Raw genomic sequence first — 71,883 nt, 5'->3', positions numbered from 1 at the left:
AAGCGTGGCGCAGTAGGCCAGACGCTACCAACCAATCACAGTTTAGGGGGCGTGGTTCCCGAATACGGGTGGAAAGTAAAACGCCGCTGCAGTGATGGATGGGAGCGGAATTGAAAACGCTGAAGCTGCTTTCTCAGCTCTCCTGTGTGCTGTAAACACGACACGGGCAAAGGTTTTTCAGCCTGACCATCACAGGAGTTGATGACGTAACGTAGCCAGGTTACAGAGTAAAACCCCCGAGTTGAAAGAAACAGCTTCGGTGTTGAACGAACGTTTTAATTAATTATTTCAATATTGAATGCACGTCTGCAGTGTTAAATTAACCTATGCACACTTAAAATATATGGTTCTTCAATGGTTCTTTAGAACCATGAGTACCATATAGAACCATTTGCATGCTTAAGTGGTTCTTTGCATGGTGAATGGTTCTTCAGATTGATGGAGAATGTGTTGTAAATAGTTCTATACAGCACCAAAAAGTGTTCTGCTACTGTAAAAAACTGGACATCATAACAAAAGCAGAATTCTATTTTATTGCTATGTAGAACCATTTTCATCTGAAGCATCTAAAGAACCATTGCACCATGCAAAAAAACAAATAAGCATGCAAAAGGTTCTATATAGAAGTCATGGTTCTCAACAGAACCATTTCCTTTACTAAAGAACCCTGGAAGAACCACATAGTGTTAAATGAACGCATAAATGCAGTGTTGCATTAAAGGGCCCATATCTCACATTTTTGTCAGATTTTACTTTTTCCTCTTACGACATACACTGTTAAATTTTAATTTTTCATTCATCAAGGTAGAAACAATGTAAATGTTCCCTCAAAGGTACAACAGTGGTTTTAAGGTCCAATTGTGAACCTTAAATACGTTTTTCCAGGTGAAAATTTTTTCATAACCGAATGTTTTAAAACAGAACAGTAAAATAAAAGCCTGGAGACGAGATGGGGTGTGTGGAGTCAGTACAACTTAGAAAATATCATTTTAATGGATTATGTTACAGTTATATTCCCTGACTAAAGGTACTGAGATGTACTCTTGAGCGTCCCTCCCCAGTGACAAGAGGGGCACTGCCCCAGTGATAGTCTCATACCTTTATTTCTGAGAGTGTATGTGTGGTCAAACTGTTTTGTCAATAAAGCAAGAAAAATACATTTTTTTGCATTATATGGGCTCTTTAATACTTACGGCATTTAATTGAATGAACACATAGAGGGATAATATCTATAGTGCTGAATTGCTGTGCATTAACCAATAGTCCAAAAGATGTTGCACATGATCCTAAAGTCACCATGCCCAACGCCAAGTGTGGGCTAGAGGGGTATAAACCCCCCAGCATTGGGCTGTGGAGCTGTGGAACTGTGTTCTCTGGAGTGATTGAGCTCCATCCAATACCTCGTACATCTGTACATGACCTCACTAATGCTTCTGTGCCCGAATGCAATCAAATGCTCACAGCAATGTTCCAGCATCTAGTGTAAAAAGAGGTCTTTCATGCCATTTTTGGCTTTCAAATAGAGTATAATATAATAAAAGTGAGAGATTGGCTATTTAAAAATACAGGATCACTCCCAGCAAATACAAACGTAGAGCAAGGTGAATGAATAAATGAATTAATAAGTAAATGAATAAATGAATAAAATAAAAAGTCTCATTTTGGTGACGTGACTGGACAAGGCAGAGACTCTGAGAACAGTCTACCCTCGTCTGTATGTAGGGAAAGAAAAGCACAGCCATTCCCTTTAAGAGGAATCAATATTTCAGCAGGCCTGAAGCAGGCAGTGTTGCTGCGGTTGCCTGTCTTCTTAAAAATAGCCTCGGTGGGCAGGGCAGAGGTGCCAGGCAAGCAGTACCCGCTGAAAGCAGCTTCAAATGCAGAGAGTTGGCCTGCCAGCTTCTTCAGCCCTGAGACATGCTCTGTTAGCCTACGCTAGGAGTCAGAAACAAGGCCTCTAAGACACTGTTCAGAGTTACATGGGGTAGTGGTTGAAATCTTGCCCTACGAAATGGGACCCTCAAATAAAAAGGCATTACTTCATTAACAGGCTACTAGCGCTGCTCTGTAGGTGACACTGCCAGTCTGCAGTGACAGCAGAGGAGGGTAAAGTTCAGCTCCTCACTGCTGGGCTTTAGTTACATTTAGGGCATCATATGCCTTCAAAGAGGGGGGCAATTATTTATTATCACCCACCCCTAATTCTTCAGTGATATGAAGCTGAAGTCAGATATTCACCAGCTTCTTGTTCAAACCTTTCCGTTCCACCTTAAATGGTGCAGCAGTTACATTCTGGAGCTTCAGGTGTCAGAACTGCTGGACTATTTAAGGTGGAACAGGAAAGTTAGCTCAACTAAAATTGGGACACCCCAACCCTAGACGTGAACATGCAAAACAGAGGGTTTATGGCTAAGTGGTAGAAATGGGAAATGGGATTGGGCGTTCCTCAATCCCACTGCAATACAAATGATTCTGTTAATTAATTAATCCTCCAGCCCTTTAGTTGATTGTAAGAAAGGTGCTACGTGTTTCTCCCAGAAACACTAGTCCAATATTTCTTACTGTGTGACAATTATGGTTTATACTAGAGGTTAATCTGATAACAGGCATGAGTATCAAGACAAAATCAGCAGAAAATGCTGGATCAGAAATAGCTCATGCAAGAAACAACAGTAGTCTAATGCTAACATTAGTAAGTAGCTCTAGCTAAGTTATAATAAAATGACAACTTCTTTATTTGAAATAGCCTAAATTTACACAGTTTTTTTTTTTTTTTAAATAAAAGTATTTGATGTAGTAAAATTGTATGTAAGCTCTGTCAAAGTTCCAAAAGGTATCGTACACTACCAAGTTCCTATTTGGCAAGTAAGCTTCCCATTTGCAATTCATTGTTTTTGTGATGTTACAAAATCCCACGTGTTTACATATATCCACCTATTCGGCTTAACCCCCGCCCATCCACTCTGAAGTTATAAGAAGTGTTTCCTCCTCATCCCGGACTGCTTTTTGAAAGAGACGCAATACAAGGCAGCCAATCAGAACAGGGCTCATTAAAATGTACCAGTCTTAAAGGAGCAGTGACAAAAACAGGCTGGGATAAGGAGAGGTTGGAAAATGGTCATGTAAAAATGAATTAGGACTATTTTTGATTCTTGTTGTAGGGTAACAGTGTTACAGCATGGTACTTTAAGAAGGCCATAATAATAAGTGAAATTACTCACTTTGTAGGTTTTAAAGTCGGATTGGTACTGGTATCAGCTGATACTTAAAGTCTTAAACTCCACGGATTTTTCAAAATTGCTGCATAATTCAGTTGTTGACATGTAAACAAAGTCATTCAGAGTGGTTTGGTATGAAATGAGAAACCTACCAAATCAGATGTCTTTACAGCTGTCTTCACGTCTACAACACAAATATAGCCATTTATTTACTATCCAAAACCACCAGTGAACCTACATGTGTCTTCTGAGTTTATATATTCAATGTAAATGATAGTGGTCAATCTGAAAAAATATTTTTTTGTGGGACTACTTTGCCTCACAGCACTCTGCATGTACCCCTCCACCATGACTAGATTTAAAAAACACGTTTCAGTCCAGAACTTGGCTGTCAATGGTCAGCAGCAGTATGACGCATGTCAATAGAGTAATATCTCCAATTATCAATTATTATTGTCATTATTATTATTTCACCTAGCTACATCTAGTTTGTAATGCCCTCTTAACCTTTTACCATTTTTTTAGAATAATTCAGTTCTTGAGATGTAAACAGAGTGGTTTGATGTGAAATGGTTTAAAACTCTGATCCATTTCCAGTGGTTGTGATAGGAACCTGGGGTTGCCATGACTACAACACAAATATAGCCATTTATTTACTATAAAAACCACCAGAGAACCTACACGTGTCTTCTGAGTTTTATATGGAATGTTGGTGATGGTAAAATAGGCATAAATCTGAATAAAAATTTGCTTTGGGGACTGTTTTGCCTTATAATGCCCTGCATGTACCTCTCCACCATGAATGAATTAAAATAAATAGATTCAAATACATTTTAAGCAAAACGTTTTCACAAAACTATTATAAAACAATGTCTCAGACATCAGTGTATTTATAACCATTTAATGTAATAATATACTGAGAGGGAGGTTTAGAGGTGGACATCTGGTTCCTATCACCACCACTGTGAACAATTCTGACTCTGTTTCTCTCAAACTAAACATTTCACACCAAAACAATCTGAATGGCTTTGTTTACAACTTATCGACTGAACTATGCAGAAATTTTTAAAAATCACTGGAGTTCCCCTTTAACCTCTTATTAGTTATACTGGAAAAGAAAAAGTGGTATTGTGACATCTTTAGATTATCCTCCCCAAAAACATACAAAAATACTGATAATATTTTTAGATATCTTTCTTAGCTTTGTGTTTATTTAATGAGACAAGCTTTAATTAGACGTTTGAACTGATAAGCACAACAATCTTTTGATAATAAAAGTTTTTATCAGAAATATAAAGGCCAATGAAATCAGCACTCTTTATAACAGTATCAGTCTTTGTGAGTCAGGGATCTGTGCTGGTCAGAGACAGCTGTTCATTGTCATGTATGTTGCGCACGTGTTTAAATGGCAGCAGGGAGTGACCGCGGCTTTAACCAGGTGAGCAAACATACTGACCTGGTCAATTGCGACCAAGCAGCCTGATCTAACTCTGAACATACAGTCAGGTCTTATAAAGGTGAAGGTGAAGGTGAGCCCTGAAGATGCACTGTGCCATTGTTTTGGAATGTGCTTGCTTCGAGCTTGCGTTGCAGGTGGCCATGGTGACGGTCGCTTTCATGGGAGGCTGCAATTGTCTCTCCTTCAACACTGTTTGTTTTAAGTGGTTAGCTAAGACGTTCTTTTGTTAGCAGGATAAGAACATGACAATTAAAGCTCAGTAAGTACACAAAGGCAACAGATATGAATTGTGTTTAACTGATTCATGCTGTGTGTGTGTTTTAGAATTGTTTGCACTGCTTTTCATGGACCATTTACTGAACGCCAACACAGTGATGAAAATTATAAAGGAATTAACCATCAGTTAGTAATTTTGCTAGGAAAAATGCTAACGAACTCAGTGAAACAATAAAAAACTACAAAGAGGGGAAATAGAACCTTGAAACAGAGATAACAATTAAATAACAATTAAATAGGTGCAATTAAATAAACATAACATACACACATAAATACATAAAGGTATACACACACACACACACACACACACACATTTATATATATATATATATATTATATATATATATTATATATATATACACACATTCACAAATTATCAGAGTGGTTAATTTATTTAAGCAACTGAGCACTGCTGAATAAAAAACGAATGCATTTTGTAACTTTAACTTATCGATTATATTTTGTGTGTCTCTCTATATTTGATATATATATATTCTATATTTTCATTTACTTGATTTTGTGAAAATAATACTGCATTTGAGTGGTGCTTTAAAACTGGGAAACACCAAAGTTCCTACTTGTAAATTGTGCTCGAACAGCCAATAAAGTTGTATTTACAACTCAGGATTCTAAAGGATCAACAAGTTTATTAGATATGACATATGAGGCAACCTTTAACCTTTACACAAGAGAAAAATGCTCAAATTGCAGTGAAAGTGAAAAAATATATACCTGATGCACTTTAGATCTATGTCACTCCAGTTCTTGCGGGCCAAAACACTGCAGACTTCAGCCCGCTGCCTCATTAAACACCCCTGATTCAGCTCATCTGCTGATTAGCAAGGCCTTCATGAACTGAACTCAGAGCATTAGATAAGGGTAAACGCTGATCACTTTGATCAGCACTTTGGCCTGGAAGGTCCCCAGTTTGACATCCCTGATCTATGTGCTCAGCTAAGAAAAAGCAGGATGCTATTCTCCAGACCTCCGTGGTTTCTTTCTCCGTGTTGTTGGCGAGTCTATGAACAAGTACAAGTTTAGGAGTTTACTAGTTACAGTCAAAATAAAAAAAAAAATTCTGAGCAGTTAATTTTACAGATCTGTACTGCTGTAACACAGGTTATTTCTGCTGTGTGGGTTTAATGCCAAGCTAATGTGCAATTTTGCCCCTTAATCCACATGTAGCTGATCGGCCAAGGCATGTATGGTGTCTTAAGTTTGCTACTTCATTTTTGTACTGGAACTTCAAGGTTAATGTGGCTAACAAGCAATGAAAGCTTACACCCTATCAGTTAGCGCGGCGCGACTGCAGGTCTAAAACATCACACAATCACCTAAAAGCGTGTGGAGTTGTTCAGTAATCTCTAATAGACTTGTGGTTTCTGACACTGTATGATACACTGTTATCTAAAAAGGGTCATGAGCACTTTAGCATGGCTAAAGTAGCAGCAATCTTGCATTTTGTATTTTATAGATAACAATAAGTCACTCAAGATGACAGTTTAGGTTTTCTTCAGACAAGAAGAACAAGAGCCTAAGAGCCTAACTGTATCAAACAGCACCCTCTAGTGGTATTGTGGTGGCATAGGTGGGAACTGAAGACTGCGGAAGGCGGCATTATACACACTGCATTGACAACTCTGAGTGTCCGCTTGTATATAAATGCAGCGAGCACGTGGATCTCAGACTACATTACTAGCAATGCTGCAAAAATGCTAAGTGAAGGGAAAGAGAGTTAGACAGATAAAGAGAGAGAGAGGGAGAGAGAGGGAGAAAGAAAGAGCAACAGAGGGGGAGAATGAGAGAGAAAAAAGACAAAGGGAGAGAAAGAGCAAGAAAGAGAGAGAAAGTAAATGACAGAGAAAGGGAGGAGAAAGGGAGAGAAAGAGAGAAAGGGCGAGACAGAGAGAGAGAAAAGAAGAGAGAAAGAGCAACAGGCAGAGTCTGTGAAAGAAAAAAGCGAAAGAAAGAAAGAAAGCACGAGAAGAGAGAAAGAAAGAAAGAAAGAAAGAAAGAAAGAAAGAAAGAAAGCATCAGAAAAAGAGTGAGAGAGAGAAGAAGAGAGAGAAGGAAAGAAAAAGCGAGACAGAGAGAAAGAAAGAAATAAAGAGCAACAGAGAGATAGGGAATGAGAAAAAAGAGAGAAAGAGCAGGGAGAGAAAGAGAGAAAGAAAGCAAGAAAGAGACAGAGAAAGAGATAGTGGGAGTAAGAGAGAAAGAGCAACAGTAAAAGACTGAGAAAGAGAAAAAAGAAAGAGTGAGAGAGAGAAAGAGAGAGAGTGAGAGTGAGAGAGAGAGAGAGAGAGAAAGACAGAGAGAGAGGGAGAGAGAGAGAGAGAGAGAGAGACAGAGAGAGAGAGAGAGAGAGAGGGCCATCAGGGGGACAAACGGGTGAATGAAGAGCACAGTGCACCGTGGGTTTGGGTCAGGTTTCTGGGTCACTCTCAGTAACAGTGGCGCTCAGCACTTTGTTCAGGTTCAGTGTGGGTGACTGTAGAGCACTGGGCCAGAACCAATGTAGTCCTCCTTCCTAGGGAGTAGGGGGGCTTGGAGAGGAGGCAGGGGTGTGACCAAAAAACAAGGAGAGAGCAAAAACGTGGGTGCCACTCCCCCCCACCCCCCCACCCACACGCACCTCTTTAAATATCTCAAGGCTGATGAGAACTTTTGCGCTCTTTCTCTCAGTTCTGGTGGTAATGAGGTGGAAACATCTGGAAAGCGAACAAGACAACAACATCTGGTAAATAATTTCCATTGATTTTTTTTAAATAACGGGTAATATCTGGAGGCTCACATTTTAAGTTGCCTAGTCTACATCATGTCAAACTAAGCAGTTATGCTTAAAAACAGATTATTGCATGAAGAGCGGGAAAGATTATTGCATCATTTTGGCACATATTTGCATTAGCTTGCCATTACTATAGTATATCTTTGCAATTTGGTTACATGTACTCATACTCATATCTATTACTGTGTTATTAACTATGCTCAGATATTGATATACTCCACATCTCTTGCACATTGCCTGTTGGGGGCCAATCAATATATATGCGTCATTCTCCAATTGGAGGGGAAACCATGTCACAAAGGTTGCAGGGCTTAAAAAGATGCTTAAAATATTAGGCAGAGCTCCAAAAGTTGGTTTGTACATTTACACAGTTGACCTAGGATTAAATAACACTTTTCTCTTATGATTTCTCAGATTTTTCTTTTTTTTATCCTGTTTCATAGTCGCTCTGCATCTGTAAAACAGCTCGTCACTAAACAAATTTTCAACATTTGAGAAACCATTTTTAATATTAAACAATATTTTTAAGAGGTTAGCTGAGGCACTTTGTATAAAACAGATTCATGTTAGCAGATTATGTTTAAAAAATATGTATTTTATATTAAAAAATTAATTGTCACAGAAATTTTGGTCACTGGTGTTATCAGGACTCATGTTACATTTTAACAGTATTTTCAGCTCTATTAAACTGCTTCTTTGGGTCGAGCCTCATCAGAGAAGAAGCGTCTCAACGCATAGCACATAACGTCTATGTGTCACAGGTGTTATATGCTTTAATGGCTGGGTAATTAAAATTTTGTCAAAATAATGCCATAAATAATTTTTATTACTGATTTTAAACAGTTGCACAAGGCCACCTGACCACCAATGAGTCAGCCAATTTACAAAATCCTCAGTTTTACCCAGCATGTCACTGGAGTCACCGTAAACTGGTGTTACAACACATTCATACAACACCAGTGATGGTAAAATATGTTTGGAATTAAGCTCCTTTTGCATACATGATAATAGGAGATGTAAATAGACATATTAAGATGATTTTGTTTTGAGATGAAAGAAATTGATTTTTTAAAAATGTATCCACCTGAATTCCCACTCCCAATGGAGAATGATCCATTTAGTCATTGACCCAGCTTATGGGAAAGACCAGCTTTGCTTATCAAGCACTTTTAAGCACGAAAAGCTGACCAGTCTGATCTGACTCATGTACTCATGTAAGAGCTATAGAATCTGAAAAACACTTTGTCGTAGGAATGGAAGGCGAGAATATGAATTTGTAGGGTGTTAGATTGGAAGAAGGAGGGGTTTCAGGCATGTTCCTCCCCCCAAACTTCAGTTATAACCTTGTTTAAATGGAGTTTGTGCCTCCCATGAGCCCCTTTGTGCAGCTCTCTGCGATGCCAGCTCCTGGTTGGCAGTGCACCCCATCGCCACAGCATATTTAACAGAAATGAATAAAGAAGCCTCAGCAACTAAATATACAGGGTGATTCAAAATAATTTTAAAATGACTAATTTTACTTGTAAATCATTACAAGTAAAATGAAGTTTATTTTGTAATTTTACAAAGTGCTCAATATGAACCTCCTCCAGCTGTTCAGACAATATCAACGCCATAGTCAAATTCATCCCATACTCGATTGAGCATGTCGGGTGTTTCTGCACTCACAGCTCTTTCAGTGTGATTTTGGAGATCATCCAGTGTTGTGGAACCAACGATGAACGCTCTGAGCTGTTGGAAGTTCACTGCAGATGAAAATCATGTTGCACAGTTATGACGGATTCACTCTTATTGAAGTGGAGAACGCAGAACGCTTTCTGCTCAGGGATCTCATCTCCTCACAGACTGAAGGGAGCCATCTTCCACTGACAGTCAGAAACTCCATGACCCCCTCTTTCAATTGGTATGTGATTGGTTCCTAGACACTCACTAGACTCACTTTCAGTTTCTCAAAGAAATCTGCAGACACACCTCCAAAGTTCAGTCTTAGAAGTTGGTTTAGCATTGCATGCTCATGATCCATGTAAGCCCAATTATAAATTTAGACTCATCAGTCCATAAAACCTAAAATATTCCACAATTGACTCCACAAAGTTATGATGGTCAGTTATTATAATCTCTATTGCATGAATTATTATTATGATTATGATTATTACTGTTGTTGTTGTTTTTGTTCTTGTTGTGTTAATGCAATGCAGAAACTGTTGTATATACACTCAAAAGAAAAAAGTGCCACCTTTGGTTCTTTAAAGAACCTTGCAGTGGACGGTTCTTTAGAGAACCATTTTGCTAATGAGATAAATGAGTATGAAGAACCTTTTTAAAGTTTAAAGAACCACCACATAATGTAACCCTTGAATAAGTACAGAACCTTTCCATTACATTCCCAAAAAAGGTTATTTTGCTCTTAACAGTAGTGGAACCCTTTTTGGTGCTATATCAAGCCATTTTTGAAGAACCATATGCAACAGTTTCCATTTAAACATTCAGGTGGTTCAGTGACTGGTGCCTGAATAAGTGCTTTTTGAGGATGTGTATGTGTGAAAGTTCTTTGAAGCTTTAAAACATTTGTCACACTCACAGATTGCTTTTTCATGCATGGTTATTTTAGAACCACCAAAAGTGGTTCTTCTATGGTATCCCAAAGAACCCTTTGTGGAACCTTTTCTAACAATGTATGTCGTTAAAAGAACATTTGAAAATGGTTCTATATAGCATTTAAAGGGTTCTGCTATTGTTATAAATCATAGAATCCCTTTTGATAGTATCTAGAACACTTTTCCTGAGTGCAGAGTGTAATTTTACGACTTACTGAACAAATTACAGCAGTTATGTGAATAATAAGTCTGCAGTTCGAGTGGGTTGATCGGTTATTGACAGTTTGCAGGCTGATTTTTGTGCTGTTTTTCATACATCTGTCTCAAACTGTGACTAATGGGACAGTTTAGAGAACCTGAGGGAAAGAATGTGGACCCAGAAAAGCAGAAAGAGGCTTTTTTACGCCAATGGTCCAACAGCCACTCCTTTCTTCACAGGGTCACAGTGAGCTCCATTAAAAGCTTACCACTCGAGCACAGCCTGAGCTGCTACTCTACCAGAGGCTAAAGACACCTCAGGCTCAGATGGCAGACGAGCCCCAACCCCTCTTGCCAAGGAATGGAATTGGAATCACTTCATATTCATTACTTAACACAACACAAAATGTATTTTTAAATGTTTTATCAATGAGAGTGTATTAAATGCTAAATGATATACTATAATCATTTACAGTACTGAGCAAAAGTCAGAGACCCCCCTTTGATTATTTAATCTGGTCAAAACAGCCAGAAAGCCCACGCTATTTATTTTTCAGGAGATATTTCTGGGGAGATTAGATATAATATAATCCACTATAATCCAGAAAAAACAGGAATTTTCCAAAACTAGAGTTAGACTAAAAGATTAAAAGCTCCAGAAAAAACTGGGCTCCGAACAACCACCTGGAAGACCTGGTAGACACCAAAACTGCCCCTATCAGATAAACAGAACTTAAAGCTTTCATCTTCGAGAGAGAGGAGAAAATCAACCTGCTTCAGATCTGAAAACATCCACTTCTTTAAAGAACTACACTCTTAAAAAAGTACAACAAAGTAATCATAGAAGAACAACTTTTGGTTCCTTAAGGAACCATGCTTGAAAAAAAGATCTGTGAGTGTAAAACACTTTAAAGCTTTAAAGAACCTTAAAAAACAGTCACAAAAAGGATCATACAAAGGCAACAGTCACAGAACCATCTGGATGATTCAATGGAACCTGTTGTATTTGGTTCTTCAAAAATGGTTAGATATAGCACAATAAAGAGTTCTGCTATGTTAAGAGCAAAAGAACCTTTTTTGGAACCCTTTTTGCTTAGAGTATAATGTAGGGTTCTGTGCCAATTTAACGATTTATATTATGTGAAAGTTCTTTAAAAATGGTTCTCTAAAGAACCATCCACTAAAAGGTTCTTCAGGAAACCAAAGCGTGCTCTTCTATGGCATTACAAAAAGAACCTTTCTTGGCACTTCTTTTTAAAGTACATACAACAGATTCTTCATCACAGTAACACACAACAACAACAACAACAACAACAATAATAATAAAAATAATAATAATAATTTTGGCATCCTTCCACTGTGACTCTGTGGGCCTGAAAGGATGATCAGCTGTCAAGAAGCCCTCATTGAGAAAAGGAAATAGACAAAAAAAGAGAACTTTTGCACTAGAAGACCAAAACCAGACACCTGAGATGTGGAGTGAGGTTTATAGACTGATGAATCTTAATTTGTTATAGAAATTACTTGCTGTTAACTTCTAAGACTGGACTGGCCACCCCAGAGTCCAGACCTCAACATCACAGAATGCGTTTGGATGGCGAGAAGCAGAAAATGCTAAATCAACTTCTAAGACTGAACTTTGGAGGTGTGTCTACAGATTTCTTTGAGAAGCTGAAAGTGAGTCTCCTGAAAAGAATGGAAATTGTATTCAAGGTAGACAAAGCAAATACTGAAAAAAAAAAACAGATATTATATTTAGTTCCATTTCTACAATTTAAATAAATGGAGGGTGGTCACAGTACAGTACAGCACAGTACTGTATTTGCAAACAGAAATTCAATAATAAATCGTTTTGGCAAGTTATCAGCCTTGAGTTCGCCACTTCTGAAATCCAAAACATTCTAGACATTAATTTTATTATAACTTCATTATGTTATACAGCTTCCTCTGTTATTTAAGAGTCATCTACAGCTCCATTAAACATTCAGTTCATCTAATATTCCTGACCTTTTTACTTTATACGAAATGAGATTGCACAGGACTTTTATTATACATTTGTCAAAAATTGGTTAAATATTATTGAACATATTGATTCTGAAGTTTTAAACAATGACTCTAAGCTTGTGAAAACAGTGTATAATGAGTTCACATAAACCTGGTATGAACTATTTTAGTGCAACTCAGACAAAGGCTCTTTATAACTCAAAACACCGCTCGGCTGCGTCTGGGTGTTGTCAGGGTTGTAACATAGGCTCCTGCCATGCACCCTGACTCTATCCCAAAGTTTTTGGGGGTGTTCAGGGGTCTTGGTTGGCCAGACGGCAAAAGCTGAGCGCCTGTGCTAAACGGAGGGGCAGCCCGGAGGCGCCTCAGCTGTCCATGGAGAGAGGTAAAGTGAGTACCGTGGTTATGGCCACTGAATGGCAGCGTGACACCGGCAGGTCAAGGTGGAGCATTACCGCCCTGAAGGACCTCTACCGCTTATGCTTCTGATGCATATCGGCTCTTTCATGCTGTGGACTGAGAAGACCTAGTCTGCAGTCCGCAGACTGATCATATGTCCCTTTTTTCAGAGATCCTTCATGTCTGAGGGGACGGGTTGCCTTTTTGGATGGTTTTAGAGTTAAAGGGTCCAGCCATGAGTGTGTTCATTGACATTGGCTGTTAGTAACCTTTATTTTACCTGAACAGACGGTTCATGAGATAAGCTCTTTCCGTCTAAAAACAGCTCAGGTTTAGGCTACGGTGAGTGATTGAGATTATCAGTGCTCTTTTGAGCAAAAGCTTTCTTGGAGTGACACCAAACAGGTTGGAATGATACTGATTCCTTGTCTGAGATGTTCAGAAGGTAATTTACTAAGTTGCAAACAAGGAGAAGAAATTGCATGTTTCAAACAAGAATATTCAAATAATGGGTACTAAATGGTTATCTGTGGACAACCCAGTTCAGATTGAAACAGGATAAATCATTGATCCTGCATATGCAGTGCTTTTTTGTCGTTTCTGCTGAGTGCCCAGGCCCCTAGTGCATTGCAATAACCCTAAAACCTCTAGGCTTGGCACTCATCCACTCATTGGGGTTGGGTAGGTGCTGATGGAATTCTTCCCATATCGTATGACCAGTCCCATTGCCCCGGGTCCAGCTGCCAGCCTAGTTCTTTTTTTTTTTTCTTGCCTTTTTTGCTGTCTGCTGGATGGGGTGATTCATGAGGGTGCTGTATCCCATGTCACAAAAGCACCATGCACAAGAGAGGTAAAGAAACTTGGCCACTGTGGCAGGGTTCCGCATGGCCCAGTCTTGGGGCATTAGAAGATTAGTGTGTCCTCGAGTTTCAGAGCCCCTTTTGCTTAGTCTTTTTCAGATCCCCTTTGCCCCTCATTTGTGGGTCTGTCATTATTTAAAGCTTAAATATCTGGGCTGCTTGCGTAATCCAGGGAAATGATTTGTGTAACTCATTTCAGAACCAGAACCTCTCTGATAAAACTTGCAACATGTGACTTGGACCAAACATTTAAGGAAAGTACCACAAGGCTCTAGGCTGGGCCCACTATTTTTCCTTATTAGCAGTTATTCACTGAAGGTCACCTGTTGAACAATTGTGGACAAAAGTTAAGAGCAAATTCAACTATATATTTTTTTTGATGACAGCTTGTTGTTTGAGCATGTAAAAGAATTCATCTGAATCTTTAGACTGTATTACTTCATATTTTTATTACAGATGGTGAATGGTAAGTCATTGTTATTTTTATCTAATCCTATCTTCACCTAATCCTAAGTGTGGGTCACTCATCTCTTGAAGTGAGTACAGCTAATAATGATTGCATCTTTGTAGTAATGCCTTTGATAACATTATAAGGAGTGGCTGAACCATATGTCATATAAGCAATGATAATAATAATAAAATAATAATTTCAGATTATTTTCCTTTTTTGTTCACAGATATAAAATGAGTGCACTCTGTATTCGGTCAATCCAACTAGCAGTAATTGTACTGCTTTTCTCAGCTGCCCTCGAGGCAATCAAGACGACTCAACGGCCAAAATACCAGTACACAAAGAAGCCTCCCCGAGAGTTGGTCCAGACTACCACATATGCTGGCAAACCAACAGTCACGGCAAGAATTGTGGACTACACCAAGCCAAAAGAGCGCATTCCTGTTGTTATCACACAAAGTACCACTATCCCTGCCGACGTTTATGTGGACTACCACACCGACACTACAATGTCACCTAATGGTGTACAGGACAACTACACTCTGGACTATAATGAATGCTACTTCAACTTCTGTGAGTGCTGCCCTCCAGAACGAGGCCCTCAAGGATTAAAAGGGGACATGGGGCTTCAAGGTGAGTGTTCAGTGGTATCTGTGTATACAAATCTCAATTCCCAAAAAGTTGGGACAGTATGTGTAATGCTAATAAAAAACAGAAAGCAGTAATTTGTAGATTTGTTTTACCTGTATTAATGTGAGAACTGTACAAAAACACAAAGTAAATGTTATTGTTTTTTTTTTGTAAATATATGCTCATTAAAAATTCTATGTCCGTAATACATTCTAAAAGAGCAGGGACCAAGTGTATCACTGTGTTACATCACCTTTCCTTTTACCACTGAACAATCATTTAGGACAGAAGACACCAACTGATCCCTCAGAATTATAGAAGCTGGCTTTTAAACTTTATGCTGAAAACAAACCGGAATGGTCTTTTTCTGCTTTTGCCTGGACATGATGCCCACTTTTTCTATAAAAAGTCTAAAAAGGTTGACTCATTAGACCACATCCGCTGTGCATCAGTCCACTTTAGACAAGCTTTAGCCCAAAGAAGTTGATGTTGTTGTGGCTGGTATATTGTAGAGGGAAACACCTCTGCCTTCTTTGTTGTAGACTGAGGTTCAAGCACCCTCTACTACACCAATAAGAGTCCGTAGGCAAGATTCGTAACACTACCTTCGCCTACCTCTGTAAAAATGATCAAACTGTAAGTCACTCTGGACAAGAGTGTCTGCCAAAAGCTGTAATTGTTGTTGACATAACTTTCCACTGTGCATAGTACACAGTCTTAGCATGCATTTGTGGAAGCAACAATGACTTGTCGAAATATTCCTGAGCCCATGTGGTGAGACCCATCATAGAAACACACCGATTTTTAATGCAGTGCTGCCTGAGGGAATCCAAAGTCAGTTGCATTCTTGTCCTTGCCTTTTATACACAACAGGAGTGAAATACCTAAAATCATTGCAGTTATTGTTCTTAAATTGCGGGATTACTTGCTGATGCATTTTTGGCAAAGTGGGGAGCCACAACCTTTCCTTTGTCTTAAAGGACTAGGCCTTTCCTGGATGCTCCTTTTGTACCTATGCATGTACTGTTAAGAACCTGTTCCAACTTTTTTGGATCATATTACATGGATCAGTTTCAGAATGAATACATATTTACAAAAAACAATTCATTTGATAAGATAAAACATTAAATATCTTTGTAAAGTTTTTTGTTTAAATACAGGTCAAAGTGGATTAACAAATCACATACTGTCCCAACCTCTTGAAATGAAGTTTGTGTTGAGTTCTTCTTAATCAAAAGGCCTGAAATCAAAGTTATCTATGGATTATTGCAAAACGTGAGCCTGGCTAATCTGTATGAGGTGCTTTGTAGGACCTCCTGGTCAAAAAGGGGAACCAGGACCCAAAGGTCCTCCAGGCCCTTTCGGTCCAGCTGGAACTCCAGGATTCAAGGGAGACAAAGGTGAGAATTGTGTAGCACAGTTAAAATAATGAAAAAAATATTATGTTGTCATATTTATATGCAATGCCATAGGAGAAAAAGGTGAGAAAGGAAGCAGTGGATCTGTAGGCTCTCCAGGCATTACAGGGAAGGCTGGAATGAAAGGTACATTTCATACTTATTACAATGGTATTGGGCCATGCATACCATAAAGGTATGATCTTCATAAACGACACAAATAGCGGTTATATTTTTCTTTTAAAATAGGTGATACTGGCACCAAAGGTGAGAAAGGGGCAAGTGGTCTGCCAGGACTCAAAGGTGCCAAAGGTGAAAAAGGAGAACCTAGTGAGAATACAACTAAAGGTGACAAGGGTGTGCCAGGTAAAGACGGACCGCCAGGACCCCCAGGCTTCACTGGAGAAAAGGGTGAGAAAGGTGAAAGGGGAGAATGTGGCCTGCTGGGAGACAGGGGACAGAAAGGAGAGCCAGGCGATGTCGGGCCCCCAGGAGTCCGGGGTGATCCCGGACCTTCGGGGCAACATGGAATGCATGGGAATCCTGGGATACCCGGAGAACGTGGTGAACCTGGGAGCCCAGGAACCAAAGGGGAACCAGGAGCGAGAGGCCCTCAAGGATTAAAAGGTATGAGAGGTATAAGAGGAATGAAGGGGGAGAAGGGTCCTAAAGGAAAGCAAGGTGATCGTGGACTTCGAGGATTAAAAGGTACAGCAGGTGATACTGTTGGGCGACTGCGCTCCGCCTTCAGCGTGGGCCTCTACCCCAGCAAGTCCTTCCCAGCGTCAGGCTTTCCGGTCCGCTTCGACAAAATATTCTATAATGGAGAAAACCATTACGACGTTGCCTCCAGCAAGTTCAACTGTACCTACCCGGGTGTTTATGTGTTCTCTTACCAGTTAACGGTGAGGAACAAGCCCTTGCGCGCTGCATTGGTGGTAAACGGGGTGCGTAAACTGCGCTCACGAGACACCCTTTATGGCCAGGACATTGACCAGGCCTCCAGCCTGGTGCTTCTGAAGCTCGCTGCTGGGGATCAAGTGTGGGTGGAGACCCTTAGGGATTGGAACGGTGCCTACTCAAGCAGCGAGGATGACAGCACCTTTTCGGGGTTCTTGCTCTATCCTGACTGAAATCCCTTCTGAACTGCAAAAACAGATCTTGCACTGAAATCTGCCTGGTCATTGTGTGAAGGCCCAGTTACAGGCTCTAAGAAGAAGATGTCCTTTCATGCTTACATATAACCATCTCTCCTTACTACTAAATCTTAACCTGGGGGACCAGCCCTGTTTCTGGAGACTTTCCATTCTACAGAGTTTAGCTCCAACCTAAAAAAAAATCTCATTCATGCTTTTCTGTGTAGACATACACTGTCTGTGTTTGTAGGGAGATCGACTTGATTAAGGTTTTGCCATTTTTGTTTTCCATACCAACTGCTGGGATTACTGGTAAGGACCGAATCCAATTTTTTACTCCACCCTGGTAAAATCTGGTAAATTACATGGGAAATACAAAACACTAAAATTTGGCATAATTTGCTAAGAGTTTTTAGATAATCCCTGAAGGTTACAATCTGAATTTTGTCTTTCTTGAAGACTTTAATCCACTTTAAACCCTAAGGGCATTCATGTGGGCCCACATTTCAATTCTTCATTCTTAGTTCACAGTACAGTACTGTGCAAAAGTCGAAGATCATTCATTTACCTAAAATGTGCATTAAGTACATGTTATTCAGTTTTCATCATCAGCAGAAACCATATTTAGCCATGTTCGATTTATTACAGCTTCCATTCTTTTCAGGAAACTTACTTCAAGTTTTTCGAAGAAAAAGTTCACCCTTAGAAGTTGGTTTTGCAGAAAGCCTCTCACAACAAAATTTAGACTCATCTGTACATAAAACTGTCCACCACAACTCAGATGTCCAGTTTTGGTGTTCTCATTTTAAAATGTTTTGTTTGTCCATTTCCCTTTTCTTAGCTTGAAAGCTACACATCCTTTCAGACCCATAGCGCTGAGTCATCTTCTCACAGTGGAAGGATGGACAGAAACACCTGTGGATGTTTTCAGATCAGTTCAGCTTTTCAGCTCTCTCCCATTTTCTCTGTAGGTTTTAATAATTTTCCAGTTCTCCATTCTCCAGTTCCAGAATCTCCAGTGTTTTCACTTGCCTTTCGGATTCCTTATGCAAGTGGATTGTCTTATATCTGGTCTTATCACAAATATCTACTGAAAAATTAATAACTTAATGAACTTAATGGCTGTTTTGACTGGACATTAAATGAATGACAGTGACTTTTGCAAAGTACCATAAACGTTAGTACGTAGTAGTTGCTGAAAAATGTTATAATATCTGAACAATAAGCCCGTTCAAGGATTAATCTGTCCTTGAACAGATTAGTGATATGTCACCAAAAGCTTCAGTCTTCATGGCTTGTTATATGCCTTATAATGATGATGGATTTGTTTCTCTTTAATAGTGCATACTGTACATTGTAGAAGCAAGGTAATATGTTTATTACTGATAGTCTGTAACAGTCATGTATGATATACATATTTAAAAAAAAACAGTATTGCTATATGAGCTGTAAATCAGGCAATTGTGCATATGTATTAAAATCAAATAAGAAATATGATCTTATGGTCTCCACGTCTGTCCTGGCAAAATGATACAAGATGAAACATGCAATAGTAGTGTCTCATTTAGATGGAGAATCATTTTTATATGGCTTCAATCCAGTTGAAGCAAGAACAGACCTCTGAAGTCATGGGTTAAATCAGATCATAAGCTAATGCTAGCGCTAACTGGTTAATGTCAGATGAGAGACATTGATCGTCTACATGAGGTGAATTACCTTCTGCTCAGTGAATGATGTTGGAACATGTTAGCTTGTCGAGGTAACATTGAGAACAGAGAAATGTCTTTTCTCATTTTAGCTAGGTTAGCCTAGCCACACTGTTACTTCAGACCTCTCAGGCATGTCTGTGTTACATTAAGGCTCTTGTGTTTCGTAAAAATGTTAGCAAAGTAGACTAATATACAGCAGTAAAACAGGCGCTGAGCTGCCACTTTTAGGTACACCTACCTTGTACCTCGGAAGACTTGCTAGCCTAAACAAAGAGACGTCATTTTTGCAAATGTCTGAACGGTATCAACCTTTTCAGTGTTAACATTTAACATTTACAGCTCTACATGTGAGATTTTGACCTTGAAAGAACTTCACACCAACTTTTGACAGCAGTATTTATGTAACACCGCTAGCTGTTTTCTATACTAGAAAAATGAATGCTCTGCTAGAAAACTAGCATAGACCAGCATGGCTCATCACCAGCACAACCTGCATCTGTTGTGTTTTGATGCTGGTACACTGGTCAACCAGCATGACCATGCTGGGGTGACCAACTAAACCAGAACCAGCACAGACTAGCACGAAATGCTCGCTGGTCTCTGCTGTTTTATCAGTAGGGTGGCGTTTTCAAAAATCACTTCCATCACATCCTGTAGTAAACGAAAATGTTCCAGAGCCCCCACGGCATTTTATCGTGCAAAACCATTAGCCTGCCTCCCTGCTAGAAAAAACAGCATAGACCAGCATGACTGGTCACTAGCAAAACCAGCATATGTTTTGTTTTGGATGCTTGGTGACCAGCATAATCCAGCATAGACCAGAATGGAATGCATGCCGGTCTGGGCTGTCTATTTCAGGGTTGTTGCATGTGTGTAACATATTATTCATATTCATATTCATATTTTGGCTGCTAAACAGCCTCATAATCCAAAAGATCCAGTGACATTAAGGGAAGAAAATGCATGTAGGACAAAACATATCAGGTTTGGAAAATTTTTGTTTACCATAGGCGCAATGTCAGCGTTTTTTCTAAAATGTTATTCAGACGCAGAGTTCTTAACATGGGCAACACATCGACTACAATGTATGACTTCAGAGGTCTATTAGGATCAGATGTAAGAAAACATCATTTATAGAAGGGGCTCTAAACTCCAGTCCTGTGTGGCCATAGTGCAGCTGATGAACTGGCTGAGAGAAAGCCAGCAGTTGAAATCCATGGCACGTTCCGGTCCGAGACTTGGCTCTAGACAAAAAGACACAGTCATTAAATATCAAGGTGAGCTCCTTTATTTTTTTTTTGCTGTTTGAATGTGAAGGTGAACCTAAAACTGCCCATTGTTTTACCTCCTGAATGTTTCTCACATAAAGGCACACAAGAATATCAAACCAGGGGTCACAATTTCCACAACACGGACAAAAGCATTTTTCTTTGGGGACTATTTTGCCCTACATTTTTAAAAAAAGGGTTCTTTAGTAAAGAAATAGTTCTGTATAGAACCATGCATACTCATAGAACCATTTGCATTCTAGTTCTTTGCATAGTGAAATAGATCTTCAGAATGATGGAGAATCTGTTATATATAGTTCTATACAGCTTAACATTGTGAGAACAGCAGAACCCTTTTTGGTGCTATATAGAACCATTTTTAAGAAGGTTCAATAAAGAACCATATACAACACATACTCCATCAATCTGAAGAATGTTTTCACCATGCAAGTAACTATTTGAGCATGCAAAGGGTTCTTTGAATGTTCATGGTTCTATATAGAAGTCAGAATTCTAAATAGAACTGTTGTCTTTACTGAAGAGCCCTTGAAGAACCATACTTTAAGACTGTACAATGCCCTCCATCATGAATGGGTTTAAAAATGTTTAAAATCTATGCCAAAATCTTCTCAAAACTACTGTCAAACAATGTCTCGAGCATCAGACGTCTGGTTCCTATCACCACCACAGTGAACAATTCCTGCTTCTCTCGAACTTCACACCTTTAGATTTCACATCACATCACTCTAAATAACTGTTTACATCATGTTTACATTAATTATACAGATTTTAAAACTGTGTGGTTCCAGTTTAAGACCTACCATGTTGTTCTAGTCCCCAGTGTACACTGTGTGTTTATAGTGAATTAGAACTCACACTTGAGGCTGAGTGGTCTTTTCTTGGATTCTGCTCTACTGCATTTACTTCCAGCTCTAATCCACCACATCTCATCCAGGTAGTTAATATCTCAAAAAGAGCTCTAGTAGCTGAATGAGTCCTTTACATCTGAGGCTTTCACTGCCTTACTGTTTAAAGTTCTCATCCCTTTCTGCTGTTTTAACCCTTCACATGGCCAGGGCTGGCCATCAGGCCCAAAGTTTTATTACATACTTCTATAAACTAAGAATAGCTCAGTCAGTTTGCACTGAAGTCCTTGTAATTACTGAATAATAAGTCTTAGTATGTAACAAGCCTGTGATTTTAAGGGGTTAACTCAACTCATTCACTGTGGTCTAACCCATATGTAGTCTCATTTACCTGTCACCCCTTTCTGCCATCTTAAAGGGGAATTCCACCAAAATTTAAAGATTTCTGCATAGTTTAATCGTCAAGATATTCAGTCATTCAGAGTGGTTTGGTGTCAAATAGGTTATTGTAGAGAAATGTACTGACTCAGACTTCTTTACAGTGGTGGTGATGGGAACCAGGGGTGATGACCATGGTCTGCAGCACAAATATAGCCATTTTATTTACTATCTAAAACCACCTGAACCTATACGTGTCTTCTGAGATTAAAAAATAATCTGATTTTTTTTCTTTGGGTGCTTTGTGAATGGCTTTAAAAAAACATTTAAGCCTAAAAGCTGATCTCAGAACTACCATACAACAGCGTCTCAGGCAACACTGTGAATAATTCTGTAAGTTTCTCTACAACGAAGCAATTCACATCAAACCTCTCTGAATTATTTTGTTTATTTCTTATTATTATTTAATCCTGCAGAAATTTTGAGAAATCGGTGGAATTCCCCTTCAACTCAAGTAATTCACTGTAATCTATGTAAGGGCTGCGGGTGCAGCAGGTCATAGTACGTCAGTTAAGAGGATGTTAAGTGGGTTTCAGTGTAGAAGTGCATCATATTGCAATACTCTCCAACGACAGCTCTTACATAAATGAGGCATAAGTTACGTATGTAATGTGTTTTTACATAAAAATGCCAAAATTTTGGGCTCTTACCTACCTTTTAGCGCTTGTAATCATCTGGCCTGACCTCCAGGTTCACCTGCTCACTCACTCTTTCCAACTGCAGAGCTCTCACACGAACTCTGCAGGAGTAGAGCCCGGCGTCATCTTCTTCTATGAATGGGATGAGGTATGTTTCGAGGGGCCCCAGCCTGGAGCCATCTTTCAGGAGGTAGTAGTCTACACTCAGGCCTTTGTCTCTTACATTTAGCTGGGTCACACACCTTATGACCACCCTTTCGCCTCTCTTCACCGACTTTTCTGGCTCAATTTCCACCACAGGAGTGTTGAGTTTATCTGTGATCAAACAGGAGATGATGAGCGCTGATCTGTTATGATCAATATATTAAAGGAATGCACTGCTAACAGTGAACAACACCTCACAGGGCAGATTAGCACAATGCAAATTAAATAATGCTATCTGGTCCCTAGTTAGGTTGTCATGACAACAAATTTTGAAAAATGAATGAGTTATTTGTGTCCATTATTGTGTCTATTATTTTCCTATTACGTAATTCAGTAAATGAATGGCATATATCACATTAACATACAAGACCTCCTTTAAGTGAATCCGTCTTCAGCGCATCAAATTAAAATTCATTTCAAGCATTTGTGCCTCCTAAAGTCTAACAACAAGTGAAGTGGCGCGACTGTCCAATCATTTATTTAACTATTAAAAAGGGGTGATTTAGTTGTATAAAATTCAAAAGAAAATAGTTTGGCTTGATTTTATGCTTGACACATAACGTGTAACAAAATAGGGCAGCTTCAACTCACTGAAAAATGTCTTAATTCTGATTTGGTGAACCGTGAACAAAGGACTTTTATTATTACATGTTCTTAAGAAAGCACGGGCAGGGTATTGCATCCTAAAGAAAACCCCAAGTGACCCTCATGGTGCAGTGCCACCAAAGTCATATGGTGTAACCACAGGAAAACCATGAAAATGTGTTATTATTATAATAATTTTTATTTATTAAATGGATTTCATTGAATAGATTTTCCTTCCATACTTCTGATGTTTTTTTTTGTGAAACACAGTATCAGGGAGGATCTCTGAGCTGAGAGTTTTCTCTCCATGATAGGCAGGCCAGATTACTGCACGGACTTATCTGGGCTGAAGCCCAGGGGCCCTGAGTAATTCCAGGCCTCTGATTGGCCCTTTTTTATTTTTACTTTTCCCCCTACCCAGATTGACGACAGACTTACCAATCAAATTAAGCCAACTTCGTGAGATAATTAAATTTAATTTGTTTTCTCTGTGCTGTCGCTGTATTATAATCAATGAATTTATTACGCTCTGCCTTCTTTTCTAAGCCCTCCAATCACTGCACGGCAACCGCTGCTATCCTCCATTGCCTCAAGCTCAGTTTGTTATCAGTGCACCAGTGTTTGATGTAACTGAGGGCGGTTAAATGTGAGATGCCGACCCATAGAATGTGTCACTTTCTACCGTCATCATCATTGGTTTTCTATGAATTTGGCACTTACAACGCTTTATGACTACAATGGCTGAAATGGGCTTTGTGAAAGTGTCAAGGCAAGCATCTAACATTACTTCAATGAACCAAAGGTAGGACAAAAATGGACCATTAACATTTTTGTATGCCCGCCGTGGCAGTATGCTTCACCTACGGGTCTGCAAGTTCGTAAAATTGTGTCTACCAAGTTAGCCTAGCCACTGTTTCACAGGCCTACCCAAATGTTTACTTCTTCCTACACCTCTGGATCAGTTTGGTGCAAGTATTAAATCTTGACTGACTGTGGCTTTTAGTGGTTTGGTTCTGTGTATAAGTTTGATGAGGCTAAAACTGGCTTCTTATTTGCCAGCTTTTTATTTGTATTTTCCGTTCCACTTCAAGTGGCGCAGCAGTCACAGGGCTCAGAATGCCACAGCGGCGCCATTTAGGTGGCTAAATTCAGCTTTGTTTAAGTCTCTGCATTAATGGAAAGATGATGAATGGCTGGTGTGTGCACTTTCATTAAAAATAAAGCTTTTGAGTCTTTGGACACTGTATCTACAACCACAGAGCCCAGGACCACCTGTAGCCCCAGGTCCCACAAGCAGGTTAAAGCACTCCTGATGATTAGTGATGGGAGGGGGAGGTAAACATGATATTACTGGTTAGTCTTATACTTCCCTGCTCTTGATAACAAAATCAACAATCAGAAGACATTTTAGAGGTGGGACCAAAGTCATTACATTTTGCTGTAAGATTATGCGAAATCATGCTTAATATGATCAGGGACAGGATAAAAACAGTCAGCTTTGATTTTAGGTGGACTTTACATGTTAAGTATTCCTTTAGCAATTTAACAAGGATTCCTCAAATGGGGTTTCTCGTTCTCCAGCTGGCGAATGAGAAGCGACTTCAGCCTCGTAAAAAGTACAACATTGAGAGACGTTTTACAAGAAACTGTTCTACTTTTGCGGAAAAGTTTCCAGCTGGTGATGCAAGAAAAGCAGCTACAGCTGAGCTAAAGTGTAAAGCAGAGCAAAGTGAGTCTGCTTTTTTGTTTGTATTGTATTTTTAGCCTGCACTGGGACATTAGCACGTACTGAGACACATGTACAGCCAAGATGGTCAAATGAACTCAAAATGTTGTGGCACCCAATTAGGTTTGATTTTTGCTGAAAGGACAAATAGGCTCTTCTTAACATGTGGGTTGCGACCCCTGCACTAGCTTTTAATGTCGTGTGCACGCCACAGATTGTCTGGGCGCTGCACTTTCGCACTTTGCAAAGTTACGCCTTTTGTGTTCCGTCAACATTACGCTATCAATTAAAATTTAGAAAATCGATTTTTGACATTTGTGCATTGATTCAGAATCATCCACATTCGCATCGCGATGCATCTACGAATCAATTTTTCCCACGCCCCTACTGTACACTGTTTATCCTATGCTCACAGGAATTACCTCTGTGTTGGGCTGGATTTGATTATGAATAATGTCTTACCTAACACAGCCACATAAGCAGGCAGGGACTGGGCAGAGTGATATTCAAAACCCTGGACCCACGTGGCTCTGCACCAGTAACTGCCCTTGTCCTTCAGCGCGAGTTTTGGAAACACCAGGTCTTTGTCCTTCAGTTTGTGGATCTCAATCCCATCCTTATAGAAGACCACCTCCACCAGCACGGGTTCATCCCGAATGCGACAAGTCAAGGTCATTCTTTCCTCAATGAGTAAAGGCTCAGCTGGGATTCGCAGAAGGGCCCAACCACCTAAAGATCAGGGAAAAGTTACACGACAGGAACAATAAACTCTCATTATACAAGTAACACGAATAACACTGTAGCTAGGACACATATCAGTGAAGATAAAGACGTCCATAGAATTAATCAAATAAATGTAGAAGTCCTTTAAATTTACATTTGAGTGGAATGAAAAAAGTAGGTCTACCTGTTATAATTGTATGTAAGCATCAAATATAAAGTGCTGTGATATTCATATGGCATAAGATTTCTATGTGTGTCAGATTTTATAATATGCTGCCACTTCTTGCATTCTGGCCTAAAACTAGAATTTGACATGTCATTTGTTATGTTTTCATTTGTCCATGTTCTCTTATCACAATGCCCAGGGGGCATTTTGCAAATGGGTCATACTACAGAAATGTCCATTTTTATGTCCCTAGCGTTTAGAGATATATTACACTTAAAAACATGTTAGGGTTAAAATGTATTTATACTTAAAAATAAAGCAATAAGTTATTTTAATAATTACACCTTCTTCAGCCATAAATTTAGCAATATTGTTTTTTTTAATCAATTATCTAGAATTCCAAGCACCACAAAAGTGCTTGTCCCCACAGTCAAATGTAAAGGCTGAGGCCATATTTTGAAGAAAAAAAAACATGTTTTTCTGCAATTTTAACTACAATAATCTATACATGACTATGAAATATATAAATTAAATGACATAAAGGAAACAAATGACAAATAAATAAATATAAAATATATAAAGAAAGTTGTTGTCCCCAGGAGTCGTGTCACTGGTGTTACTGCGTAACAAAAAATCTCTTATTTTGAAATAAAAATCACACTGATGACATCACTTGACCTCCTTTTACCTATTTTCTGAAGATCTATGAAGAAAAGCTCATGGTGAGTCCACTATGACTTTTCAGTTATCAGAGATTTTCTCATTTAGCTCATGATTTCATATGAAGCTTTTAGTTGAAGTCACTGGTGTGACCTACTGTATTCTGAGGTAATTGGGAACAAATAGAATACAAATGGATTAAATTACATATTTTGGATCAAAGACAATGTTCTTTTTTTTTCTGGAGATCTTCTGATAAACTTTAGTCTATTAGGCGCTGAGTTAGCTCATGTATAATCTGATTTTGGGTCGTGGGCTGGAGGTTAGTGAACCATCCTTGTGACTGAAAGGTTGCCAGTTCGATCCCCTCTGCCAACAGAACGTGACTGCAGTGCCCTTGAGTAAGGCACCTAACCCCCAACTGCTATGGATAGGGCTGCCCACCGCTCCGGGCAAGTGTGCTCACTGCCCCCTAGTGTGTGTGTGTTCACTAGTGTGCATGTATGTGGGTGTTTCACTGCATGGATGGGCTAAATGCAGAGGTCTAAGTCCTCTGTGTGCAAAACACAGTAGGCTAATGGTTCTGAATTAAAATTAGATTTCTGCAGGTATGTGATTATTTAAATGGTTGTGTAAACACTATACTCTGATTTCTGAGATCAGAGTAAGGTCTAGAAATTAAGAAATCCAATAAAGAGCTGGATTTTAGCTCAGTAATCAGATTTCTCAGTGCATGTAAACTCATGTGTGAAAACAGATGGTGGTAATAAGCGAGCAGCGCCGCCATGACACGCAGCAAAACACTTTTGGAGCAACGCTGAAACTGAAAACATGCTTGATGAAATGAAGGATTTAAATATTCTTCATCTTCTAGATGGTGTATGTTCATATTTTCAGGCACAGTGGTGCAATGTTTAAAAAAAAAAAAGCAGTAGCATGAAGTTTGAGTTTTACATTACGTTTACATCACGTCTTCTTCTGCGAGTTTATTGGCTGGTTGCAAAGCAGAAATCTGATTATTGTCTGACTCATGTAGACCTATTACCCAAGTGCATGTAAATGCACTCAACGTCTATTATAAATAGCTTTATATCAGGGGGGCCAAAGTGCACTGTTTGTGGTGGGCCAAGGGCCAAAAAAACAAATAAAGGTCAAATCAGGTTTTTGAAACACATTTTATAAAACTGCACCATAAATTGTTACTACAATTCTCAAAGTACAAACTTTAAAGGGAAATAAGAATTGAATGAGTTGTAGTATAAGAATATGTTTGCTCTCCTATTGGGTGATGGGGTGGGGATGGGGTTGGGCTAAGTTTCTAGAGGGCCAATCAAACATCCTCATAAGCCCAACTTGAGCCATGGCCCACGTTTTGGGCAGCCCTGATCTATGTTTAATGAAACTGAACTTGAAATAAAGTGAACAAAAGAAAAACTTACCGTCCACATGTACAGTGAGTGGCTCGCTTGGAAGTGTCTGCACTGAATAGGGCCAGGTGTCAATGTCCTTCTCTCCATAACAGGTATAGTTTCCTCCTTCCTGGACTTGAGCCTTTTGCAAGCGGTAAACATCGAAGATCCCCAAAGACACCTCATTCTGGAACCAGTGGTACGTCCATTTGGGTGCAGGTTGATCAGGTACACTGCAGGTGAGTTGGACGTCTTCCCCTGAGAAGAGCCGAGCCTCCCCCATGCTCACCTTCACTTTGGCCCTTATTGGAAGAGGGGTGGGCTTTGGCTCTGCAAGAGTGAGGGCAGGGTTTGTTAAAGGGAACCTAAATACATATTTTCTTTCTAATTAGGTTAAACTTGCTTTGCACAAAATACTTATATGCAAAGGTTTGGTCAAATTCCATGTTTTGATGATTTTGTGAGTGAAAGTAAGTTAACAGCAAACACACCTCTGCACATTTAAATGCATTAATTTACTGCATAAATTACTGTTTATTTTCTAAATTTAACATACAGGGGGAAATGTGGGCTGTGCAAAAGTTTTGGCACATTTTATTTTATTTTTGGCAAGGTGTTCAACTCGGCAATCAAATAACAATACTGCACTAAAATTAGTAGAAAAAGTCTTTGAAGAAGATGTGTTATCATGTTCGCTTAGAAAATCAACAATATGCCACTTCACAAGGAGCACACAAACTTTTGCATTTGACTGTATGCAAAACTGTATGATTTGGATGGATTAAGGCATTTACATGACCAAACAAAGTTAAATAATGTGGTCAAAGTACTGCTGGTCAATGTTTAATCATGTCACCAAAAGTGTTGTAATATGTACAACACTTGATTATGATTATGTAGGCATTAGAACAGTTTGGTAATTCTTATACTGCAGTAATTATTACAAGTTAAAATATTGCAGTTTTAATTTTTCCACCAAAATTGCTCAGCCTGAGTTGGGAGTGGTAACATGGGCTACAAAGTAATGGCATTTACTGTTCTAGATGCCATGTTTGTCTCGACAGTTTTGCAAAGAATCATTTCTAAAGTTGCATTCAAAAGTCCTGAGGTTAAAGTGGACGTCCACCAATTTTTAAAAAATTCTGTAAGATGTAAACAAAGTCATTCAGAGTGGTTTGGAGTGACATGCTAAGTCAGAATTGTTCACAGTGACAGTGATAGGAACCAGATGTCTGAAGAGTTTAATGCCTCTATTTACTGACTTAAAACCATAATAATTCTAACAACAACAACAATAATAATAAAATAATAATAATAATAATAATAATAATGTCAAACGTACTACATACCCTCAGACTTGACATTTGCAAGCAAGGTTAAAATGGCTACAAAAAGAGAAAAAAAATGATTAGTCTTCAAAACCACATCAGACTTCATATGCATACCCATCTTAATCTTTGCTGTCACTCACCAATAGTTCCAGGTAAGACGTACATGGTGCTGGTGTTGCTGTGCTCTGTGATCCGTGCAAAAGACTCTAACCCTTTGTATGGTGAAAGGGATCCAGAGAATTTCCTCTTTTTTATGCTTAGAAGGCATAAAAACAGGAAAAGAGCACTTGCGTGTCTTCCTTTATGGTGAAAGTGGTCGAAGATACGGTAACCTGCAAATGCAAAACAAACGAGGACCCGTAAATGGCTGGAAGCACCAGTAACTGCCCTTGTCCTTCAGCGCGAGTTTTGGAAACACCAGGTCTTTGTCCTTCAGTTTGTGGATCTCAATCCCATCCTTATAGAAGACCACCTCCACCAGCACGGGTTCATCACGAATGCGGCAAGTCAAGGTCATTCTTTCCTCAATGAGTAAAGGCTCAGCTGGGATTCGCAGAAGGGCCCAACCAACTAAAGATCAGGGAAAAGTTACACGACAGGAACAATAAACTCTCATTATACAAGTAACACGAATAACACTGTAGCTAGGACACATATCCTGCACTGAGTGAAGATAAAGACGTCCATAGAATTAATCAAATAAATGTAGAAGTCTTTTAAATTTACATTTGAGTGGAATAAAAAGTAGGTCTACCTGTTATAATTGTATGTAAGCATCAAATATAAACTGCTGTGATATTCATATGGCATAAGATTTCTATGTGTGTCAGATTTTATAATATGCTGCCACTTCTTGCATTCTGGCCTAAAACTAGAATTTGACATGTCATTTGTTATGTTTTCATTTGTCCATGTTCTCTTATCACAATGCCCAGGGGGCATTTTGCAAATGGGTCATACTACAGAAACGTCCATTTTTGTGTCCCTAGCGTTTAGAGATATATTACACTTAAAAACATGTTAGGGTTAAAATGTATTTATACTTAAAAATAAAGAAATTTATTTATTTATACTTTCAACTAAAGACCTGGAAATGGCTGGAAGCATGAAATATATTTTTAGTGAGCTGCAATCACAACACATCACAGAATCTGCTTCACTCATTCATAAACTTTAATTCTCAGTATCGGAGGTTTCACTGGGTAAACGGCTACAAAGCCATTACAGAATGTGCAGTCCTTGGGCACAGTCCATTTAGGGTGCAGTAACATATGCAAGGGCTGCAGTTTGCATGCGGCAGTGACATTTTTGGGAGTCACCATCTCACTTATTTACTTATTTATTTATTTAAACATACATATATAGTTCAGGGACTACAGCTATCATGAACATGTCCATGCCTTTAAACCACTGTTTAGGTCGAAGTATCATCAAGATGGTCAGAATGGAGTTCAATCAGCTCCCAGAGCTAGAACATGATTAAATATCTTGGATACATAAAAGGGACTGTCTTCCTATGATTAAAACAAACAAACAAACAAACAAACAAACCAATAACGGAGGCTTTCTTAAGACAGTACGGATACTGTAACTGGTAGTAGGAATCAAACAGCAGTATGTCAGTATTCTGGCAGAGGTGCAGTACTTTCACATTCATACGTCTAAAGTTGCAACTATCTGGGATCTAAATCTGCTTTAAAGCCCTAATCATGAATAGCCTTTCCTACTCAAACAGCAATAAGGTTTCAAATGGCCATCAACTTTAATAATAAATTACAAAATAGTAGTGTGCAATAGTCAGAAACCACCCTTCTTTACTTAATTTCCAGTCAAAACAGCCACTAAATAGAAATAACAGCTGGAAATACTGTCAAATTTTTCAGTATTTAGTGTCCACTCTTTGTCTTTATTACAGGTTCCATTCTTTTCAGGTCACTCACTTTCAGTTTCTCAAAGAAATCTGCAGCCACACCTCCTAAGTTCAATCTTAGAAGTTGGTGACATTTTCTGCTCCTCATGATCCGAGTAATCCCAAACATTCAGTGATGCTGAGGTCTGAACTCTGGTGGTCAGTCCATTGTTCTGAAAACATTAGCAGCTTCTTTGTGTTTTCCTACTTTTCTCAGTAAGGGCTTCCTGACAGCATCACATCCTCTCATTCTTTGTTAGGAGGCCCATTTTCTCTGTAGCTTTCAATTTTTTTTCAACTACAGTTCTGGAAACTCTTGTTTTTTTTTGCCCCACTTATTTTTCCTTTTGAATTTCTCTTTCTTAAGCAAGATTATCTTAAATGTAATCTCCTCAGAAATATCTCCTGAAAGTATCCCCTATAACTTGTACTTATTGGCTGTTCTGACCTGAAATTAAATGAATGAAAAGTGGTCTATGACTTTTACACAGCATTCTCTCTAGCACTAATGGCTGGGCAGCTGTGTTCCTGACCAGGGCTTTATTGATGTGACATTGAATTACCTTTAAAAGAAGTCAGAAAGTCACTATTTAACATCCCAATGTTGGATGTTATTGTACTTAAGTTGTACTGCCTGTACACCGTAGTGTCCATCAACAGTCTGCATGCAAACCATATATTCCTTGAATTGTAACATGGGTATGAGCTGGTGTTCAACTTGTTCACAGTGCATCATTTCATTCAAAATGTTAGTAACATAGCTGACATGTTAACACAAAGTTTTACCACAGTAACCACATTGACTAAAAATCTAAATTCTCAGTTGCTCTGATTGTTCACATTCAACCAAATAAATATCAAAACTAAAAAGACTGTGGAGTGATTTGGTTTCAGCGGAGCCTAACTTCATGACCACAAACATCAATTAAATACTCTAATAAATAATATAAAATGCATATAAGACTAAATCCCAAGTGAGTTCACTTGCCTGTACAGAACAGCAAGGAATATCCCTGATTAATACCCAAAACCTTGCTAACTTTTCATCCATGTTTCCTACTGAATAAGAAGTAACGACAAAAATAAATCCATTTCCATTTAGGCTGAGACTTTGTGAACTGAGGACTGAACTATATATACTTTATATTAAAAGTGCATAAGAATGGCTACTCCGACCTGCCTTCACTTAAACAGAGTGAAAGATGCCAAGGACAGAGAGGATGATGTTAAGAGAGCTGGCCAACACTTCACTGAGCTAAGACCAAACTGCCACTGTTGCTCCCTTCCGGTCACAAGGCTGTTACATGGTTAATTATAACTGACCTCTGAAGTTGTGTGTTACTCTGTAGTTGGTGTCGTGCCCATACTAGCAACTCCAGGTCTAAGCTGGATTTCCCTATGGAAAAAATGAATGGTATTTTTAAAAATTGCCACTATCATTTCCTGTGATTAATAAAAGGGTTCGAAAATAACTATGATTTATCCTGTGAACATATTCCCACTAAATGTCACTGGATTCTCTGAATTACAAGGTTGTTAATAAGCTAAAATAAGAAATTTGCTAATGCGAGCTAATACTGCTGCACACTGAATTGACATGGGCACGATGCAGACCACAGAATGACACATGACTTCAGAGTCTATGGGCAAGTCCACTGATTTTTCAAGGTTTTTGCATATGCCAATCATTGAGATGTAAACAAAGTCATTCAAAGTGGTTTGGTGTGAAATGGTGGATTATAGGGACTCAGATTTCTTTACAGTGGTGGTGACAGGAATCAGGTGTCACCATAAATACAACACAAATATGGTCATTTTATTTATTGTCCAAAACCACCAGTGAACCTACATTTTATATGTGATGTTGATAATAGTAAAATAGTGGTACATCTGAAAAAAATATATTTTCTCTGGGGAGTGATTTGCCTTACAATGCTCCATAAACAGATTTTAATAAATTAACAGATCTGATCCCAAAACTATCTTAAAACAATATCTAATAACTATTAGTGGACCAGGTGGACGTCTGGTACCTATCACCATCACTGTGAACATATCTGACTTAATAAGTTTCTTGATGATGAAGCATTTCACACCAAGTCACTCGGAATGGCTTTGTTTACATCTCAACCATTAAATCATGCAGAAATTTTGAAAAAGAAAAATCGATGGAACTCCCCTTTAGTAAGTTCATTAGGTGTCCTTATTACCATGTGGCTACCCTTAACAAAACATTACTTACTGTTGTGGTTCAAGTAATAACAGCATATTTAGTTTATTGCTTGTTGCTCATTGGTAATTTCTATCTGTCCATCTTCCTAATGAAAGATTTTTATGTTGGTGGAAAACCACATTAACTATTCAGCTTCTGATGAGCCTCGGACTGTGTTGGCCAGCTCTATCACAATAAAAGCTTTACTTAAAAGTGTTGAGAGGAGCTCAACTATAACAGAATAATGTGCAAATACTTTCCCAAGAACAGGAAAGATGAAAAAGGTAGATTAAGGGAGGAACCATCACCCATTCCAAAGAAGCCTGCAGTCAGCAGGGCCCAAGCACTGACGGGCAGAAAGGTTAAATATTAACAGTCAGTTTGCCATTTGGTGTGGTTGGGTCAGTGGGAGGGAGATTTGGGAGCTACCCAGCAAACACCTGAGGCTGTAGAGGAGGGGGCAGCCCCTCGCTGTCGACGTTGTCCGAATCAATGGCGGACGATGTCGTGGGACGCGTTTCCAAATGAAGTCCTTCCAGGACGTCCTGCACTGAGTGCTCCACACCGTCCTTCCACTCAATGAGGTCATTCTCCAGCCTGTGTGCCCCCTCTAGAACTCGCTCCTGTCGCGTCTCCAGTCCTGTCAGAAGGTCCAGCGGTTTATAAGTCTTTGCCACGGCAGTGCTGTGGCCACTCGCCGGTTCTCCTCTGGGGGCGCTGTGTGATGAAGAGGAGGAAAAGCTGGACGAAGGGTCTCCAGGGTCCCGCACCTTATTAGGAGATGGCTGGCCAGACATATAGAGCTCAAAGTCCTCTGGACTTAGGTTCAGAGACTGGGCATCCAACTTCTCTATGAAGGCTACCGCACAGCACTGAGAAACAAAGAGAAATCAGAGAAAGTCATGTAGAAATGCAATGTTTAGGCCACTTGGGGGGCCTTTAAAGGTGAATTTTAAAGGTGGATTCCATCAGTTTTTCACAATTTCTGCATAATTCACCCACTGAGATGTAAATTAAGTCATTCAGTGGTCTGAGATTTCCAACTTTCCCTTTGGTACTGAAAATATCAAAAATGTACGCTTATTAAAATATTGTATCAAAGTTGGGAATTCCAGTATTGTGAAAATAACTGTTGTCATGAGTTGTAAAAGTACAAAAAACAACGTTTAAGTTGAAGACAGACCAGGTTGGTGAAGTAGTACCCATCCTCTCCGCTCATGAGACGGCTAGGGTTGCAGAAGCGGGTGATGTACTGTATGTTGGACTGTAGGCGGGGCGGGTTGGCCTTCAATACAACATAGATGAGCGCTGGCAGGAAGTCGTCAGCAGAGGCAGCCTCACGCTTGCTCCGTTTGATAGCGCTGAAGATGTGCTTGCTGCACCTGGTGACATAGCCCAGCTTGTCCTTGGGGACTCGCTTTGAGTCCATCTCAATGATGTCTGCAACAAGAAACAAAAAATATGACAATAACAAAAGCAACCAAAAAAAATTATTGAATGTGCGCATGACTCCAATGATAAAGTACAGTTTGAAGTATTAAATGTAATTGCAAATCAACAGCAAAAAGCAATAAGGCGACAGAGCTCATGAGTAAAACCATGAAAACAAACGCTCTGAGTAGCAACCAAACACAGTAGTTATTGTCGACCTTGGGAAGCCACTGACACACACCTAGATATGCCAGCGCACACATCTCAAGAGTGTTGTTGGAACAACAGTGGAAACTATTAGCTGCTTCAGAGTCCTATTTCAGCTTTCTGACACCCTGTCCTAAAAACCAAAACATCTTGAAAGAAGACAGTGCCTCTGGAGATGCCTATGAACATTGAGCATCATCGGAACTGGGAAACCATTCTGCGAAACCAGAAACAATAACTTGGTTGAACCAGCCAAGACAATGACTAACATGGGAATATACAAGAAAGGTATCATGACGTATGTGTCCCGAATGTGAACAACTTCACCTCAAAGATATTTATAGAAGGCTAGACTAGTTCAGTCCAGGCCTGGGCAATATCCTAAAATAAATCCTAAAATTAATCTCTTTCTTGTTAAAAAATCTGAATCATCCCACATAGCTGTCCTATCCCAGGGGGTTGTTAAGGTGCTGCTAGACCGTTACTAAGGTATCCCAGGTGGTTGCTAAGGTGCTGCTAGGCTGTTACTAAGCTATCCCAGGTGGTTGCTATGGTGTTGCTAGGTTGTTACTATGACATCCCAGGTGTAACGGAATGGCTCATGGAATGACTCAGTTTACAGATATTGCACATTCCCCCCACTCATTCCTATGGAAAATAAAATCATGAACGAGTGCTGTATGAACACCATCAGTCAAGCAACTTATTCAGGAAAAATCTTCAAGATTTCATGGTTGTAACTTGAAAGCTGTAGGAAAAGCAGTGTTGCAAATTTGTGACCACAGAATTATAAGAACAAGAGATCCAACTCAAGCCAACTTAATTAAAACCTCTTTCACTTTACTGTTTTATGGCACACTAATTACCAGACACCAAGAAAAATTGTATTAAATTATTTTATTAAAACACCATCGCCATCTTTGCTGCATTGTGCATAATAAAACACACTTTAGTTGAAAAAGAACAAAGTTGCCTTACCAGTTATGGCCTTATCTAGACTGTCTGACACTGCAGGGATCTCTTCATTCAGCGGGACACACAGCATCTGAACGGTGACCCAGTGTAAAGCCCTGACCACACACATGCACACACTCTTTCACTGAAAATACAGCCTACATGGTTTTCAGCAATGAAGAAAAAAAAACATTTACTAACCTCAATAATTTAACAATATTATAATCTCGTCAAAGATGAGGAGCGTGAATGCTAAGCTGAATCATTCAGGATCTTCATGAAGGTAAGCCTGTCACATTAGTGTGTACCTGTAGACTGCTGACCCATGGTGGCCTACCTGATTCTGTTCTGGATTGCCAGGTCCTTGACCTCATCATCTGCGGACTCAGGGCAGAAGGCCTGCTCATACAAATGAAGCATTAGGTACTTCTCTACTTTATCCATTATAGCCTCCACTCGATCTGGGGTCCCTGGTCAGCACACACATAAAAACACAATGTTAATGTCCCTTGGAGCCACTTGCATTTGTAAAACCTTGTACATGAAATACCATAAAATAACAAATCTGTTATTTAACACAATTTAGCAATCATTCTGATTAATCTGGTTTAGCTCTAGCATAGTAGGAGTGAACCGTATTGACCTTTAACTTCAAAGTGCATCAACAAGGGGTCTGACTGTTACGTACCTTTGTAAAGTGTGTTTAAGCGATCAGACAGGTTCTGGTAAAAGTCTTGCACTGATTCTGAAAGCTCCTCAGCACTAAGATCCTGAAAGAAATAGCAGAGCAACTCAGGTCAACCGTTATTACTCAGCATCACAAACTAGTAAGCTGATAGCAGGGCTGTCAAACTCAGGTCCTAGAGGGCCACAGGCTTGCCAGGCTGCTGAAGAAGAAGCCAGCTTAATCCTTGTAGAAATTTAGACATGAAACCACATTTGACACTGTTTTAGCCTGGACTAGTGCATCCCCTCTCTGGCGGCTGACGTCCTCCTCCCGCCATCACTCGCGTCCCTCGGCGGTGTTCAGGGTTCGGGCCCTGCCTTCCTGCTGGCTCTCACAGCTGTCATTGTGCCCAGGAGACGGGCGCATGCCATGTGTTACCAGCGTTTAAAAAATTTGTGACATTAATAATAATCATGATAATAATAATAATAATAATGATCTATCCGGTAATTTATCGTGTAAATAACTGTAACTTTGACAACCTGAACTTTTATATAACGTTTTTTAATCGAGAACATACCCACAAAAAATACTCAATGCATTTTTACTGTGTACTCAGTTAGGAGCCTGTCTCTTGAAAGAGGTTTTCTGCTAACTGGGACCATAATTGTGCATCAACATAAAAAGTTGCAAACGAAAGTACCTTTTTGTAGAGTACATGTTGACAGAAGGCATGACACTGTTTAAAGATCTCTCGTCCAGGCTTCTGCAGGGTCTTCAGAAAGTCGATGAACTGTCTTGTGGCTTGGTCCGACTCAAGAGGCTGCTGGCTAAGAGAGGCGGCGGGGGCCGACTGTGTCTCTGGAATTGTGGCATCTGGGGGAAGAAGATCCAATTCATCCTATACTGCTTTGACCCTCTAGTTACTCCATACTGCCCTTTTCCTTTCGGTTGAAAAACTGTGCAAATGTTTTTGTCACAAGGCCCTGATCTGTATACTTTAATTTGCGCTTTTTTCTGGGAGGGCTCAGTGAGTCTGGATGTCCTCTAATCTATATAATACAGCACCTAAACCAAAAAAACTGCTATACTGCACAAAGCAAATGTGCCAACATGTTACTAAATGTTCGACAGGCTGACATCAGCTATAGTGATTTGCTTATATTACTTGTTGCCCTTCAATAAAAACTGTGGTTCAAATATTAAAATGCAAATACGCTGGCCGTGGTGCAAATACATGAAATGGGCCATTCTCACAAAACAGGCTCAAACCATATCCATAAATATTTAAGCGTTTAATCATCACACAGATAAACAATACATATGTACTTCTGGAGGTAAACCAGAGGTCTGTTGGGGAAAAATTACCTATTCATACATATTAAAATATCAGAAAATATTTCTTTATTAATTTTAAGTATATTTTATAGTCTTAGCCTAATTCTCATTACTTAATTACAATGTGTCCACATGTCTGTTTCTCATTACTGATACATTCATGTGCAAAATTTTGGGCATCCTTGCTTAATTTACATGTTTTGTTGATTTTTAAAAGTGAAAATAAGTGAAAATACCCTCTACAGACAACACACTTCTGCTCATTTTAATGCACAATTACTGTTTATTTGCTAAATTTAACATACTAGTAACAGATAATAAATTGAAATTAAATTAAATTAAATCTTTAAATTTTCCTCATAAACTCAAAAAAAAGCAAAACAGCAAAATGTGGCACAAAAAAAAGAAAACCTTAATATCTGTCAATGAGTTGCAGTAAAGAGATTTATTTGCAAAAGACTATGATGTGCATTGTAAGAATATACAAATTATAAAAAGAGAAATATTTGCAGATAAAATATTACTGTGTTGCAGTAATGATAATGTGTTCATTTAATTTGGAAAATGTAACAAAAATAAATTTGAAGTCAAAGATATCATTCAGTTTTACTTTCAATTATATAAACAAACATCATTTTTGTTTAGTCATTTGAATTTTTTTACTCTGGGTGCCAATATTTGTTATATTCGTGCGAATAATCCGAATGTGAGATAAGCAAGCATGAGACAATAAGCATTGTGACACATTAATAATTCTGAACGCTACAAGTACTTTGTGAATGAAGACATATGACCCAGCACTATCTAGAATGGCCCTAGTAGTGTCAGCATATCCCACCACCCCACATGAGTAAGTTTTGTAAGTTCCTTTTTCCCAGAAGCATGCATTGTCCCAAAAAAACACATAAAAACAAAAAACACAGGAAACAAAAGGGTGTGTTCAGATCAGCACTGCAACAAAAGGTCATAATGCTGACAAAACAGGGTCATGAACTTCAGTTTGCACCCACCATTTCCCTCAGTGCTCTTGCGGAATAGAAACTGAAAGCAATGTGACTTTCCAATAACAGTCCTACAAAAACATTATCTTATTAAACAATTCTCTCTACATCGATCAGGTATAACATTATGACCACCTCCTTGTTGTTGTAGTCCATCTGTTTCTCTGCATACTTTGTTAGCCCCCTTTTACCCTGTTCTTTAGTGGTCAGGACACCCATGGACCCTCACAGAGCAGGTACTATTTGGGTGGTGGATCATTCTCAGCACTTCAGTAACACTGACGTGGTGGTGGTGTGTTAGCGTGTGTTGCACTGGTACAAGTGGATCAGACACAGCAGTGCTGCTGGAGTTTTTAAACACCTTAGTGTCACTGCTGGACTGAGAATAGTCCACCAACCAAAAATATCCAGCCAACAGCGTCCTGTGGGCAGCGTCCTGTGGGCAGCGTCCTGTGACCACTGATGAAGGACTAGAGGATGACCAACACAAACTGTGCAGCAGCAGATGAGCTATCGTCTCTGACTTTACATCTACAAGGTGGACCGACAAGGCGGGAGTGTCTAATAGTGTGGACAGTGTTTAAAAACTCCAGCAGCACTGCTGTGTCTGATCCACTCAGACCAGCACAACACACACTAACACACCACCACCACATCAGTGTTACTGAAGTGCTGAGAATGATCCACCACCCAAATAGTACCTGCTCTGTGAGGGTCCATGGGGGTCCTGACCACTGAAGAACAGGGTAAAAAGGGGCTAACAAAGTATGCAGAGAAATAGATGGACTACAGTCTGTAACTGTAGAACTACAAAGTGCACCTATATAGTAAGCGGAGCTGATAAAATGGACAATGAGCATAGAAACAAGGAGGTGGTCATAATGTTATGCCTGATCGGTGTAATTTTTTAAATTAACCCTGCTATCAAATATAAATGCTTAAACAATATAGTTTATTTATGGTATGGTTTAAAACCAATGGCACTATGCACCTACCTTTCCCCAGGCTTGTCTTTGAAGATGAAGTGAAAAATTTCTTCACTGTAGGGACGGTGTGTGATTTCTGACCAGTTCTCTTCTCAATTTTGCTGAACTGGGCAGTGGAGGTCTCTGAGTGTGACCCCTGGTGACTACTCGCATAGGCAGCGTCTTCCTCTCTCTGCAGCCTGGGTGATCATCAAGAGAGCATTTTGCACTATAATACACCAAATAAAGTCTGGCTGATACAAACATTCAGTTGAAAAAGTGATCAAATATTCTGATATTCGGTGCCTTCATCTGATGCAGTTATATTTACAATGGCTCTGGACAGTCCAGGCTTGTGGTGTGGCCCTAATTAGGCCTATCACAATTATTCCATCCACTGACCACAATTATTTTCCAGCAGTGACACTGAGGTGTTTAAAAGCTCCAGCAGCACTGCTGTGTCTGATCCACTCAGACCAGCACAACACACACTAACACACCACCACCACATCAGTGTTACTGCAGTGCTGAGAATGATCCAACACCCAAATAGTACCTGCTCTGTGAGGGTCCATGGGGGTCCTGACCACTGAAGAACAGGGTAAAAGGGGGCTAACAAAGTATGCAGAGAAACAGATGGACTACAGTTTGTAACTGTAGAACTACAAAGTGCACCTATATAGTAAGTGGAGCTGATAAAATGGACAATGAGCGTAAAAACAAGGAGTCATAATGTTATGCCTGATCGGTGTATAATACTACACCTTGCTACACTGTATATTCACAGTGCAATCTATCTCGTTCTGTTTCGTGCCACTTTTTTATTTGTTGTTATTTGTTGTCTGGCGTGCTTGTGCAATACATCCCCCTGTGTATTTCTATTCCTCTATATATTTTTATACGTAGAAGCTGCTGTAGTCTAAGAATTTTATTGCATTGTTAAATGCCCTGTATTCTGAAAACTAATGACAAATTAATCCTGAAAACGTTTTATCATCAGGGGTAACAACAGGCAACCAACGTCCTCTACAGCCTTTTCTCAGTGCTGATCTTTAACTCACCTCTCTGCCAGTGCCCGGTCCTCTTCAATCTGTCTGGCCCGTGCATGCTGGTTCTCTTCCCGCCAGCACTTGGAACAGAGGCCATTCCAGGCCGGATTTCCAAAGAAACTGCAGCCTTTCTTACATTGCAAGTCTGACGGATCCACATGGATGCCCCTATGCTCTGAGCGAGAACTCATTCTTCCCTGCTGGTCAGGCACACCTGCAAAGGGCAAAAGCAACTTACATTGTGGGCAGTAGAAATTTGTGACAATACATAATGAGGTAGAAATATCAAGCTGGAAAATAATATGACCAAGTAAGAACAATTCTGTACTGTACTGTAGTGAGTCAGGCAGCACAATGATGTCAGATTCATATCTGTACCACACAGATGCTAAGATTTGACCCATATTTCATACCAATATTTGATGCTGTATTTATTGTATTCCAGAAGAGCAGAAAGTTTAGGTGCCAATGGTTTACTGTGCTAAAATATGCATTTTTTTCAATATTACTCATTTATTGCATATAACCCTTAAGGGAAATAAAGATTATATTTCCCAGAAATGTGAATCTTGGTAGATGCAGCCCCAATTTCTACATGCTATACGTTTAAGTATGGACATCCGCAGATATGTACACAAACATTTATTGGATATCGGCATCGGCCCACAATTCCCACACTGGTAACATCTCTGCAATCTATTTTTACTCATCATCACTAATCAGCAAGAACTGAAGGGGAATTTCACTCACTTTTCAAATTTTCTGTATAATTAAATGGCTAAGATGTAAACAGGAGTCATTCAGAGTGGTTTGGTGTGAAATGCTCAGTTCTTACAGACACAGAATTGTTCACAGTGGTGCTGATGGGAACCAGACATCTGACAATTTTAATGCCTCTAAAAGCTCGCACAAAGTTATTACATGAAATGGTTCTGAATACGAAGCCTGATGTCTGAGACACTGTTTTGCGATAGTTTTGTGAAAAGTTTTAGCTTAAAATGTATTTGAATCCGTTTATTTTAATCCATTCATAGTAGAGAGGTACATGCCAGGCGTTATAAGTTAAAATAGTCCCCAAAGCAAACCTTTATTCAGATTTTACCATTACTAACATTCCATATAAAAACGCAGAAGACGTGTAGCTTCACTGGTGGTTCGGGATGGTACATAAAACGGCTATATTTGTGTTGGTTCCTATCACCACCACTGGAAAGAGATCAGAGTTTCAGCTAAGTTTTCAAACCACTCCAATACTATCAAACCACTCTGTTTCCATCTCAAGGACTGAATTATTCTAAAAAATGGTGGAATTCCCCTTTAAAGCTTATGATGAGGTTAAGAGGGCATTGCAAACTAGACGTGGCAAGATGAAATAATAATAATGACGATAATAATCTATAATTGAACATATTACTCTACTGACAAGCATCACACTGCGACTGACCGTTGACAGCCAAAACAAACCCACAGCTAGCGTCGGCTACCACAGCTACATCCAAGGATAAGTAAGGACAAATTTACACATTTGTTTAAAAATTCAAATGTCATCCAGCTAGAGAGGGTAGAGACTTAGAGAAAATCATCTTTAGTTGAGCAGCCGGGTTTTATCACACGGCAGCTCAGAAAGCTGCTCACATAGACACAACTTTAACTTACTGATGTAAGAAGCGAACATTAGCCAGCTAAGCTAACGTTAGCTCACTGATGTAGTTACTGAACTAGGTTAGCTAATTGACAGCGAAGGCCAGCGAGCAAACGACGGAGGTTTCTCTCATATTTACCGAGAAGAACACCGCTAACACGGTCAGTCCGTCCTGCCCGGATTCATACACTTAAAATAATCGTCCGAATATCCGAAACTGGCGATTAGAAAGTCAACACACTCGTTAGCTGTTCGTTTCAGTTTCCTAGGCGTAAACTCGGTGTAAGCTGTCAAAATAAAAGTCTCCATTGTAGCCGTTATGAACGGAGCCCCGCTGGTGACATCCTGTATAAATAAAAATAATGCGCGGCCACGACATAGTAAAGTGTGGAAACGAGATCCTAATGCGTGGCCCCGACTTAGTAAGCCATAATCTCGTTCCCACGCCTTACTAAGTCATGGCCACGACTTAATCATGTCATTCCCACGCCTTACTAAGTCGTGGCCACGCATTAGGATCTCGTTCCCACGCATTAATAAGGCATGGCCATGCATTATTTTTATTTATACAGGATGTCATCATCAGGGCTCCGTAGTTATGCAGTGTAAGGCGGCAAATTATACGTTACTACGTCACGATACTTCAGGTCATTTTCACAGCAGCGAGATGTTTCGCTTTCCTGTGGTTTGATAAATCAGAACACACATAAACAGCCGCGTGCCACATTTAAAAAATACTACAAAGAACAAAAAAACAGTGATTTTTAGTGTTTTAAATTCTGTGCTGCGCTGAATCCAAATAAATAGGCCTATAAAATACGCTCTTACTGTAATGAAACATGCAGTCAGTCAGAGCTCTTTAAGTACTGACAATACCTACAATATGCCCAGTAAAGTATATAGTAATCAGACATAATTTATCACAATAACAATAAATATTGTCACTTTGTCCACCTCTATGACAGGGTTGTTCAAATCTAAATTAAAGAACCTCTCTTTAGCAATTTTATTTTATTTTAATTACATTTTTTTCCTCTATGTGTGAGTTTACTACTAAAAACATTTACATGACCATCTTCCAACCTCTCTTCACCCTTAGAATTAAACTGGCTGTTTTCATTGCTACACTTTTAAGGCAAGTATATGTAAATTTATCTCTGTTCTGATTGGCTGCCCTGTACTGAGCCTCATTGAAAAGGCAGTGTAGGTGAAAACATTCTATATAACTAAGCTGCTAAGCTGCCACAGACTGTATAGGTGCATAAATGTAAATATGTGTTTATATGCACACTAAAACCAACTTATATACACACACATATATATATGTATGTGTGTGTGTGTTTGTGTATGTTGTTTTTAGTGACATCACAGTTTTCACAGTTTACTTTCCAGATATGGATTTTGGACTTGGAGTAAATGGTATGTTTTGAAACGTAATACTACATCAAAGTCGTATTTTAAAAATACAAAGTCACTTTTATGTGATATGGGCTCATTAATTGTTTATAGATCCAAAAAAATAATGTAGAGCATTTTATAAAAGTATATTCCTTCATGGATTGGTACCTTTTGGTGATCCAGTTTACATCAGCTTACTGTAGTCTGTACATGTAGGAAAAGTAGGCCTGCTTTATAGACACATCATGGTATTTTTAGGTAGAGATTAGACGCAGAGATCACTTTGGCTGACACAGTAAAACAGTTTTATTTTTTGAAATAGCCCAGCAAAGTTCAAGTATACACTGTTATTTTAATAATTTATACAATGATTATGACCGTTACATCAATAAAAAGAGTAAAAGATTAACATATTTGCCAATTCAACAATGAAATTGAAAAAAAAATTCATAATATTCTGAGCAACTCCATAGAAAACAAGTCCTGTTTTATCTAATGGATAATGAAAACTGACTTATCGCTGCCATCTGCAGGCCAAATCCCGTCTGTGCAGCAGCATTTTATGGAACAATAAATTTGAATGACATGTCTTGATTGACTCCTCTTCCACTGAGGAATTCCCACCACCCCACAATCTTACTCTGCAACAACCTTAGGTCAGTCCGGATCACACTGGTTTTCTCTAAGCCCGAATACAAAACACTACATAATCCTGACTCACTGAAATTGATATAATGCTGTCATAACAAACCCTTGACTCTCCGAAATGGCAAATTCATAGGAGGGGGCAGAATGTTGTTACCTTTACTGTACGTTAATGCAATAAGGTTTTATTTAAAGTAGTTTTGGAATGTTTATGTTGGTCCATTTATTGTCTAATGATACAAAATCAAAGGTAATTAGAATTTTTAAGATAAAACAAAAACAAAAAAAGTGGAAAAATAAAGCCCTTTTGAGGTCTTGATATGAAGGTGACAATATGTTTGCGAACGTACATGAACCAAAATGAACAAAAAAAACCTAATACAAACCAAATAATTTTGTGTATATACTGTCAAATGTTGAAATAAAACTGCTCAAATTTAAACATTTCAGTAAAATATGTACTTACATGATATTCAGAGTTCTTTATTAAACTTTAGCAATACTTTAGCCTCAAAATTCTCATCAGTGACCCTGGCTCTGTTTGGGGTGAGAATCAGGCCTGCACAGCTGAATAATCTCTCCCCTGCTGCAGAGCTGGGCAGTGTGGTATTGGTCCTCGGGAAGACTGTCTTGACTGGTGGGATGTTCTCCAGTGAGGTCAAGGTTGACAAGGGCTCACTGAGGTAAGCAGAAACCTCTGGGGCCTCTTCTTGGTGTTCAAAGATGACAACATCTTCATCTTTCGACTGCTCACTGGCTGCAGATGTGGTGGGCTTCATCTTTTCCAATTTCTGCCAGGAAAACACTCCTGGCTGTCTTGCAGAGCTCTACATCCTTGGGCCAGGATAACTTGCATCTGGCATCTGACACTGCAGCCAGCAGGCACTCTCTGTCCCCATATGAGGGCCGGAACCTATTGGTGACCCCCTGCAAAACAGCATCTGCCAGGGGTTTGCAGAGCCACTTTCCACCCTGTCCTGCTGCATTTCCAGCCTGGCCTTCAGGGTCTCCAGTTGTGGCATCAGGCTACCCAAGCCAACACACTTCTTCCCCTGGAGGAAATCCAGGCTCCTGGCCAGTGGCTCCATCACCTGTACAAATTCTGTCATGAAGGTCTGGTCACGGACAGTGAATCTGGGGAGTCCAAGTACATCACATATTTTGTCCAGCGATTCAACAGGCAACTCTTTCAGACACTTCACTGCATCATACGTTGAGGTCCAGCATGTAGCATTGGGCATTACCAGCTGCTTGCCTGTGGTACGCTTGATGTTCTCTGCAGCCATAACAGTCCTGGCTTGTTTGCTCCAGACAGCCAAGGCCTTGGCAAACATGAACCGGCTGGCGTTTTTTGAAGCTAGGGTCTGCCATTGTCTGTCACCACGTGTTGCACCTTGTTGTGAATGCGATACTCACACAGTATTGCATCCAGCTGTGTGGCAATGGCATCATAGGTGTGAGGTCCTTTCATGCGCCGACATGCCAAGGCAATGGACTTACTGTCAACGTTGTCAGTAATGGCAAGTCACCCCCAGGAATGATCTGTGGTGCGCAGTCCAGCAGTCTGCTGTCACACAGACATATGCCACGCCTTCGAGTTCAGTAATAATGCAACCCTTCAGCTGCTTCAGCTTTGACTCCAACCTCTCATTGGCAGTCCTTCTGCTCATTAGCTGAACATTTGACAGCCCAGTCAAAGTGGCCACGAGGTGCTGGAAATTGCTACTGTTCAGCAGATGGAAGGGCAGATTCTCTGCAAGCAAGAGATCAAGCACGGCCATGTCTACCTGCTCCCTCGACAGCCTGAACGAAGCAAGCTTTATCGCCTTCATGATTGTTGGTTGCTCTAGACTGGCATCCCTCTTCCTCTTATTGCCTTTGCAGGTGTCTGTCAGTTTTTTTCCAGGAGGGGGTACTTCCTTTGAAAGTGCAGTTTCAATGAATACACTTTTCCCAAACAGCACTCCGTACGCATCCAAAAAATGTTCAGCCATTTTTGTACACATTTTCTCTTCTCGCTTTCCAGCAAAAGACTGAGCGGAATGAGTGCACATGCACAGTACTATTACGTACTATATACACACACACATATATATACATATATATATATATACATATATATATATACATAGCCGAGCCACGTCAGTGCTCTGAGGCGCTCGCCAAGATGCTGAAAGACAGGCCTAAACTATAGCATGCATTTGGTGCCAAAACGCCTAATGACCAATCGTCTGCACACGTAAAAATTCAAGTGTTGACAGCTAAAGATCTTTTTTTTACGTGTACAGAAGTATTGCCGCTTGAAGACCATGAATACTGACGTCTACAGGCGGGCAAATTTGACGTTTCTTACTCGAGTCCTCTTTAAAAAGCTGAAGTAGCAATGTGTTGCCTATAGATGGCGATATTTTCTGATAGGAGCAAGTCTTGCGAGCCTTCGTGCACAACCTAGGAAAGTGTGATTGAAGTTTACATGATTCTAAGTGGATAATAAGTAGAATCACATATCAAAGATTCTGCACTGTACATATTTTTTTTTACCAGTTTTCTCTGTTTTTGAAGAAAAATCACTATTTATTTTTTTTTCAAACTCATGGAAATTAAAAGTTGGACTTTTACTTGTGGTGGAATTCATTCCTTCTACAGAGTGTCTCTAGACCAAACTGCATGTTGGTCAATGATAATGCTGAAGTAAAATTCTGTAGCCTTTTACTCACACTTAGTAACCAAATACGCTGGCAAACAGTATTTGCATTTTGTGTATTTGAGCCAAAACACACTACAAAACCATCATGAACCAACAGAAACACTTAATGGGTTCTAGGGTTTTGTAAGCAGGGACATTAAAATTACAAAAATGGAGATACAAGGCTGTGCTCTCACTGTGACAGTGCTATAAAGATATACATGAAACGAACGGGAGACTCTAAAATGGGGAGGCAAGTCTAATTTGTATGTCACTTCATTTATCCTTTCCAGTACTTTAAAGGGGCCAATATTCTTCAGCTGGAGCTTTCAACTTCCCTCCATGCCTCTGAAGTCTCTCATTGAGAGTAAAACACGATCTCCTGGCTGGTAGACGGGTGTTTCGCCTCAATGTCAGTCTGCTTGTTCTTTGTTGCGCTGGGTAGCTACCTTGATTCTTTGGTGTGTCTCATCCCGAACTCTCTCACTCCGCTGCATCCAGCATCAACAGCAGAAACCTCTGAAGTCCTGATAGCCTTTTATGCATTGAAAAGGGGTTATGTCAGTAGCTGAACTGATTAAGGAATTTTGAGACAAAAAGTATGAATCATACACCTCATGAAAAATGATCTACAACTGTAAGGATAGTGGTAAAACCTTGGCATTCAGGCAGATCAGTAACGAAATCCAGGGCTATGTGTTACCATGGTCTAGCAAGTACAGGCAGGGGTACAAGTTTGCCAGCAGGCAGAGTCTGAGAACAGGTGGAACAGGATGCTACAGTGTATGAACGTGTTTGGTCAAAGTTTCCCATCAGTATAGATGGAACAATAACTATTGGGTGTGCGTTTCACCCAGGGGCCCGTAGTGAGGGAAGAACAAGTCCAGATTATTAGACGGTCGCAGAACTGGCTGGGGACATAAATCTTCTCAGAAGGGCACTGACTGTGTACTTGGGTATGGATGATACTGTGACATTGGGGGGAAGAATAGGTTCATGGTCAGACTGATTGGTTTTCAGCTACATTCTCTTGACACATTCTAGACAGGCATCAGCCATAGTATTTCGGGACCCAGGGCAGTCGGTAATGCTAAAATTAAATCTGGAAAAGAAGAGAGACCAATGAGCTTGGCGAGCATTTAGCCGTTTAGCGTTATGAAGATCCTATGAAGGTTTTTGTGATCAGTTAACACAACAAAAGAGTGATTAGCTCCCTCTAACCATTGTCTCTACTACGCTTCTTTAAGGGCTTGGAAGGCATTTTCTGTCTGTTCTGTCCAGTGAATCTTTTTGGGATTCCCCTTCAGTAGGGCAGTTAATGGAGCGGCTATACTGCTAAAGCCTCTAATAAAGCACCGATAAAAGTTGGTAAAGGCTATTTGGCAGAGGAAGAAGTGGGCCACAGCATTAACCTTTGTGTCATTCATAACTACTCCATTAAATCTAATGATGTAGCCTAGGAACGATACTGTTTGTAAGTGAAATTCACATTTCTCACCTTTCATGAACAGATTATTTTCGAGCAACCATTGTAGGACCAATTGTACATGTTTGATGTGCGTGTCAAGATCAGGAGAGAACACAAGTATATCATCAATGTACGCTATAATGAATTTGCCAATCATGTCCCTCAGAACGTCGTTAATGAATGCTTAAAAGACCGGGGGAGCTTTAGAGAGCCCGAAAGGCATTATGTAGTACTCGTGGTGTGCTCACAAAGGCTGTCTTATACTCAAGTCCTTCTTTAATTCTAATTAGATTGTATGCGCTTCATGAGTCAAATTTAGTTAAACTTCTTTATTGAACATGTCTTTGAGGTCTGCGTATTCAGGAGGAATGTCACTAAAGGTTTCTGCATCAGGGCTTTCAATGGAAGTGGATCTAACAGTTCACTTCCATTGAAACGGGGGGGGTGATAAGGCAGGTTTGGTGACAGTACTCGGACCATTTTAATATCTCATGTTCTGACCATTAAATAGTGGGGTTGTGCTTTTCTAGCCAGGGCAGACCTAACTATAATTACCATAATGACGTTACATATTTTTTGCCTTGACTTATGAGGGTTTTTTCTAACACCGTTTTAAAACCCCAGATGCTGCAGACATGATCTCCACCGCTTCCTCTTATTACTTTTGGGCGTTAATGTTGATGAAAGCTCATCAGATAAAATATTACAGTGATGGTGGTGAATAATGAGGAGACTGAACGTATTGCTGTTTATTAGCAGGAATAACGTTAGCACTCGGCTAAAGTGTTTGGGAAATTGAGACTGGAACTGTGGAGCGGCGATGCTCTGATAAACAGCACGAGGTACTGTCGCAGTATTTTTCACTTCAAATGTATCTCACTTTAGTTTTGTTTGACCTTTTTAGCTACATCAGTAACGGTAGCTAACGTTAGCTGTCTGGCTAACTAACTTGATTATTCGGATTGCGTGTTCATGTTTCAGCTGTGCCCGTTTGGACGGCTGCTAGGTAACAGACATGACAGTTGATTGTCGACTTTGATCGAGCCAGTTAAGATTTCCTAAACTGAGAAAAGATAAGCTGTAAGATAAGATTCCTAAATTAAGATCAGATTTGCTTCTGTAATACGAATTTGTGAAAAATCTTATCTTGACCTTTCAGATCTTAAGTTAAATAAAAAAGATAGGAAGTTTCTGTATTACAGTCCCTTTCACAGTATACTTAATTAGCTTGCCCCAGGTCAGGGGGCTTCGTTCCCCTAGAAGTGGGTCAAATTTATCCTGTACATGCTGACAGGTACAGTTTAGCTTTAAAGTAAATGGACACTGTGTGTATTTCTCCCCATTTCTTATTGTGTTTTTGTCTTATAGGGGTCTGAAAAGGTACATTAAGTGTATCTTGTATGTGCTCTGTCTGTGTTTGGTGCCGTACTTGCTCAGTGCACAGTTGCAGTAACTTGCCTTTTCTGTCATTTCCTCTGATTAATAAGCAGTTGTGCTGAACTCTGAATGTTGAGCACTATACATCCTGTCAGGCCAGAGGGTCTGTAGTGTCTGGAAAGTTCTCAGTCAGAATGAAAGTAAAAGTATGTGCAGCAGCGGAAACGTCTCACAGCTTTCATTCAGACATGGTAAAGATGAAAACAAGACATTTTATATCTATTATGCCTTTCAGTCCTCCAGACAAAACAAAGTATTCAAAGTCTTCTCTCAGGCAAAGGCCTGTTTTAAAGTAGCAGTTTCTCCTCAACCCAGTGACCCCATGTGGCTCCCTAACAAAGAGGAGGGCAAACTTCCACTGCATAGCTTTGAGTAAAGGGGAATTCTATCTTTTTTCTGCTTATTTTAGTGGTTGATAAAAACAAAGTCAGAGTGGTTTGGTTTAAAATGGTTGATTACAGAGATTTCTTTACAGTGGTGGTGATAGGAACCAGGGGTCGCCATGACTACAACACTAATATAACCATTATATTTACTATCCAAAACCACCAGTGAACCTACACGTGTCTTCTGAGTTTTATATGGAATGTTGATGATGGTAAAATAGTGGTAAATCTGAAAAAAAAAAATCCTTAGGGCACTTACAACAACCAGTTTCATTCCAACAGAGATATTGGAAAAGTGGTCGAATTACTTTATTTAATGATCTGATTTTCGTTGGGGACCTGGTTGTTATTTCACAGTATACTTAATTAGCTAAATCACTTAAGTAGCAAATATTAGGACCACTCTGGCAGCTCTAATAAGACCAACTTTTCTCCTGAATTCAAAAGAGATTTGAGCAAACTTAAACTTGTATTTTACTCAGAAACCAGTAAATGTTCCGTGTTTAAAGGTCATCATTATATCCATTTTCCTTTCACAGTCATCATCACTTTATTTCATTTTCACTAATCGAGAATATTAACCCTGAAATGCCATTCACATCAAACATGATGCACAACCTTTCGACCCCCCATTTCATCATAGTGGAATTAAATGACAAAAAACTGGGGTCTTTTGCTAAAATGTGTAAGATTACAGACTCAGGCTGTGTTTACACGTTTTTTGTTTTGTTTCTAAGCTTGTGAACTTTGGTCCCCAACCCCTGTCCCCCTGGCTTGTCACACCAATTGGCACCCCAGCCTACTGTATTGCATGTTGTATATTATCCAGAAATTAAAAAAAAGTTGTTTTTTTTCAATTTTAAGGTCTAATAAATGCAATTTTAAAACTGTTATTTTCATTTTTTAGATATTTATTACTATTTTATGTGCAGACTTCACAGGGTTAAGAAGCTCCATAAACAATACATTTTTAAACAAGGTGACTGTCGTCATTACTCACAGACACTGCAGATTCCTTCCTCTTCTTCTTTGAGTTAATTGTGCACTTCTTGGCTGATTCCTTTTTTCTGTTATTGTAAAGAGAAAAAAAACCCAAAAACTAACAAAAAAATAAAACAGTCACATTTGAGTGTAATTATTTTATTTGAGTAAATTTACATCTCTGGAAATGTTTTTATGCCAAAATTTCATGGAATTCTGAAAATCAGCTTCTTTGTGAGGGTGAAGCGAGGCTCTGGGGTCATCTTAGCATCACAGGTTGTTTGATTCACCTTCTCAAGCCCCTCCTTCCTGCTGACCTCTTCGTTCACTTTTGTGAGGATTGTAAGGATGTCGTCACCGCTAGGAGAAAGTGAATGACATACACATGCATTAACACCTTAATTATACAGTAATTAATCTTAAGACTTATTTTCTAACTACTGATCTTATTCAGCAAATACTACTAAGCAATAAGCCAAGACAGGCTGTGCATTACAGTGATTTTATCACAGGTAAGAGTGTTAGGGACAGCGCAAAGCAGATAAAAAACCCCCTCACCCATAATAAAATCACTGTAACACACAGCCATAAATGGCTTATTGCTTTTATAAAACAGACAACATAAAATATGATGAAATACCCAAGCAATTATTAATAAGAATCAAGATAAACAATTATTCCACCAAGAAATGTATAGTATGTTATTGTTGCCATGCAATCATAGACTGCTGAAATAGGACAATATTGTTTAGCCGTCCATCATTGTATACTACAGTCATTTCATAACATAGCAGTGTTTAATGCAAGTTACCACCTCAACAACAATGCTAATTTCCATTAGCGCTTCTACATGATTTCCAGTCTAATTTAGCACCAAGGTAGATGCTGTATATCCCTTTTCAACCATGCTGTGGCTCAATCACAAATGGTTCCCTGCTCCCTACATAGTGCACTACATCAAAATACTGACTCCTGCACCCAAACAGTGCATGGTATGTCCAATAAATGGTAATTTGGGATTTTTATGTGCTCTAGTGCACTGTTTGGGTTTAGAAGCCAGAATTTCATGACTTACACATCACACTGTATAAACAGGAGGGAACAGTTTGAGATTCAGCCCACGTTTAATGCTACTAAAAGCAGATCTGAGTAAAACACAAACATTTGAATTGCGCAAAACATTCAAATCGCATATTCCCTACCTTTTTATGGTTTTACAGAGAATCATATGTGAAGTACTTTAATTCAAACCTGGGATATTAATGGAGGAGTTCTTTAGCCTCTTAGATAGCCAATGTGGGCTGGCATGGAGCTGGGCATAATCTATTTGTTGCCTTTTAGCCTGTTAGATAAGTTGTCAGCACCTCAGATTAAACAGGACCATGTTCTTACTTAAGCAGTATACTTAGTGGTCCATGCAGACAGCATACGAGTCAAATATTATTCCATAAACAGCATGTTTTTTAGGGAATTGATGTGGTAATTCAAAATTTAGTGGTTTCAGTTAGCTACTAGAACATCGTCCAGCATGGTAGCGTAGCATTTTCAACTCCACATAATGTAGCGAATCTAAACTCCAAGCTAAATTCTTCAGGTTGAATGGAATATTTGCCAAACCACTCAACAACTGCTACAAAAGAAAACATATTGAACTGCTGTGACGGCCCACAAACAGACCTGTAGAATTAAAAGGGGTAAAAATTACAGATAACAAAAACCTATGGTGAGATGAACAGGCCAGACGAGAACTCACCTTTGACTTCCTTCTTCTAATTGAGTGCAGAGTGAGTCAATAAACCATGAGCCATTAGGAGTTCGGTAGGAGACAAAGTCCTCCACTGTGGACATGGCGACCAGGAAATCAGAGTTTTTGGGGATGCTATAAGTTTCTTCTGGAGCATCAGGTGTCAAGTCAGAGTCATCCCCCTCAGGAACATCATCCGCAGAGACCACAACCTTCTCCTCCCTGTTTTTCCCTCTGCAGGCCTGGATGAAGAACACCTTGGGCTTGCCGGCCAGAGAAGGGCAGTTTTTCCCATCAAAGGGAGACAGGATGTCCTTCATGGGACACAGTTTCATATCTGTTCCATTTACACCGTTCTTCTCGCCATGACTGAGCACACAGCAGACAAAGCAATCTCCATGTCCCTCTTTCTTGCTGAACTCTAGCAGTAGCTCCTTCATCTCCTTCGCTTTCAGGTCAGTATAAGGTTGAACATTAAAACCCAAGAGCTTAAACACTTTCTCCAAAGCAGCTGAAACAGAGATAAGAGAGCAGATTTGGTTCTTATCATATCACAACATTCATAACAAAAACATTGCCTACTGTATTTTCAGTCAATAAACCTTTGATATTATTCCAAAAACAGTATGCAATTTATGTAACGATGTAAGAGCAGCTAATTACTCACTCAGAGCTATCTGATCCTTGACGGTATGTATTATATATCACTGTTGTTGGAAGAAAACCTCATATTTCCAAAATAGTAACTTTACAGGAGAATGAAAAAACATACTTTTAATGTAAGTCAATGGAACCAGACGTAATCAAAAGTAATCTTTTGGTCCATTCTTCATGGAAATTACACACAATGTAAAGAACAACGGGCATTTTCAAATTAAGTCAAAAACTGAAAACCAACAAAAATGGAGATACAAGGTTTTCTTCCGACAGCAGCGATATATTACATTAACATATAAATGCATATGCAAATTCTAACCTGCATCATAGTTGGATCCTTTTCGGTTCAGTTCAGTTTTTTTAAAGTTCATGTTGTTGATTATTACACAGAAACCACGTGGATTACTGGTCATTGGGTATTCCTTTAAGGAAAAAAACAAAACTTCTCAATTAGTGTCATGAAATGTATAGCACAGTGACTTTTTAAAATGTGTCAAAGGTGTAATTAGCACATCATTACCTTATCACTGCCTTTATCTGAGAAAAATAGGAGGAGAAAAATAAAAGAAAGAAAAAAGAAGTGCATGTTCAATGTGATCATTTACAATCGCTATATAATTATATCAAACATTGAACTGTATAAACGTCCTATTAACAGGTATAGTATTAGCCATAATATTGATTCAAGCCATTAATATTAGTTCACTGTGAAGTCCTTTGTTAATTTAAGTCAATATTGCTTAAATCAGGGATGTCCAACTCTGGTCCAGCATACCCAGAGTCCAGCATTTGGTTTAATGATTTCCTGGTCTTGCAGGGCCAGATGTGATCTGGTAATGATATGTGAGGAAATGGTGGGCTAAATGTAGGACTTTTTAGGGTTTGAACAAACTGGGTGTGACATTTCTAAACTAATCCAAGCCCTCATGAAGGCACAGCTCATAGCAAGGGGGGTGATAATGCGCTTATCCAACAGACAGCAAGCCTATTGTTAGCCCATGTATGTAACGTAAGTTAGCATGACTGAAACGTCCCCCAAAACAATTCAAATACTCATACGGAAATCTGATACATGGTTATTTATGCACATATATCCTAAAGGGTCCAGCATATGTTATAAATGCATATATACATGCATATATGTGATGTATGAATATTTAAGTATGAAATATTGGATGTATATGCATAATATGTGGACCATACAAATATGTCTGATAGGTAGGTAAACATATGCATAATATATGGATCACATATATACTGTCTGCCAAACGCCAAAAGACTTTTTTAAAGCAAAAAAAAAAAAATCAAAATGAAATACACCAGCAACAAATAAAAACCTTATATTATATAACATGAAGCTAGCATGTATAAATAATACATGCCTTCCATATATGATTAATGTTTTCTATCATATATTGTTAAATATGTGTTACACGTTATATATGTTTATATAGTTTATATACTGAAATATATCTCCCATATTTAAAAATGGTCAATTTCAAATAAGCTGATGTATTTGTCACATATATTGTTCCCTTGGAATTATAAGGTTCTGTCTGCGTTCTGAGCAATTTTGAGATATTGAGCTTCGAAGATTTTGCATTCCAGATAGCAGAACTGATATGTGGAACACGCGTCTTTCATACATGATAATGACTGACACCGTAAATGTATTCTAAATGTACAATATCAAAATCCTCAGATTTCAAATCTCAGATTTGTAAATGAATTTTTTGGAACGGGTGAAATGCAGATAGAACCTTCTAATCTTGAGAACTCACTTTCTGCTTAGAATTATAAGGTTCTATCTGGCAAAACATGAAAGAAGTGATGAATGAATCCATATATTGCCTTATATCAGGCTTCTATATGGGTAGGCATATGGAAAGCTGATTTATGCCAATATATGGATTTCAAATAGTACACGTGTGTGGGAAACACATTACATGCAGTAAACATTAAAATTCCCTTTTAGAAGACAAAAAGTTCTATTAGCTAACAATAGTGCTTTGCAAGCTAGCTTGTTTTGCTGGTGTTAGCGATTGTACTCCAGTGTGGAGTACAGAGTGTAATCACAGGTCCCCGTCATGATCTTACTCCCCTTGGTTTCCAAAGCCGTCAGTTAACAACTCAGGGAGGAACCTCTAAATGCATACCTATGTGCCTGACTTTTTGTCCTAAATACAGGGTGATTCAAAAAGATTTATCTGATTTCAAAGCGCCATATTTTGACAACCGTGAGGTGTCTAGGAACCAATCACATACCAACTGAAAGAGGGGGTCATAGAGTTTCTGACTGTCAGTGGAAGATGGCCTCCAATCGATCGCAATTTACTTTAAAATGTGCTAACTCTCTCTGCCTGAGGCTCTTTCGGAAGTGAAATCAGGACAGGAAGAGAAACCTGGGGGTAGAGTTTAAGAGGGCATACCCTTGTTTGCAGTGGAAACTGCACAGTCCAAAACCAAAAGTTCTAGAGTTGACCAGTGGACCAGAGTTGGGCATCCCTGATTTAAGCAAAAGGATTTTACTAACAAAAATCCATTTAAGTTAAGCATACAGAGTAACTTACCTGAGACAGTCAATGACTGATGAGCAGGAGCTTCAGGTGCAGGTTTCCCACAAGCTGACCGCACGTGCTTACCCAGTTCCAGCTTATTGTAAAGATGTTCATCGTGGACTTTTAGTTTTACTATCATGATTTCACTGGCCACACGCCCTTTCTTCCTAACACTGTCGATTAGATCACGAGCTTTATCAGCTCGCGCTGCATTCGAATCCAGGATGGTTTCAGCTTCCTCTTCGTTTAATACTCTTTCCTTTCTCAGATCGTCCAGGAGTTGTTTGATCACAGGCAGCGTCAAACCATCCTTTAAGTCAGTTCGGACATCTGCGAGCACGTTGTCTGAGGAAAATTGCAAGAGCCAGAGAACAATGCTGTGAACTGTAGTTACTTTAGAGAGACCTGAGTGACCAGCTAGCTAGCTAGGCTAGCTAACTTGGCTAAAAGGCCGGCTTGCTACACGTGAAAGGTTAAAACATTATCCAAGCTAGCTGTGGCTAAAGAAAAAATCAAGAGTCATTAATTGTTGTCCGCTCACATCTCATTAAATATTTTCCCTGCATTTAAAAGTAAAGCTAACTTGCTAAATGTGCAATAATGAATACAATGTTAGCTCTTACAACAATATATGGTTTTGCTCGATGATTGATGATTTAACCTTATTACCCTTATAAAAGATGGTTCTTCAGGGTTCTTTAGTAAAGACAATGGTTCTCTATCAAACCATAAGCACTCAAAGAACCATTTGCATGCTTAATGGTTCTTTGCACATTGGAATTGATGGTGAATGTTCTGTATACGATTCCACCTTTTGAAAATGGTTCTATGTAGGACCATACAGGCCCATCTTTTGACCAAAATACAAACATACGGGCTAAAAAGCAGCTAACAACAGTCGCTAAGTAATTAGAGGGCTGAGGAAAATGGGAAAATGGAAACAAGGTTGACATCGGTACAATAGCATAACCTTTTTTGGTGCTATTCAGACCAACTGAAATACCACTTCACCATGCAAAGAACCACTTAAGCATGCAAATGGTTTTGAATGTTCATGGTTCTATATAGAACCACTGCCTTAAAATATTAAAAAAAAACAAAGAAGGGGAAAAGCAGAAGCAATGGCTGCAATTAAGCAGTTCATAGATGATAGAGATGAAGAACATAGAGAAAAGGGGAGAGGAGGGAGAGAGATGGAGAGAGTAAAGTGAGTACACATTTCAATAATCTATCACTTTTACAACCCCATTTCCAAAAAAGTTGGGACGCTGTGAAAAATGTAAATAAAAACAAAATGCAATGATGTGCAAATCATTTAAACCCTATATTTCATTGAAAATAGTACAAAGACAACAAATCAAACGCTGAAACAGATTTTTTCTTGTTTTTTTGTTGTATGTACATTTTGAATTTAATGCCAACAACACCTTCCAAAAAAGTTGGGACGGGGGCAACAAAAGGCTGGTAAAGTTGTTTAATGCGAAAAAACACCTGATGGTTAATTGGCAACAGGATCTGTATCACGACTGATCTTTGGGCCCTCAGACATCACTGCATTAAAAACAGACATGCTTCTGTAGTGGAAATCACTATATGGGCTCAGGAACACTTCTGAAAAATACTGTCTATGAAAACAGTTTGTTGCTGCATCCACAAATGCAAGTTAAAGCTCTAAAACACAAAGAAGAAACGACATATAAACAGGATCCAGAAACGCTGCCACCTTCTCTGGGCCCAAGCTCATTTAAAATAGACTGAGGGGAAGTGGAAAAGTGTCCTGTGGTCTGACGAATCAACATTTGAAATTCTTTTTGTAAATCATGGACACTGTGTCCTCTGGGCTGGAGACCACTCAGCTTGTGATCAGTGCACAGTTCAAAAGCCAACATTCATGATGGTATAGGGGAGCATTAGTGCATATGGCATGGGTGACTCGCACATCTGTGAAGGCACCATTAGTCCTGAACAATATATATACATGTTTTGGCAACATAAGCTGCCATCCAGACAACGTCTTTTTCAGGAAAGACCACATTCAGCATGTATTACAACAGCATTGCTCTGTATTAAGACAGTCCAGGTGCTAAACTGGCCTGACTGCAGTTCAGACCTGTCACTACTGATGACATTTGGCGCATTGTGAAATGAAAAATAATACGAAGGAGACCCTGAATGGATGGGCAGCTGAAATCCTATGTTAAGCAAAAATGAGAAAACATTTCACTTTCAAAACTCCAGTAGTGTCTCCTCAGTTCCCACATGCTTCAAGAGTTTGGTTAAAAGAAGAGGTGATAGGCTTCCGAATGGCACAACCGTCTAAGCATTGGCCCTGTCATCAGGAGATCGCGAGTCCGATCCCTGGTGATGCTACAGCCATCCGTAGCCGGGAGTCCAAGAGAGCACAACAGGCCTCGCTTTCTCTGGGTGGGTAGGATGGCCCCTCCTTCTCCCCATCACTCAACGCGATGCTAGTCAGCGCAGGCGTCTGTTAGCTGACGTAACAGATCTGGCGGTTGGCGCTTTCCTCCGAGCGCGTTCAGCTGTCCAATGACGTTGCATGAGCGGCAGCTCGAAAAGAAGCGGTGGCTGGTTTCACAGGTCTCGGAGGAAGCCTGTGTTAGCCTTCACCCTCCTAGCGCTGATAGCATCGTGTGATTGGGGGAGTCCTAACTAGCGGGTGGAACTGTCGACAACTAAATTGATTGGGGAGATAATTGGGTTAAAAATAAAAAAATATATTAAAAAAAAAAAAGAAGAGATGATGAAACATGGTGGTAAACATGCCCCGTCCCAACCTTTTTGGATCGTGTTGTTGGCATCAAATTCAAAATAGGCATATATTTTTCAGAAAACAATAACTGATGAAAATAAATAAAATCACCTTCACACAACATGATCCACACAGACCGCCCAACAGAGGTCTAGGCTAAACCCCCAGTGTCTTTATAAACGCCCCTGGTGCATCCCTAGCGGCCAACGAGCCTCCAAAGGCTCAATTAAACAGAAGCCGAAGTTAAAGAAGAGCATGTATGCTGTCTCTTCTGTTTCCCTGCTCATCTTAGTAGCTAGCAGCTACTTTGCTTTCCACTTTCTAGCCTTCATATGTCTTCGTGCAGCTCGTCCCTCTTTTATCTCTTTATTTCAGCAAAAGTTGACCAGATCTCACAGCATGATACGTGTCTTACCGGCCATCTCTGTTAGGAGTTCCTCTGTGGTGAGAAGCTGTTAACTCAGTTGAAGAGTAACTTGTGTTGAAGGCAGCGAACTACACCTGTGGCTGCAGTAACTTTGAAACGAAGTGAGCGCTGTAGAAGGAAGTGAGCTTGGGTGCGACCCACGTAGACACTTCCTGGCCCCCACACAGGAATTCAGTTTCTCTTATTCATAAACAAACCGTAGTACTGAACCACTCCCTCTATCTGTGTACATGTTCCCTGCCCACAAACAAACTGACCGAGGAAACTGGGTTCACTCTCACATACAAGGTAGTTGAGACGAAGTTCACTAACAACAGTAGAGGGTAAAATATGAATATAATAAAAAAACGGGGTAAAATATGACTGTGTTGTGATTTGTTTAAATCTTATGGAGAGGAATTGATGCCAAATTGAAATGCAGTCACTACAGTGGAAAAATGTGGAATGCAATGCACACCTGATATTACTTTTACATAGTCAAGCGCAGAATACGTACCAAAATGAAAAACAAAGCCTCTATTACAGTTTTTACGCTGTTTTACTTTTTTTTCACTGATAAACAATGCATTAAGATTTGTATTTTAAAAAGGAAATGCTGAATTCATGTCAGAATTGAAATGTAGTGAAGACATGACTATATTGCTTTTCAAGGTGCTGTACTTAACGTAAAATCAGTGGATGTTTTACTTTGGCATGTTTCTGCAGGTTTAAACGCGTTTTGAATTACAAAAAACAGGTCAAGCGAGGTTTGTTTTTCATTTTGGCTCGTATTTTGCATTTTACTATGGAAACTGTCATGTGTGCACTGCATTTCACATGTTTCCACTGTAATGATTGCTTTTCAATTTGGTACAAATTACTCTCCATAAAACCCAAGGCATTAACAGGAATAGTAATAAACTAGATATATACAAAAATCATTATTTATAGGGTACTTTCTGTTGGGAGGTGTCTGTAAAAAACCCTAACCCCTATATTTACACTTAATACTTCCATTTAGTTTTCAGTGTGTTTACATGCACATGCACAGTCTGATAACTACAGATAATCAGATTTTGTCAGTAATCCGATCAACGCATTTACATGCACTTGAGTAATCAGATAATGTGGAAACTCCAGGTCTACACAAGACAATAAACTCACAGAAGAAGACGTGACGTAAACATAACGTAAAACTCAAACTTCATGCTGCGGCTTTTTTTTTAAACATCGAGCCACTTTACGTTAAAATCTGAACATACATCATCTAGAAGATGAACAATATTTAAATCCTTCATTAGTCAAGCATGTATTTGGTTTCAGCGTCACTCCAACAGTGTTTTGCTGCGTCTCGCGGCGACGCTGCTTGCTTATTTCCAGTACCACAGTCTGTTTTCGCACATGCACAGAGAAATCCCAAAGAAGTCAGAGTTTACATGCGCTGAGAAATCTGATTACTGAGCTCAAATCCAGCCTTTTTATCAGATTTCTTAATCAGATTTCTAGACCTTACTCAGATCTAAGAAATCAGAGTGTGCTGTTTACATGACCATTTAAATAATCAGATAACTGCAGAAATCTGATTATGATTGGATTATTGATTTAGTAAACACACTCAGTGCTGCCTTTTTAAAGATCTTTTGCCTTTCTTTTAAAGTGAAGTTCAAAGATTTAGACTTATTATGTGTTATCATGAATTATCATGAGATAATGAGAAAAAAAATAGCCACGCCCCTTTTAGAGGAGGACGTGAGACTGCATCCCTGTCCCTCATGGCCACATGGTGAGCAGTTAGATCTCATTGTTTTGAAGTAAATGTGTCCCAAACTCTGACAATCAGTGTGAAACATTAAAAATGGTCACTACTGAAACACACATTTTCTGCAATTAAGCAAACTTTTTTAGTGTTTTAGTGAAAAATATTATGATTTTATGTGTGTACAACTGCTCAAAGTTATGTTTACGTTTTTAAATTCTGCTCAAAATGAGCTAAAATTGTCAGTACCAAAACAGTCACTACTGAAACATTTAGTAGAGTTTCAGTAGTGTTATGATTGTTCTGATAGTGACAGAATTGAATGTTGAAGCTCCATTTGTTTTAATAAAATAAATGTAATTAAGGTACACTAAGGTCACTCAGAGCAAAAGGATTCCATTTGTTCAGTCTCTCAAAGAAATCTGCAGGGATATTTTTCCACACCTCCAAAGTTCAGTCTCAGAAGTTGTTTGCACTTTTTGCCTGATTTTCTCATTTCTCTGAAAGTTGAAAGTATGTTTATCTGATGGGCACAGTTTTGGTGGTCTACCAGGTCTGTAGCTTTTTTTTCCATTATTTTTGAACTCCAGTTTTGGAAACTTTCTTCTTCCGTGTGCAAGTGAATTATCTTATATGCGAGTGCTTCAGGTATATCTCAAAGCAAATACTGAGAAATTTGATATTATGTGTAGTTTTGAGGCTTCTGTGTTATTGTTTTCTGTTATTATGTATGTATTTTTTCTCCTTTCTGCAGATGAACTGTCAAAAGTCCAGCTAGAGCTCATTGCCAGAGTTTCTGAAGCTGTTCTTAAAGACTTGATTGATAGTCTTTGAGCTTCAAACCCGTTCTCACCGGTAGAGAAGCCAACCAGAACAGGATACATCTGGACAGACACGTGAGTCAACTCACTTAAAAAACTTCTTGAAATGGAAATCCTGTGTGGCTGTGCAGTTTGTATAATAACTCTTGACTTCTTGTAGGAATTGCGGTATGGACGTGTGTGTGTGTGTGTGTGTGTGTGTGTGTGTGTGTGTGTGTGTGTGTGTTGTTTTTAGTGACATCACAGTTTTCACAGTTTACTTTCCAGATATGGATTTTGGAGTAAATGGTATGTTTTGAAAGGTAATACTACATCAAGTCTTATTTTAAAACTGCGAGGTCACTTTTACGTGATAAGGGTCCTTTAACAGTTTATAGATCCAGAAAAGTAATCTAAACCATTTTATAAAAGTCCTCTTCCTTCATGTTGAGGTGACTTTTAGTGATCTAGTTTGCACCAGCTTACTGTAGTCTGTACATGTAGCAAAGTAGGCCTGCTTTATATACACATCACAGTATTTTTAGGTAGAGATTAGACGCAGAGATAACTTTGGGTGACACAGTAAAGCAGTTTCATTTTTTTGCATTAGCCCAGCAAAGTTCCAGTATACAATGTTATTATAATCATTTATACAATGATTATGACCGTTACATCAATAAAAAGAGTAAAAGATTAACATATTTGCCAATTCAACATTGAAATCGAAAAAAAAACTCCATAGAAAACAAGTCCTGTTTTATCTAATGGATAATGAAAACGGACTCATCGCTGCCATCTGCAGGCCAAATCCCGTCTGTGCAGCAGCATTTTAAGATGGAACAATAAATTCGAATGACATGTCTTGATTAATTCCTCTTCCACTGAGGAATTCCCACCACAATCTTACTCTGCAACAACCTTAGGTCAGTTCACCACCTGGGTGCCAGCACAGAGAACAGTTTGTGTTGGTCCATTTAGTGTACAATGATACAAACTCAAACGTAATTAGAATTTTTAAGGTAAAACAAAAACAAATAAAAAGCGGAAAAATAAAGACTTTTTGAGGTCTTGAGATGAAGGTGACAATATGTATGCGAATGTACATGAAAGTAAAAATAAAAAAAAACATGGATGCAAAGACATGTAATGGATATTAAGTTGTAAAGAGAAAAACAAACAAAAAACTAAAATCACATTTGAATGTAATCCATTTTATTTGGGTATTTTATGGAATTCTGAAAATCGGCTTCTTTCTGAGGGTGAAGCGGGGCTCCGGGGTCATCTTAGCATCACGGGTCGTCTCAACTGTACCACCAAACCAACCTCTCCTTTCCTTTACGTTCACTTTCCCCTCCATCCGGCTGATGTCATCATTCACTTTGGTGAGGATTGTAAGGATGTCATCACCGCTAGAAAAAAGTGAGTACATACACATGCATTAACACTTTGGACCACAGGCTTATTATACAGTAATTAATCTTAAGACAATCATTTAACTACTGATCTCTCAAAAAAAATAAAGGGAACACTTAAACAACACACTATAACTCCAAGTAAATCAAACTTCTGTGAAATCAAACTGTCCACTTAGGAAGCAACACTGATTGACAATCAATTTCACATGCTGTTGTGCAAATGGAATAGACAACAGGTGGAAATCATTGGCGATTAGCAAGACACACTCAATAAAGGAGTGGTTCTGCAGGTGGGGACCACAGACAACTTCTCAGTACCTATGCTTTCCGGCTGAGGTTTTGGTCACTTTTGAATGTTGGTGGTGCTTTCACACTCGTGGTAGCATGAGACGGACTCTACAACCCACACAAGTGGCTCAGGTAGTGCAGCTCATCCAGGTTGGCACATCAATGTGAGCTGTGGCAAGGACAATAGTTTGAATGCAGTTCCTTTAAAATGTTTTGCCTCAGACACTTTATGGCCAAAAGTATGCAGACACCTGACCATTGTTGGACATCCCATTCCCAAACCATTGGCCTTAATATGGAATTGGCCCCACTGTGTGACTAACAGCCTCCACTCTTCTGAGAAGGCTTTCCACACTTGTCTGTGGGAATCTGTCCCCCTTCAGGCAAAATGACTTTAATGAGCTCAGACACTGATGTTGGACGAGAAGGCCTGGCTCACCATTGACGTTCCAACTCATCCCAAATGTATTCAGGTCAGAGCTCTGTGCAGACCACTGGAGTTCCTACACACCAAACTTGTAAAACCATGGTGAGTCTTCCCCAAAATGTAGCCGAGAGGGTGGAATTATATAATTGGCTAAAATGTCTACTGCATCAACATCACAAAACTCAAAGTAGCAGTGAAAAAATATACTCATTAACTGAAATATAAATGGCAGTTGTTACAAATACAAAAACTAAAACTATAATATTCACTGCAATATATCTGAGAACAAAATAGAACTACAATAGTTGTCATATTTCAAGGCATTTATAGTGGCTTTATAGGAGTGGATTCCATACGTCAAAACCTAAAATGTCCAGCAGGTGTCACCAAACAGCCAAGCATAGTTTGATTTTGTGCTAATTTAGCCATGCAAAAATGGCAAAACGTGTTAAAGGGAAACAGCAGAGCGTAGTTTGGGGTGACTTTGAATACAACAGAATCAAATCTGTCATTGTTGCCTGTTGTGCTGAAATGCATGGAGCAATTCTAAAAGGGAAGAGTCAAACGTAGAACTTCTAAACTCGCCTTGCTGCTCCTAATGACTTGAAAGCGAGGGGTGCAACATAACGAATGTGAAGAGTCCTTGGTGTCTATGTTTATGGAGTCAAGTCAAGTCAAGTCAAAAGGCTTTGACTGTCATTCCATCTATGTACAAGTACACAGTGGAGTGAAATTACGTTCCTCCAGGAACAACATGGTGCAACAAGGAACAAAAAGTACAAAGTGCGAATGTGCAGACATAAGTGTGCAAACAAAAAATTAAGCTAGAAACAATAAAATAAATACGATAAATTAAACAGACATTAGACACAGTAAACAGACAGGACAGTGCAGCGCCGACACAGCACTCATTTATGTGAGTCTTCTGCTTTTAAATGATTTGCAAAGAGCTAGAGTCTAGGTTTAAAACACTAGGATCAGGTCTAATTGGGTCAAATATGAGCTCAGCAGTTCACAAACTCAGAAAGTTAATTTTGTGTGTCAATGGATGGAGTGAGGTACAGCCAGCCTTTCATATTACTGTTTGAATGTGTCACGTACTAACTCCTATATGCACACAACATGAAATATAATCATTTTGGCAGTGGGATGTACTGTAGCGTTTATGCTTAACTGTATGAGAGCTACAGTAAAAAAAAGATTAAAAAAAATTAAAAAACGAATGAAAATTTCAAAACTACTATAAAACTGGTGGCGGCGTGTTTTACACCACTCCAGCTGACACTTGGCTTCTGTGAATAGTGACCTCAGGCTTGTGTGCAGCTGCTCGGCCATGGAAACCCATTTCATGAAGCTCCTGACACACAGTTCTTGTGCTGATGTTGCTTCCAGAGGCAGTTTGGAAGAGAGGATAGGCCCCACTCTGTGAGTTTGTGAGGTCTACTGCTTTACGGCTGAGCTGTTGTTGCTCCTAGATGCTTCCATTTTACAATAATAACACTTTTTGTGATCCAGCAGGGCAGAAATTTCACAGACTGACTGGTGGCTGACTATGACAGCACCATGTTTAAAGTCACTGAGCTCTTCAGTAGGACCCGTTCTACTGCCAGTGTTTGTCTCTGGAGTTTGCATGGCTATGTACTTGATTTTATACACTTGTTAGCAAGGAGTGTGGCTGAAACACCTGAACTCTGTCAAACAACAGTATCCTCTCTTAAAAAAACGACCCCCTGAAGGCATGAAGAAGGTTACAGGCTACCATCACGGCATGTTGTTTCCTGTGATGACCCTATTATACCGGACAGCCTAAATGCATTTTATTGGCACTTTGGTGTCCAGGCATCTCCACCGAGGGGGCTCTTGCATTGGATGTGGACCCTCCTATTATGGTAAAGGAGCACTCCTTTAGAATTCTACTGCAGAAACAGAACAGTAGGAAGGCAGCAGGTCTGGACATGATATCTACAGCTACCCTGAAAGAATGCACCTATGAACTTGCTCCCATTTTTACTTCACATTTTTAGCTTGCCACTCAGACTTTGTAAGCTCCCTGCATGTCTTAAATCAGCTGTGATAATTCCTGTTCCTACGAAGTCCAGTGTGTGTAGTTTGAAAGCAACATTATGCTACGATTTTACCTCACAATACCAACTTCAAAATCATTTTGATGGTACACTGACATATAATAGGGAGAATAGCATGTCTGTCATTGCCAGTCCAGGCCTGGAATGTCTGCTATAGCGCTATGTAGCTTTAAAGAAGTGGGCACAAGACCTTTTGCAAGAACTACATAACACTTAACGGCACTATGCCAGATATCAACAACTATGGCTCTTCAGCTAGTTATAAGAAGTAGCTTGGTATACCCAGCAATGGACATCACGGCCAAGGCTGCAAATAGGCCAAAGAAGACATTGTCGGAGGAAGTGAGGAAGAGAAAAAGAGAGATGCCTGGACAAGAGTAAATCTCGGACTGGCTTTTACTCATTGCTAAAAAGCTAAAAGAGATGAAAGGATGCAAGGCAGTCTCACAAGCTAAACTTCAGCAAAACCATCCCTAAGACATTTTCAGCAAAATTATCATCAATTATTATTTCAAACTTATTATCACTGGGCTCTTGGGGATAAGGCACTGCAGCTTTACTGCCCAGGGGTACCAAAGAATCCTAATCTGGCCCTGCAGATATGAAGAAAGGTTTATTATAATTGCTTTGACGGTGATACACACAGATGTTAGCACTCACATGTATAATTTGGTGCACTTTTGCTATTGAAAATTAAAATTTCTCTATTGAAAATAACCACATCAAATGAGGAAGATACAGTGTTACAAAACCCAAACTCTGGTTCAGACTTTAGCAAACAAATTATATGCAATATGCCACCATCTGTCCAATCCAGTAGATTTGTTGATGATGCTGTATCTTTATGTATACATAAGGGCACAGCATTTATACACTGTAGCATCACGAGACCCCTGCCTCCTATGCACAGATTCTGTTTGTCGATTTTAGCTCTGCTTTTAACTGCATTGTACATTCCACACTATTCAATTGCCTCCTCAAATGAGCTTCTTAGGTCTTAGACTTTCTTCACTACAAAACCAAGGTGGTTAAAACCAATGACAGATAGTCAAAAGCCTTGGACTTCAGCACAGGAAACACGCAAGGGTGTGTACTGTCTCCTCCATTATCTCTTTAATACAAATGATTATATATCCCATCAGACTATATGTTAGATTATATACGTTTGGTGATGACACCAAAGTGGTGAGGCTGATTTCCTCTAATGATGAAACATATGATTCAGATATCATTGTGTGTCCCGTGGGCATTGTCAGAGGTGGCCCTTGTTTTGATGCCAGCCTCATCTTTTAACTATTAAACATGTAGGCTCAGAAAAAAAGCCAACAGTGGTTCACGTTGTGCCTGTTTCATTTGAAGTTTATGCTTTCTTGCTGTGAGATGCTTTGCTGCTCAAATGTCTAGGGTCATCATTTTTGTCTCAAACTGCCTGAAAATGCTGTGTTTAGCTGATGTAAATGAATAGGTAAATAAAAATACCCCTCTACAGAAGAGGTCTAGGCTAAGCCCCCAATGTGCAATGCCTCTGATACATCCCTAATGGTCAGTGGGTGTCCAAAGGCTCAGTTACATAGGAGCTGGGCTTAAACAAACACATACAACCTGTCTTTTCTGTTTCTCTGTTTGTTATTCTTGGTAGCATTAAGCTAACAGAAGTCAGCTGTTCATTATTGCAAATAATTATCAATAAATTGACAGTTGGCTTCCACATTCAGAAAACTAGCTTTCACATTGGACTAATGACTTCTTAGTGCAACTGGTCCCAACTGTTTTCATTACTTAACCCTACTGTCTGACCGATTTACAAGTTTCCTCTTTAAAAAGTGTAGTAAATTTCATCTGTTTGTCATGAGGTTCCATGACTTTGTTCACACATGATAATTGAACACCTAAAATAAATCTGAAATATTTTTATAAAAATGTGTGTGTTTTATGGAACTTGTATACACCCATGGTGTTCCCTGTCAAAAATGACCGGTTATTGGAAATGAATCTATAAGACTACAATTAGTGTATAAAACAGAGTTCAAGCACATATCAAGCACATCCACAGCAACCAGAGAAGGAGGAGTCAAAAGAAAGAGGTGCCAACTGTGTGCACCAAGAGATAAAACACTAGCTTTGTGTGCCACAGATTCGGTGTATATATATGCAAAGAACATGAAACGACCACAGTATATTGCCCCACATGCTCATGAGAGGACAAAACTGAGGCACATAAGGATAACATTATGGCACTGTCTTTTCAGAGTACAACAGAAAATTGTAATTATGTTCATACAGTGTATGGTTCAAGCATTTCTCTTAAATTTTCCCTGTGTACATTTGGGCTTTTGTTTTCAATAAATAAATACTGGTCAGTTTTGACCGGGAACACAGAAGTTGTTATTTTGTGCCACAGTTTAGAAAACTTAACTGGTTTCAAAAAAAGTGACTTTCGTAAACATCTCAGTGAAGTACTCTGTGACAAACACGACAATAGGTTTCATCTTAGTATTCGTTATAGTCAAAATAATATGTATATAATGTTTTTTCCTTAAAAAAACAAGCGGTATGAACTCAGGTAAATGAGGCCTGCAGGACATAAACAGCAAAGACAAGTTCAAAACTTATAATGTTCACAAGAGCTGAAGTTCATTAAAAAGATCTAACACAACATTAGGTGATAATATTTGTATTACTGTTGATTTATAATGGAATAAAATGATCCAGGTCACTATGAGTGTTAGCCGAAACGAACACAACAGGAGGGTTAAGCAAAAGTAAACTTACAAAAGTAAACAGCACAGCATGATACAGATTACGTGTCTTACCAGCCATCACTGTTAGGAGTTCCTCTGTGGTGAGAAGCTGTTAATTTAGTTCAAGAGTAACTTCTGATGAAGGCACTAAATGTATGCCTTATAAGGAAGTCAGCCTGAGCACTAACATCCTCCCCCGCGCAGACAAATGCTGGGAAAGGCATCCTGTAAAAACAAACCGTTGAGGAAAATTAGGTCACTCTCACATGCAAGGAAAGACAGACTGAGTTCTTGAACAACAGAAGTTGGCTGGAAAGTCTCAAACCAAAACCTAACCTAGATATCTTAGGAAATAGTGATTGTATAGTGATTACTATCATTGTACAAAAGCTATAAAACATTAAACTATTTATAAAATAATTCAGATCAAAGGATTATGTTCTAATCTATTTAAACCCATGGCATTAACTGAGATGATAATTGAGGTAATAAGCTAAATTTATACAAAATCATCATTTATAAGAAACTTTCTACTGGGTGGTAAATTTACATTTTACACTTGTTAAAGTAATACTTACATTTTTATTCAATTTTGTTTTTAAAGATTATTTGGATTTCTTTTAAAGCGACATGTAGATTAATCAAAGGTTAATTTTTGAATAAAAAAACTTCAAAAGTTTTTGTCCATAGGCAGAACGTTATTTTAGTCACACCCCTGCATTTTAGAGCAGGAAGTGAGACTGCATTCCTGTCCCTCATGGCCATATGCCAGGTGACCACATGCAGATGTGCGGAGTATGGCTCCATCTCCCTCTTGTCGGGCTCCAGCTGGGCTCCTTTGCCGTCTTCCCCAGCTTAGCCATATCACCCTCACCTAGCTGGAGAAGCCAGAAATTGGCTGAGAGAAGTACCGCTGTTGTTGTCGTTGCCCCCTGTAGCACCTGATTTGATGGCTGTGAAGAGCTTCACCATGCCCAGGAGGAGGATGTGGAGCACTCTTGGGCATGCAGAAGGCTCTAGGCAGGACAGAAACTGGTTTGGGCAGACTTGGTGCACAGGTCCACTGCTCAGGTGCTCCATGCCAGCTGGTACAGCCTCTGGATGCTAATGAGAGTACAGTGTGTGAAAGAAGCTGGTGACGGGGAAGCATGTGGTAGCTGATGGTGCCACGCAGCCTGAGGAAGAGGGTGCTGGGCGTCGGCTGGTGTGGGGCACTTTGGCGTGGGCAAGACGCAGAAGTGGTTGTGGCAGAGGTTCTACAAGCCAGGCTGTATGTGCATTGCTGTGACCAGTCCATGGCAAAGAAAGGACCGGCGCAGCAGTCGCTGGGTGAACCAGTTTGCGACAGCGCCACCCTGAGGCAGACCATTGTTGCTGCTCTAATTAGTTAAGAATACCAAAAGCAGAAGCTTGCTCATTTGTACTTAATTTAAATACAAATGAAATTTAATTTAGGACCCCCTGTATTTCACACCTTGCATAAATACTAATATTTAAAAGATTAGGATTATTTATTATCTAATACTTAAATATGCTCTAAACACAAACGTGCACCCTAATTCCTAACTGTAAGAGAATAAATAGAGCCTGAAGAGATGCTATGCTAGGGCCTTATGCTAGGGGAAGGCCTGTGAGGGAGGAGAACTAACTAGTGGGAAGAAATTGCCCATGAGCAACTTGGTGAAATATGGGTAAATAAGACATTGTGTTGGGGTTGTCACTATCAATTATATTAGTAATCAAGTAATCTGTAGATTATTGACAATTAAATGGACTTTAATCAATAACAAACCACGCCTTTCCTTCAAGAAGGTCTGTTTTAAGTGATGATCAAGTAATCATGACATGTGATTATATTATAGATTATGCACCTGGTAGCCTTTTCATAATACTGTAACAATTAATAATATGTTGAGCAAGTGGTGTAGAAAGCCAGCTCTGCCGTTTTATCTATGGAATAATGAAAACTGACTCATCACTGCTGAGATTGTTGGAGGAGTCTCAAACCACATTACAGTAAAAGTGTTCTTTTAATAATAATGACTCATCCAGAAGTAAAAGTAGCCACCACTTGTGTAGGAGTAAGAATTAAGGAAGTGCTGTTACCTTCAAGCATCCAGCATTAGTCAGCACAGGAACTGAACTTTGGTTTAAAGATTACACAAATTCAGAAATATACAGTCATATGCAAAAGTAAACACCCCCAGTCAAATTACATGTTTTATTGATTTTAAAAGTACACTGTTTCAGATATCAGACAACATATTTGGGTCCTTTCATGTAACAGTTTTCTGTGAGGTAGCTTTTAGAGGCATTAAACTCTTCAGATGTCTGGTTCCTATCACCACCACTGTGAACAATTCTGAACCAGTACTGTTTACATTTTAAGTATTTAAAGGTTCAGTGTGTAAGATGTAGTGGCATCTAGTGGTGAGGTTGCAGACTGCAACCAACTGAATCATAAATAGTATGATCCTCCATTTGTCGAAATATGAGTTCTCAAACTTCTCACAACACAGAATAGTTAGCCAGCACGGGCAGCAACCACTGATTCTTCTTCTTTCTGCTACAGCGCCACCAAATTCAATCTGCCGCTTCACTGTAAAAATGCGAAAGGTGCCAGTGTTTGGTTTGTATGTTCTGGTACTGTAGAAACATGGCGGTGCAGCACGGAGGCTTCTGCTGGAGGAGGAGATACTCCCTGTGTAGATATGAAGGGCTCATT

At 39.3% G+C, this 71,883-nt stretch overlaps 4 protein-coding genes across 5 annotated transcripts; 1 reads left to right on the top strand and 3 right to left on the bottom strand.

Moving 5' to 3' along the window:
• Positions 1–7,614: 7,614 nt before the first annotated feature.
• Positions 7,615–17,410, top strand: otol1b (otolin 1b). The gene is made up of 5 exons (XM_036556363.1): positions 7,615–7,693; positions 14,477–14,883; positions 16,191–16,280; positions 16,353–16,424; positions 16,527–17,410. Exons 2-5 carry the CDS (start codon positions 14,484–14,486, stop codon positions 17,408–17,410), a joined length of 1,446 nt encoding a protein of 481 aa, XP_036412256.1. The 5' UTR covers positions 7,615–7,693; positions 14,477–14,483.
• A 1,360-nt stretch (positions 17,411–18,770) lies between these two features.
• Positions 18,771–29,489, bottom strand: LOC118796891 (low affinity immunoglobulin gamma Fc region receptor III-like). Of its 2 annotated transcripts, none has more exons than XM_036556039.1 (6): positions 29,277–29,489; positions 29,155–29,190; positions 27,836–28,135; positions 25,310–25,576; positions 22,345–22,647; positions 18,771–20,366 (listed from the first exon to the last, which is right to left on the bottom strand). In XM_036556039.1, the coding sequence occupies exons 1-5, from the start codon at positions 29,299–29,301 to the stop codon at positions 22,352–22,354; spliced, it is 924 nt and encodes a 307-aa protein (XP_036411932.1). In that variant the 5' UTR covers positions 29,302–29,489; the 3' UTR covers positions 18,771–20,366; positions 22,345–22,351. The 2 variants fall into 2 exon arrangements, with proteins under 2 accessions (XP_036411932.1, XP_036411931.1); XM_036556038.1 differs by having other exon boundaries at positions 22,349–22,647; positions 29,277–29,487.
• Positions 29,490–32,913: 3,424 nt separating this feature from the next.
• Positions 32,914–42,792, bottom strand: rabgef1l (RAB guanine nucleotide exchange factor (GEF) 1, like). Its single transcript, XM_036556037.1, has 9 exons — positions 42,651–42,792; positions 40,882–41,083; positions 39,851–40,020; positions 37,220–37,392; positions 36,538–36,619; positions 36,187–36,319; positions 35,874–35,965; positions 34,441–34,697; positions 32,914–34,129 (listed from the first exon to the last, which is right to left on the bottom strand). Exons 2-9 carry the CDS (start codon positions 41,058–41,060, stop codon positions 33,683–33,685), a joined length of 1,533 nt encoding a protein of 510 aa, XP_036411930.1. The 5' UTR covers positions 41,061–41,083; positions 42,651–42,792; the 3' UTR covers positions 32,914–33,682.
• An 8,863-nt stretch (positions 42,793–51,655) lies between these two features.
• Positions 51,656–59,843, bottom strand: casp22 (caspase 22, apoptosis-related cysteine peptidase). Its single transcript, XM_036556236.1, has 6 exons — positions 59,657–59,843; positions 56,484–56,816; positions 54,434–54,450; positions 54,233–54,335; positions 53,266–53,767; positions 51,656–51,872 (listed from the first exon to the last, which is right to left on the bottom strand). The coding sequence occupies exons 1-6, from the start codon at positions 59,661–59,663 to the stop codon at positions 51,719–51,721; spliced, it is 1,116 nt and encodes a 371-aa protein (XP_036412129.1). The 5' UTR covers positions 59,664–59,843; the 3' UTR covers positions 51,656–51,718.
• Positions 59,844–71,883: the final 12,040 nt, after the last annotated feature.

This window comes from Colossoma macropomum, unplaced genomic scaffold, assembly GCF_904425465.1.
Source record: "Colossoma macropomum unplaced genomic scaffold, Colossoma_macropomum, whole genome shotgun sequence".
Classification (NCBI taxonomy): domain Eukaryota; kingdom Metazoa; phylum Chordata; class Actinopteri; order Characiformes; family Serrasalmidae; genus Colossoma; species Colossoma macropomum.
This window is presented reverse-complemented; position numbering and strand designations above follow the sequence as displayed.

Excerpts from the sequence above, each read along its gene's own strand:
- otol1b (XM_036556363.1), top strand. The coding sequence starts at position 14,484 with ATGAGTGCACTCTGTATTCGGTCAATCCAACTAGCAGTAATTGTACTG. Across the intron at positions 14,884-16,190 it reads AGGGGACATGGGGCTTCAAG|GACCTCCTGGTCAAAAAGGG; the intron begins GTGAGTGTTCAG and ends GGTGCTTTGTAG. Across the intron at positions 16,425-16,526 it reads AGGGAAGGCTGGAATGAAAG|GTGATACTGGCACCAAAGGT; the intron begins GTACATTTCATA and ends CTTTTAAAATAG.
- casp22 (XM_036556236.1), bottom strand. Across the intron at positions 53,768-54,232 it reads AGGATCCAACTATGATGCAG|CTGCTTTGGAGAAAGTGTTT; the intron begins GTTAGAATTTGC and ends TCTCTGTTTCAG. Across the intron at positions 51,873-53,265 it reads TTAGAAGAAGGAAGTCAAAG|CGGTGACGACATCCTTACAA; the intron begins GTGAGTTCTCGT and ends ACTTTCTCCTAG.
- LOC118796891 (XM_036556039.1), bottom strand. The coding sequence starts at position 29,301 with ATGTACGTCTTACCTGGAACTATTG. Across the intron at positions 28,136-29,154 it reads TGCAAATGTCAAGTCTGAGG|AGCCAAAGCCCACCCCTCTT; the intron begins GTATGTAGTACG and ends TCACTCTTGCAG. Across the intron at positions 22,648-25,309 it reads TGCTTATGTGGCTGTGTTAG|ATAAACTCAACACTCCTGTG; the intron begins GTAAGACATTAT and ends GTTTGATCACAG.
- rabgef1l (XM_036556037.1), bottom strand. The coding sequence starts at position 41,060 with ATGAGTTCTCGCTCAGAGCATAGGGGCATCCATGTGGATCCGTCAGAC. Across the intron at positions 40,021-40,881 it reads GACCGGGCACTGGCAGAGAG|GCTGCAGAGAGAGGAAGACG; the intron begins GTGAGTTAAAGA and ends ATGATCACCCAG. Across the intron at positions 34,698-35,873 it reads TCTAGATAAGGCCATAACTG|ACATCATTGAGATGGACTCA; the intron begins GTAAGGCAACTT and ends TTCTTGTTGCAG.